General features: G+C 38.5%; 1 protein-coding gene across 2 annotated transcripts; it reads left to right on the top strand.

Moving 5' to 3' along the window:
• Nucleotides 1-491: 491 nt before the first annotated feature.
• NEDD1 (NEDD1 gamma-tubulin ring complex targeting factor) lies at nucleotides 492-28262 on the top strand. Of its 2 annotated transcripts, none has more exons than XM_013947814.2 (15): nucleotides 492-519; nucleotides 1820-1963; nucleotides 4138-4232; nucleotides 5671-5787; nucleotides 7002-7142; nucleotides 12172-12401; nucleotides 13086-13287; nucleotides 14290-14476; nucleotides 17334-17465; nucleotides 17665-17712; nucleotides 18116-18345; nucleotides 19090-19246; nucleotides 19545-19701; nucleotides 24616-24682; nucleotides 25375-28262. In XM_013947814.2, the coding sequence occupies exons 2-15, from the start codon at nucleotides 1828-1830 to the stop codon at nucleotides 25477-25479; spliced, it is 2004 nt and encodes a 667-aa protein (XP_013803268.1). In that variant the 5' UTR covers nucleotides 492-519; nucleotides 1820-1827; the 3' UTR covers nucleotides 25480-28262. The 2 variants fall into 2 exon arrangements, with proteins under 2 accessions (XP_013803268.1, XP_067168249.1); XM_067312148.1 differs by lacking the exon at nucleotides 492-519 and adding an exon at nucleotides 610-683.
• The last annotated feature ends 32686 nt before the right edge of the window (nucleotides 28263-60948 follow it).

Here is a 60948-nt window from a genome sequence, read left to right as displayed (position 1 = left end):
CCGTTATGGAGGAAAGGACTCGTTGTTCAATACGTGGCTGGTTCCAGCTTTCCTTAGCAGCTCCCAGCGAGGGGCTCTGCCGTTGCCGGCTCTGCTGTCGCCCAGGCGGAAGGGAGCCCGCGTCCCCTGCGGGCCCCGACCGAGCGGCCCGGGCCCGACACGGCGCCGTCCCGGCAAGGCCTCCCCCTGCCGCCCGCTCCTCGGCGGGCTCGCTGCTACCGCGGAGAGGCGCCTCCCGCCTGCACTGCCGGGGCCGGGGCCGGGGCCGCGCTGAGGGGGCGGCGGCGCCCCGCCCCGGGGCACGCGCGAGCGCCCCTCACTAACGGCCCGCGGGGCGCGCGCTGCGCCGCCGCTTCGCCCCCTGCAGGCCACCGTAGTGGCCAGGGGAGAGCAAAGAGGAAGCCGCGCGGGGGCTGTTGGGACGGGCTGTTAAGTTGGATGCCGCGCGGAAAGTCGGCCTGGGAGGGAGAGCGCCCGGCGGGGGCGGCGCTGATTGGCTGGGAGTATGCGGCGGACCCGGTAGAGAACTGGGAGCAGGGGCGCCGCAGCCAATCGGGGAGGCCGGCGCCGGGGCCCGATCCCCGCGGAGGCGCTCGGCCGGGGCGGGAGGGTAGGCGAAGGGGCCTGGCCCGGCCCGGTGCAGCGCGGCTCGGCGGCCTTGCAGGCCGCGGCCGCCCGGCCAGGTGGGCAGCAGGGACGGGACGGGCGGCCCCAAGCGCTCGGGGAGGGCGCGGAGGCCGCGCTGGCGGCGGCGGGGCCGGGTGGGGTCGGGCCGGGCGGCTGTGGCGGGGCGCGGAGCGGCTCGTCCCGCTCCCCCTGGGGCCGCCCGTGCGCAGCGGGGCGGGAGTAAGTCGGTGCTAGTCGTGGGGGGGAGCGTGGGGCGGCGGGGCGGCTCTGCGCCTGATGCCCTGGGCCGCGGCAGAGCCAAGGCAGCTGCAGACCTCGAGTTTCCTGACTGGTTTTCCTCAGTTTCGCGGGTTTGTTTCAAGCATTTTGAGCTGTGCGAATCGGTGAATGAAAACCCTATAGAAACGCCCCAGAAGCTCCTTTGGCTAAAGGGTTATTGTGCTTTGAGGTGAACGAAGGGTTCGCCTTTTGGGTCCTCGCTTGTTGTCCGAGTTTCAAATTAGCCGCAATAAAAACTGAGAATAAACTTTATAAAGCTGGAATTGGCTAGTCTGGTTTTAACTCTCAGAACGGCGACTGTCAAAGCAAATGGCAGTACAGTTTGTTTACCTTGTGAAAGCTGAATTGAAAAGTAACTCATTGTCGCTCGTCTTCTACTGTTAAAGGTTTACTTTTAAAGATTCTCCGCCTTCTCCTGTAGCACAGCGAGGGGGACGCTGGAGCCCTTTGGGTCTGAACTTCCAGTGTTTCCTTGCAACAGTCGGTTTGATTCTAGCTTGTATAGCTCCATCTACTGTTGACAAGTGAGTCCTTGAAATAGTCAGGACTTCGTGCTAGACATCTATAAACTCTACGGATATATGCAGATGTAAAACGTCATTTTCGTCTCTAGTAGTAGCTCGAGTTCTGAACTTGTGAGTTATTAACTGCGTGGATTTTAGATATATTGATAGCACAGAGAGGTTGATGTTTCCTTTGTGAAAAGGAAAGCACGTGTTTCCCACAGGAATTAAAGTAACAAAAGCATGGAGTGTCTGCTGCTTTCAGCAGTGTGTTGAGTTGAATGGTGCTAATTGTATAACTCTCCAAATAAATGTCCATCTTATCAAGAAAACAGTATAAAATGGTATTGATGAGATTCTTTTTGACTCACAAAGTGAAGTGCAACTTAATTTTTCTTTTACGTAAATAGGTGCAGCCATGCAAGAGAGCATACGTTTTGCTTCATCAGGAGATGACATAAAAATATGGGATTCCTCATCAGTAACTGTGGTGGAGCAGTTCAACCCACATACATCTCCACATCCAGTCAGCTCGCTGTGTTGGGCCAGTAATAGTATCCTTTACTGTTTTAGTCATAGTTTTGTGGGAGTTCTGCAAAATTGCAGTGATTTTATTTTTATTATTATTATGAAATTGTCTCTAAATGACAGGGCTTATCTAGTCTTGAAAATTCTTGCATAAAAAGATTCTTACATACTGTGAAGAAATTTTTGTGGTTGCCTGTGTTTAAGTGCTTTACAAAATAAACTCATGCTGGTAAATGCTTCTGAAGATGTTAGTCTTCCTTTAGGAGGCTAACACATTTTTAATGATTGTGATATGCTTGAATTGCCTATCAACTGCAAACTTATTCATTTGTTTCTTTAGTGGTTGATTACAATATTCACATTCAAGGCAGTACTTAATTTGTTGGTAAGGTTCAACAAAGCAATTGCTAACATAATGAAATTCTATATATAGTACAGAGAGGAAAACTGTGATTAGTTTTTTTTGGTTTTTTTGTTGTTGTTTTCTTTTTTAACAGCTTTTCACTGATTCTGTTAGTAGAAATGGCCTCTGTCTGACAGAGTACACTTAAGTCTCTTACTGTCTAAGCACTGGTTTTCTGTGCACTGTTTGTAGCATTTACAGAGGAAGCACAAATATATTGCATCCATCCATAGCATTGGTTTATCCAGGAAAGTGGGTTGGGTCCATGTAGACCTGTCACCTCTGTCTTGGAGGCCTGTTATAGGATAATGATATGTAGTGCCAAGTAGGATATGAATATATGAGAATTTTCATGGAAATAGCGCACTGTCAGGTGAATAGATATATGGCTGTCCTGGGGAAAAAGCAGTGATGTCTGGTCTTGATGTAAAAGAAAGACAGGATGCTGACAAATAAAAATATATGTCCTGAAAGTTCTGAATGCCTCTGTCCTCTAAGTCTGCAAGGGAGTGAATGCGTGAGAAGACAAAATTTACAATAGTCAGAGCACAAATTAATGTTTTAGCTGTGGAAATTCCAAAGAAATTGAAGCACGGGGGGAAAAAATGCATCTCTTTTTTTTAAGATCCATTGTTTAGTAAACTTGAGCTATAGACAGTCTGCCTTGTCATATGTTCTTACTCCCAATCTCCTCTTCACCCCCAAAATCTGAAATGACTGTCTTTGTGCATTTTTGAAGGTCTGATAATTTGTTATGGTAAAGCATTGCTTTTGGTTTTAGTGGTGGTTCTTCATAATTTTTGTAAGCTCAAATGTTGTCTTAAAATGATGGAAGAAATAGCAAGCACTAATGTGCCTACTGGTTCTGTTGGTGTTAAATCCAACAATTAATCTATATTCTTAAGTAAATATAAAATCATTATGGGTATTGGCCTGAAGATGTAAGGGACATCGATCTGAATGATTACTCGATTGATGCAATGTAGGGGACAGTGGTAATTTTCTTGCTCCTCGACAAAAGCATAGAACTGTATTTCTAGTTACCTGTAGATCAGCATCCATCCAAATTTTCTATGGGGTACTACGTCATAGTGTGTATCTCTTTCAAAACTTAAGCCAATCTTTCTTTTCAACTCGCGCTGTACTTTTCTTAATTTTTTGTCTGAACTACTTGGTGTCATAAAGGCTTTTTTGCCCTCAATAATAAGAGGGAGACAAATTAGCAGACATATCCATTATACTCCAGAAACTGTGCTGAACTGGTCTAACATTTATCATGGACAGGACTTTTCTTTAAATTCATAGTCTGCTAATAGCAACAGACATTGCTTTGAACTCTAGTGATAAATGGAGTTCATATTTTGCGGTGGTGGTGGTTGGGGTGAGGGGGGAAGAGTGCAGCCTGGATAAGCTGCCTGGCAGAAAAGAGATCTTAAATAATATCTGCCAGATAGTTTGTCTCTTCTCTCTGAAAGAAATTGCCCTGTTGGGAAGGAAGGGCTGTAGTTGCTTCTTGCGGGGGGGGGGGGGGGGGGGGGGGCGGAGAGGCGGGACAAATTGTCTCTAAGATCTTCTTAATGAAGAGTTGTTTCTGACAGCCTGGTTTTAAACAGCCTTATGTTTCTATTTTTTCCCTCAAATAGCAAATGCAAAATATTTCTAAAGCATGTAGATCTCTTCAAGGTACAGTTCTTCAGACTCTTTAACCAATGTGTTACCTGTTTAATAAGGGAGACTTACTGTTGCTTTTACTAACCAGCAGCGTTACACGGTTGTGGTCCATAACTTGTGGCTAAGATAGCTTCCTGGTTACTGCTTCTGCTGTTGGTGATAAAATAGTTGTTTCAAGCTGTAAAAGTAAACCTGTTCCACTTTTTGAAATAGCTGAAGGAGTAAGTATGTTTAATGCTGTTCCCTTTTTATCCACTCCACCCTGTGTACTGTTTGTATCTCATCTGTTCTGCGTATCAAATTAATTTTAGTATTGTTATGACACATACCTCAAAACTTGAAAGTATTTTTAAAGTATATAGTTGAAATGTCTGTAAGGGAGTGGAGGGAATAGCGCTTCTAAAATATTTGTACCAGTGAAAAAACAAGTTGCAGTTATACCAGCATCTGATGCCAATGGCTTTCTTAATAAGGGAATTTTCTTGTTGAGCCCTTATATGATAGGGTAATTGGTGCTTCAAACTTGATTTAATAGATGTGTACTCAGTAGAACATAGCTGAAATTTGAACTGGATTTTCAAACCTGAATTGTCAGAAGTATGCATGCCTACAAATTATGCATATTTCTAAAACATAAGAGTCTATATAAAGATAATTCTTAGAGTACGTGTGCTAGCTTCTGGAAATACTTTGTGTTATGTATATATATATTTTTTTTTTGTTGAAGGGAAGCATGTCACTATAAAACTCTTTAGAAAACTAGGCTTGATTTTAGAAAAGTCTCTTGACATGGTTACTTGAATGACTTGTTGGGTGCTATAAATTATGCTAATTATTCTCCTTGGATAGTTATTGTAAAGGTAATTTGGAATGGGAATGTTCTGAAAATAAGTTAAAACCGGGCTTTTAGGTTGACAAAGCAAACACTTTCAAAGGTGTAGTGTTTGCCATGGAGATTTCTCTAAACCTAATGTAAACATAATGCAATCACTTCCAATTTTGCCATGTGAATAATTAGATGGACTTGTTTTTTCTTATTTCAAACCTCAGGAAGTTAAAAGTGAATTTTCAACATGATAGGACTGAATAATTTGTCCTCCGTATAGGTCTATCATTAAGATTGACATTTTTTTCAAAAGTTAGCACTTCAGTGATCACTTTAAAAAGAAGCACTTTGTGGAATTATGAGGTTTGCTGCTATAATATTCTTTGTAATGTTTAGGAAATGTGAAGAACATGACCTAGACAACTCTTTAATATTCTTTTAAGGAATTTTTTTTCTAAACTTAGGGCTTTCTTTTTAAAGCTCTATAGCTGAATAGAAATCTATGATTGCAGTTTAGAGAGCTATAATTTAAAGTGAAAATGCATACTGAAGAAAAGGGAACTAAGAGAATTTGAAATGGGGATGGGAAAATATGAGAAGAGCCTCTGAGAGTTTATTACCTTATATATTTAAATCTTAACATGTCTAAACTGGACTGGATTTTAAATGCTTGTTGATGGGAAATAACTGTAGTGTACCGATAGTTCTGTCAGTCAGCGGGACTACTTGTGTTAAAGGTGAAAATTTATATCAATATGCTTTTAAGTAGACTCGAGTAAACCTCTTAATTCCCTTTAACATACTGTCTGGTTTTTGTTTTTGTTTTTTATCAGGCGAGACAGACATGTGTGAGCTTAAATTCCAGTTCTTTACACATTGCAAGTGGAGGCCTTGATAACTCTGTTAATATCTGGGATCTGAAGTCCAGAAGGCTCTACCGTAGTCTTAAGGTAACACTTTGGGGTTTTTTGATGCTTGGCTGCAGGAAGAACTGTAGCCTTTGTAACTTCTGGATTTTTCTGCCAGTTGTGGAAAATACTGTTTCTCTAGATCACAGATCCGTAGGATCAAGTTCACAGACAGGAGCGAGCGCACATATATATCTTGTTTAACTTTGTGCTCTTTATGCACTGTAAATAACAAACTGATTTTAACTAATTATGCTTGACTTGGTGTCTTCAGGGTACAAGTCTATCATAACGTATCTTTAAATCTTCAGAATAGGCTTCTCATTTTGAGAATCTGAAGTGATGTTTTCTGACAGGATTTTTTCAAGGGCTGCACTTCAGATAACTGCTACTTCTGATACTTCAATCAGGAAAATGCTTTTGTATGTGTAGGATACTGTAGTCCCTTTGAAAAGAACAGAACTCCTGCTATTCAAAATTGCTTAAGCAAGAACATCAATGCAGAATTGGTGCATGGTCATCTTTTTCCTAACTGATACAGTGAATTCTCTAAAATTTTGCTATGATGCACAAAAGTGATGACTGTCTAGCTTATTTCCATGATACCATGAATAGATTCTTCCTTCATTTAGGATCACAAAGATGCTCTAGAATTTTAGCTATAGTAATTTTATTTAAAACTCTAACAGTCTAAGAAAAAAATTAAGTAATTAATATAATAATTTAAATATCTTTTTACCTTTGGGGTCTGGAAATATTTGATTGCGTTTACTGAATATACGGAGGAAGATAATATCTTCATTGCAAGTGACTATACTGTAAAGCTATCTGGTAGATATATGCATTACAGGTAACAGAAGAGAAGTTGTCAGTAGTATATCAGATCAATAGAAAGCGTCTTAAAATCAGCGTTGGTTTCAGAAAGACCTTGCTTTTAAAATAACATTAATGATATATGTGGTAGAGATCCCTATGGTTGTCTTATTAAAATATTGCATATAATTAAAGCATCATCTTTGCTAATTTATTAAAACAACCTTCTGAAAACAATCAAACAGACATTGGTTAAAATATAATGGCTGATCTTCTGTATGTTCTGTTGATCTCTGGGATATTCCAGAATAATCCTTAAATAATCTTTTAGCAATAGGTCTGGAAGAAACATCAAGCTGAAGTTTTCCTACAAAAGAATGTGTTAGGAAGGAATAGGGCTTTCCTGAAATTCTTTAACCCTCTTTCCCTGCCCTCCCTTATAGGATCACAAAGATGAAGTCACATGTGTTACATATAATTGGAATGATTGCTACATTGCTTCTGGATCTTTGAGTGGTGAAATTATTCTACACAGTGTTACAACCAATTTATCAAGTACTCCCTTTGGTTATGGCAGCCGTCAGGTAGGTTGTATGTATTGAGCTACTGTCAGGTTTTTGAGCACTTCCCTCCCCCCACCCCAAACTGAGTGTTTGAAATTGGAAGTATGTATTGAGAGCTTTTCTGCTTTTGAAATAACCTTCAATGTGGTTATCTTTTTAAGTTTTATCAATCTATTTTCTTTTAATTTTTTTAAAAGTGCACTTACAGGATTGAGAAAGCAGGCCTTTGGGTGTATAGTAGTCTTCAATGATAAGTAACATAACTTTTCTCAGGTACCTTTACTTATACACAGTTTACAGCCAGTTTTAGTTTATATAGGCTCTGCTGCCTCAAGAACAAACTTCTACACATCTTAGAGCTGATCAAAAAATAGTCAGCCTTGCAAACCTAAACAGAATTTCAGTGTGCTGCTGTATGCCTGTTGTCGTGAAGAACGAAGTGTGTATAGCCTGGGCTCTTATTTACCCAGAGTAATCAGATTTACAACTGAACAGAATCATCTCTACAGTAAGGGAGAATATAAGCCTGCATTTGGAAATAAGTTAAATTAAAATTGCACAGTTGCTCAAAGAGTAAAAGCAATGAGATCTTAGGTTACCTACTTGGATGAATAACTGTAGTTTGAAGGAGATCTCTATGCAAAAGACAAACACAAAGCACATGTACTACTTAAGGGCCTTGGTAATGGTTTTCACTGCAGTCCTTTTTTTACAGAACCGCAGATACTGCAGAAATGGTGGTGTCATTAGGGGAATTGTCTTGATATAAGGACTTCTGTAGTAGCAAATCAGCTGTGTTGTCCCTTTGGAAGACACAGCGCGAGTTCTTAGTGTGAATGTGGTCTTAGGCACAGCCAAGGGTTTGCGCTCTGGCCCTTTTTTTTTAAACTAGGTCATTTTTACAGAGGCAGAAGCTGCCTGAGGGATGACAGAATCATTGCTCTTGTCCTAACCCTGACTTTTTATTGTTGCGGGGAGTACTGAGGTTTTGATTTGGTTATATTCTGTTACTGTAACAGCTCTTTCAGTCCTAGATCCTAGACCTTGGATGGAGTGGGAAGTTAATTTTTTTTCTTGTCTACCACTGAACAATATAGGTCGATGAAGAATGTTTAGAGCATCACAGGCATTGTGATATACTTTGTGTTGAAAAATCTCTATTAAAATCAAAGTATCTGCTTTTGGGTACTGCAGTGTCTTTGATGCATTACTGTAGTTTCCTATTTGTATTGAAGCAAAATTGTACTTCATATCTGACTTGAGCTTAAAAATCCCTCTGTGTAGTCAGTTCATTTTTCTGACTTGATTGTTATGATCTTATGAAGAATGTGGATGTAAGACAAGGGCTGCAGGGAAACCCTCAGCTGGATTATACAGCTAAGGTGAGTTTCCAGAGTGGGGACTATGCTGCTGGCTAATTGGAAAGTTTTAAAATTCTTTTGAGAATGATTCACATCAACCTGTTTAATATATTCAACTCTTTCCACCAAAAAGTGAGTAGGAATAAGTGATGCTGTGAATAGCTATTTTGGCAGATGAAATCAAGAGGTTTGCTGCAAAGTTAAGTAGTCTTTAAGATGGCTAAAGATATCTGAAGTGTTAAATCAAAGTAATTCCAAGTGCAGAGATAGTATTCACTTCCTAGAGTCTGTAGCATTTTCTAATGGGGGCAGTTATTTGATTGCAGCCTTAAATTAAAATGGCATTGAATTGTAATTGTGTAATGTCAGGGCTACCGGAATGTCCTAGTTTATGAGCATATCTTGTGTCCTAAAAATCATCTTTACTCTTATGTGCAAAAGTTGCTATGTTTTTAATTTTGGGTTTTATTTGGGAACTTGTAGGGATTTGCAGAATTAATTGCGCAACGAGGCAAATATCTGAAGACTTGTGTTTTTTAAAAAAATAATAAATAAAAAGGAAGTCCACGATCAAAGAATTTATAGTTTAGGGGCCCAGTTTTGTAAAAGTAAACTTGAATAGTTGAACAGTGTATTGTCTTGCTTGTTCCTGGCACTAGGTGTCTGGCTTAATAAGGGTCACCACTCCTTAGTAACTCTTTTTTACAATTGGGGAATGTGAGGTCAGACTAACCTTATAAAAGTTAGCTTGTCTCTGCTTGATTCAGCATAATGGAATGTAGTTTCCTTGCCAGTTAATTTCTGTAATCCTATAGGCTCTACAAGGAGTAGAATGGCACAAGATTGCAGTGCTTCCTAAGAATTTAAACGATTTTCTTTTCATAGAATTCAATTCAGAGTATTGGACTATAGTCTGTTAATTGATTTTGATTTAGATTGCAGTGCTTCCTAAGAATTTAAACGATTTTCTTTTCATAGAATTCAATTCAGAGTATTGGACTATAGTCTGTTAATTGATTTTGATTTAGAAACATCTATGTGCTTTATCAGAGTTAAGTTCTTTCACGGAGTTGTTTGTGGATCCCATAGTTTCTTTGCTGCTGGTATTCATTAAGACTACCAGATTCTTATCTGCTTACTGTTGTGAGGCTGAATTAGTTTGTTTTGACACACAATGTTTGTTCAAGTCTTCACTGCCTGGTGCTATTCTCCTAGCAACAGAATTTAGTTTAGTTTAGCTGTTTGAACAGCTGGCTGATTTGTAAAGATGTGTGATGGCTTCTGGTCATTCCTTATAGCTTTAAAAGCTCAAGACTATTTCACTGTCAACTGTGTTTACATCTACCTTCCCACCTACAAGGCTTACTAAGGTATAAAAGAGCTTAAGCAACTATAGTGTCTCAGAATAAGATAATCAATGATGCTAGGCTGGTTTTGATTTAGTTTTAGGCTTTTCATTTGTTTTTCAACAGTGAAAAACCCTGAGTGCAACCAACCCTTTTCAGCAATGGACCAGTCGTTTTCTGCATTTTTCCTAACTTGGCTGTTTTAACATGAAGCTTAAAGATAAAAGGTACCTCATCTTCTGCAGAAAATCTGCTGCAGTCACAGCTAAGGCAAAAAGATATATATGGTTTCTTGTACTACACTGACCAGTAAAGTGTTTGAGAGAGGGCTTCATTTTTTTTTTTTTTTTTTTTTTTGCTGGTTCAGCGCCTTGCGCTAAACATGTTTCTGGAAGTTCTGTTTGTGCAGAATTCCCAGAAATCATCAGGAGTTGCACTTACTGAAACGTGGTGCAACCTGCTTCGTATTAATTTCCCTTTTTTGCAATTTTGAAAGGTTCGTTCTAAGACATGACAGTTGTCCTCCATTCCTTCTGAATCCTTGGTTGAGGTTTCCGCTTCTTTGTGGAGCATCTAGGCTTTCAGTGCGACAAGTAATACAAGTGCCAGAAATCAGGTTGGAGGTATCTGAGGCAACAAATATCTCCAGTAAAATGAAGGGGAAAATGCAAGAAGATCCAGTACACTACATTGTGATGTGTAGCATGCCAGACTAATATAATAGCTTTTTCTAGACAAATAAAATGTGGTGGCTGTTATCTGTCTGGTCTTGAATAAAACTTTTGATTCAGTGCCATCTGAGACTATTTTAGAGAGGATGGAGGTTAGAAAAGGAATTGAAGATGAGTAAGAATTGGGCTATTGGAAAGAAGACAGTAGGTAATGTTGAAAGAACAGTGTCTGGGTTATCAGTAGCTAATCTTGTTTGATATTTTCACTAATGATTAGTATTCAAGAAGCAGGGATATGATGACACAAAGCTCAAAGATACTGCCCATAAGAAAGGGGATTGTGACAGTATCTAAAAAGAACTGAAAGAATAGACATGAGGGCAACTATGACTACAGAAATCAAGGTCCCAGACTTAGGTCATAGCTGAGGCTTTTGGTATTAGACTAGGAACTGAAAATTCACAAGGGAAAGAAAGACTTGGGCTTCATGAAAAGGCAGCGAATACCAGTAGAGTTTGAACCATAAAAAAGAAAATGCAATCTAGGATATGTTAGGAAAAGTATTTACAGAAAAAAATGAAGTTTTATTGCGCTTGCAAAGGCAGTAGTGAAATGTTTTGAGTATCATGAGAGATTTGGGTTGTCTGTATTCAAGAACGATTCATATTGGAAGAGTTGCAAGGAGGCTGTGATGGTAATGAACCTGCCTTAGACTGAGTCTGGCTTATTGGTTCCAGCAAAATAAAGCCTGAAAAAAAGGTAAGATAGTTGTTTACTAAACATGTAAGAGCAGCACTGGGGAGGGAGGGAAACAATTCAGAATAAAGGGCGTTTTTGTCACAGGAATGAATTAGTGCAAACGGGCCATGAATAAAACTTACCTGGAAACTGAGTATTGTAATTTAATATTAGAGCACGGAGGTTCTGAAACATCCTCTAAACCAATATAGCAGAAACAAAATACTTGCTTGTTTCTAAAATACAGTTTGAGTTCCTGTATTGCATGGTTCTGTGATAGCAGGGCTGCGCATGATGAACCAGGCATAATATCCTCTTCTGTGGTCCTAACTCACAGGGTGAAATCTCTTCTGCAGGACCTTAATACTTGCATAACTTGCTCGACCTCATGTCTTATCAAATTGTCTTGTATCCGAGTACTTGAAAAATCAGTCGAGGGGAATTAAAAGTTTAACATTCTTGGCAGGAGAGCAATCAATGAAATAATGAAGCTTTTCACTTGTTTAATTTTAGGTATGGTGTGGGTTGTTTTTTTGCGTGTTTTTTTTCTTTTTGGTGTTTATGATAGCATGATACTTGCCTAAAATCAAGAAACTTTTCTAGTGGTGTGTGGGGGGGGGGGGGAGGTTGGGTTTTTTTGTTTTTTTTTGTCTTTTTTTTAATATTGTATCCCTCACTTTTGGGCATCATATATGCTGATCAGCATGCTGGTCAAAATAACGTCTGTCCCTGGGCAGCAGAAATGGGATTGTAATGCAAAATGAACATTCTTTAGAGTGGCTGACCTTTGACTAGTTTGACTTACATTAGGAATACAGATGCTATGGTATGTAACATCAAAATTCCTAATGTATTCTTAAATTATTTTATATAATATGTATATAATAATATTTAATACTGCTGTTACATTTCATTATTTATGTCCATTTTACAGCCTATTCGACACTTGAAATACTCATCCTTTAAGAAATCTTTGCTGGGCAGTGTTTCTGACAGTGGAGCTGTAACTTTGTGGGATGTAAATAGTCAGAACCCATATCATAATTTTGAAAATACTCATAAAGCACCAGCTTCAGAAATCTGCTTTTCTCCAGTCAATGAATTGCTACTTGTAACCGTAGGTTTGGATAAAAGAATTATTCTTTATGACACCTCAAGTAAAAAGTGAGTATATTAAAGACCTTTAAATTTATAGGATCTGTATTTAGTTTTTTATTAATTGAAAAAGCATGTTTAACTATGACATTAAACATTGGATAAGAAAGCAGGAAGTATGGTTGCATAGGTGACGGGGCTGTACAGTAAAAGGGTGGGATGACAAGGGGTGTTATGGGACTTTGGTTCTCTTGTGGGGAATGCTTTTGCTCTAGCTGAATGAAAGCAAGAGTTAGGCTCTAGTTTGGAGGGGTTTGGTAGGAGGATGCAAACTAGGACCTGAAGTTCCTCCCAGAGCTGGTGTGGGAAGGTTAGAGGCAATAGGCTTGGGAAGCTAAAGGATGTATGTAGCTAAAGGATGACTGCTGCTGGAAATGATGATACCTGTAAGTAATCTAGGTGTCAGAAGTGCTGTTATGAAGGTAATTTGATCCTGTCCTGGTGAAATATTTTGGGACATATGCCGCTTGTTAATTTGTTAAACAAATCACTTACTCTCAGCCTAATATACTGTTCCTTAAGATATTCCACTGAATTTACTTGGCACTGGAGAAGTTGAACTACCAACTGGTAGCTGCATTATGAAAGCTTATCTTCTAGGTATTTCGTTTTGAAAAGTCTAATCATAAAAACTACTGTCTTGATAATGAACTCTAAAAGCCTCTTTATCCTGTCTTTTTTTCCTGTACAAAGATTACTGACAACGCTAGTAGCTGAATTTCCTCTGACAACAGTAGACTTTATGCCTGATGGTACTACTTTGGCTATAGGATGTTCCCGGGGAAAAATCTACCAGTATGACTTAAGAAAACTGACGTCACCGGTAAAAACAGTTAGTGCTCACAAAGGCTGTGTGAAATGCATACGTCTTCAGTTCAGTGGCACTTCTTCCAAGGTAAAAAAAACAAAACAAAAAAACCTTCTGTTTTATTGCTTAACATGTAGATTAATAAAAACAAAGTATGAATTAAGATTTTAAAAACATTAATATTCAATTTCTAAACATTGTAGATGCCAACAAAGATGATGCATACCAATACAGAAATAAAAACTGCTCAATATTAAGTGCCATTTTAGTGGGGTTTTGTATGTAAAGCTTTCATCAGATTTCCTTTTTTCATAGTTTCAGTGTAGAGATGAGTGAGACTTTAAAAGTAGTCTTAAACTTTCTTGTGTGAGTATGTTGCTGTTGCAGATCAGTTTGTGGCACCTAAGATTCATTTGCAGGCAGTAGCAGAATGACTGGTAATGTCCCTTTCACAGAAAGGGAAGAAGCACAGCTGCTTCTCTTGGGGTATATTGTATGGTCTTTTGTATGTGGTCTTCCACAGGCACGTGAAAAACTTGGACAAATTGTTTAGATAGAATTGATTAAATGAAACTTCTATTAAATGTAGAAGGCTTGAGGAGGTTCTTCCAGGAATAAGTGGGCTCTGCTTGAACCAAAAACCCCACATGCTTATTCCCTGGAGAAAGAACCTTCAAGATGTATTCATTACGCCTCTGAGACTCTTCTGTCCTTCCAGCACACTTGCAGCTGCTGCTTGGAAGCAGCTTTGTAGTCCGGAGTCCCTAAAAATGTAATCTTCTATTTTTCCTAGGACTAAGCCTAGGATGAAAATTGGCTAGAGCCAGCTCACTCCATTATCTTAAGGTCTGTTGATATCCTCTTGCAGGTCCATACAATATTCTTATAATGATACAGAGGTCTCTCACGTTCTTTGAAGTTACATGAAGATATGTCCTTTTATATTTCTGAAGAGAAATTGAGGCATATCTCCTAGGCAAACTTTGCAACTTGAAGTCTTTTAGTGTTTTGAACACAGAAAGACTATTGGTTTGTATTTTCACTTTTAGCTGAAGGAACAATCTTAATTCCTTCTTTTTTTTTCTTCAGTCTAACCTTAAGGGTTCTTCAAATAAACCTATATCCAAAAGAGTAGAAGTCAAAGCTGGTAGTAATCTTGGAGGAATTCAAAATATTGGCATAAAAAATATGACTTCTCATACATCAGCAACAGTTTCACCCCATCTGACTCTGCCAAATGAGAGTAAAGGAGGAGATGTTCTTCAGGACAAAACAGGTAGCGTATTCTTCCTAGTCTTAAAAACGTTTGACGTGGAGTAGAAGATAGAAGGAATATTTCGTGCCTTGACCATCACAGTATAAAAAAGAACCAAGGGAAGGGCATTTGTTGCAAAAGTGTGCTTGCGTGCATGTGCATTTGCACCTTCTTCTGCCTTTCCTACTGCATTAGACGAACTAGGAGAATGTGGGAAGTGAATTGGGTCCTACTGTCAGCTTTTAGAGATTCTTGCTTCAAGTCCAGAATTTTACGTGTATATATTTAAGCTTTAAAGGAGAAAACTATGGTGTATGGGGATATCTCATGTGTTTTGACCTCTTGTATATTATCCTTAGGTACAGAATATGATTTCTGACACAATGTCCATATGGAATGGAGAGCTAATGGTTTGTGGTTCTATCAATTAACAGGTATCACAAACCCCTTGCCTAAAAAACCTAAGGGGTTTTTATTACTTATGTCTGAGGTTTATCGTAAAATAAGAGAACTTAACTGTATTTTTGTATGAGACATGATTCCAACATCACATGGTAGGAAAGATGTTAAATATAGTTAGCAAGTTTGATTAGTTCTGTAACTTTACTTGCTACTTATATTTCTGAAGTTAACATGCTCTTCATGAAAACTGACATTATTCTTAAATTCTGTCACTTTGTAAAATGTACTCTTAAAATTTTAGTTAATTCAAGAATTCTGAAAATATTGTCAAATCAATCAAGCTGTTTGTTAGTTTGATTTCTGATAACCTTTCAAGCCATTTGAATTCAACAGCACTTTTTCCTCCCTTCATAAGTAAGGAGAAATACATTTAGCAACACTAATCAGGCAATAAGCCACTGCAGTCTATAGGGACACAGATTAATGACCTCCCTTGGGTATGCAGTGAAGCGCAAGGTGAAGTAGAATGCTTTCTATGTACTCAAGAAGTGTTGCTAATCAACATTACTGCATGGTGTGGAAAACCTTATTTCAGTTAAAAATACACTTTATTATCATTATTTGAAAATGTAATGGCTGTTATCTCTTAAACAGGTCTGTTCATAATAAATAAATGTTTTTAGAAAATAATGTTCTACCAAATAAAAATTTTTCATTAAATTGAATGTTGACTTTGGAAAGTAGATAACCCTATATACTTAAGAAGATATGATCTTTAAACTTACAAATGGGAATGGAGAAGACAGATCATGAACTGCATTTGTTCTGGAAGAACAATTGTTCTGCTGTAGATCCTAAAGGTGGATTTTAGCTTTGGAAAAATATGGGGCATTCAGTAAAGTGGTCTTATAGCATATTTAAAAACAAAACAAAAAAAGGCCTGTTTATACAGCTTGTAAATGAACTGGAGCTTTTGGTTGCAGATATGTTAGCATGCAAAAGTATTAACGAATTCTGAATGTGAGGAGAAGATGTACTTTGAGCTGGATTCACATAAATGTGTATTTAATAGCCATCCACCAATTTAGATACTTCTGACATTTAGATTACTGGGAGCTGGGAAAATTGTACATAAAAGATTTTACCCAGTTTTATATTATGCTTTTTCCATGTACATCTTCCATAGCTTCTGGCATAGGTTGATAGTGCACTTCTAGCTGGACTCAATATGCCAAGTATTTACTTAATTAGCAAGTGAAATCTTATGCATGCATCACAACTGCCACATCTGAGGGAGCAGAAAACATGGTACATTAATACGTTTAAAATTGAAATCTTAAACCTGACTCAAGTCCCAGTTTATGCAGACACTTTGGACATGATTAATTTTAGTCATCCACAGTTACTTTTGGCCCACATGAATGAGTAATCTCACACGCGGAAGAAGCAATAGGTTCTATGAATAGTACTTCGGGGGGTTTTGTTTGTTTTGTTAATAAAGTAGGTATCAAATAAAGCATTTGTATGTGTGGGCAAGATTTATTTAGGTATGGAGCAGTGCTACTGCTCTTCACGTATATCTTGACTTTTACAAGCAAAACGCAGGCACTTCTAGAGTGGGGAATTCAGTGAGGTCAGAGTAGTGGCTTGCTTATAATCTTGACTCACTTTTCAAATGTACTGAATTGTGAAAGTTATTTAGGTGGTACCTTAACAGTTCAATTCACTTCTCCATGTGTTACACATCTTAAAAACTGCAGTTCAAATAATTACTTTTTTTTTTTTTTTTTTACTTAAGAAGTGCTTCCATTCTGCAGACATGTGTCCATGCTACCGTGTATCCAAAAGCTTAACGTCTTTGTTTTTCTGGATTTGGTGGTGGGAGGTGTGGGGAAGGTCTGGAGATGAGTTTTGCTTGTCTGTGACTGTAACTCCACTCTAATTCCCTAATATTGGAAATAAGCAAAGAATATCCTTGCATTAGGTGAGCTTTAAAACAGATGTTTCTTGGAGTTTTTCTTGGAATGCTTAATGGCCAGACTGAAGCAGATTTGTCTTCTTGTGGAATAAATGTAAATGCTGATACCTGACTGTGGTCACCTTCCTAGGGGGAGGTGTGTTCACTAATTATCATTTCGCCTGGTGCATCGGAAATTTGCTGCAGATATCATGTGTTTATCTAAAAATGACTGCATTCTCGTGTTTAATAACTCTAATTTTAAAAAAGAGGAAACAGAAATCCACTTGTATCTTACTCTTGTTGATAAGTATCTTAGTTTTTAGTTATATTCCCCTAAGATGAGAACACATATGAGGAAGTTAAAGTTGACCCTCTAGAATCCTCGCAAGGTTCTAAAGTGCTTGCTTGACTCACCAGGCATCGTGTTGCTTGTGAGATTATGTAGGGATAAAATACATTATTCTTGTACATTTTGGAAAATGTCAATTACTAACTGAATGCTATTGTCTTTTTAAGGCTTTCCTCATAGTAGCAGCTTGGATGTGATTCCATCTAAAGAAACAGATCATGGGAAAAGTACTGATTTAAATAATTTTGATGATTTGGGTCGAAATAGTTTAGGAGATGTGTTTTCTCCAGTCAGAGATGGTAAGTTGCTAATACTGACATTTGTAAAGAATCATTCATCTGCCTAGCATTACATTTTGTCATTTGTGTCAGGGATTGCTGTACCTATTTGGCATTTTAATTCATCTTTGATTATTAACTGGATGCAGTGATGTGAATATTGACATAGATTTCATCTAATAAACACTTTTTAACTTGTGTATATTGTGGTATTTTGTAGATATTATTTCATGTAAAGCAAACGAAGATCCTCCAGGAAAAGGAGATGGTAAGCATACTTTCTGTATTCTTTTCTTTGTGGCCATTGGAGGCTTTCACTATTTCTTACATGCTAATTTTTGTCATACTGAAAGCAAACAAGCAGTGGAAGCATACACTAATACAAATTAACTTTTATGTACATTGTCGAATGCATGGAGGAGTTTAGGCCCCACATGTGGTAAGAGGAAATTAAAGAGTATGGTCTTAAAGTAATTTTGTTTTTCCTTTAGGTAATTTATAGTGATATATAGAGGCTCTTCCATGTTTTTCTTAAAGATAGCAACAGCATAAGTTGGATTTGAAGTTTTCAGGGGGGTTTTGTTTTGTTTTGAGGGTTTGGGGGCTTTTTGTTTTTTTGTTTGTTTGTTTTTTATTTTGGCTTGTCTCTCACCCTTCCTTTTTCATTTTAGGTCTTGATTTTCAGTCCTACCTTTCGGGTTTGGATTTTCTCCCACAGCTCCCCACTGCCTTTCCAGTAAAAAGAAACCCAGTTGGCAGTAGTGCACAAGGGATACGGTCCAGCCCATTACATGTATTTGTGGGTTCTCCAATTAAAGAAGAGGAAGAACATACAAATCCAGAGGCTGACACTAAGAAAATAACTCTTGGAAAACAAGAATCTATAGAAGCTGTAAAGCAGGTATACTGTACTAATTCTTGTTATGTTTAGTCTTTTTAGAATCTGACAGAATATTACTACTTGAAGGAAAAATCCTTAGTAGTGTCCCAGCTAATTTTATTTTGCAACTCTCTTCACACTGTTGGCAGAAATCTGTAAAAGTGTTTGTCGTTTTACGTATGTTATCCCTCAGTAATGCACATTTATCTTAAATAAACATAGATTACAAAACTGTGTGTGAAACAAAACTGAGCTAGCCTGTGGATTATTTTGATTTTTTTCTAGAAAATCAAGAACGATCATTTGCTGGTTCCACAAATATGCTTTTCTGTCCTTTGCTAGGTCACTTCCCCCTCTTCTCTCCCCTTTCTCCCCTGTTTCCCAGGAAGTTTTTCTTCCTTCTTGAAATACCTCTGATATGCTTCTTTTGAGACCCATGCTCCATTTGTATTGTTTCTGAGATGTGTGAGTTTTCTAGGAGCAATGTTTATAATTTATGGCACAAAATGTTTGATGTGAAAGTTAAGAGGCCCTGGCCTTTTCATGCTTCTGTGTGTGTATCTGAGGAGATTTTTGGATATTTAGGTGATCAATTCTTAAGAGGTCTTGCTAGAAGACAAAAAGCATGCTTTATCAACAGATTCATAAATACAAAAATATTTGAAAGAAGTGCATGCCTGAAAACTTTAGTCTTCAAGTGCCACTAAATAATTGAAATAAATAAATATATACTTATATATGTATTTTTTTTAATTTGATTGACAGCTTTCAAAACTGAACTCATCAAGTGCAGAATCTGGAACTTTAAGTCCTCCACCATCCTCCACTGCTGTAAAGACTCCTGACACAAATGAGAGATTAGTGAAGAATATTCAGGCTAATCTTGCATATGATCTGCCAGTAAATGGTACTACCTCAACAAGTAAGTAGATCAGTTTTGCCCAGTTTTGTAAGTGATTGATTGTGAATTGATGGAAAACCTAATAAAATGATTTTAGCAGTGAAACAGAACATCCAATCTGGATTCTTCTGTAAATCCAGTTAGGCCCCTAGGACATTTCTAGTTCCTTCTGAAAAAAAACTCTTTCTAAATCTAATTCTTGTTATTTTTTTTCCCCCTAGGTAGTAGTAGGGATAAAATATCAACAAGCCTCAGGACACACACAATTTTTATGTACTCCAAGTACACTGATTTATTTATTTTTTTTCTTATCATAAAGGTCCAAAGATAACATCACCTGTCACTGTTGGAGTTGCCGGTTCACTGTCAGAAAAAATAGCAGAAACCATTGGGAGTAACAGACCAAATGCACCTTTGACATCAATACAAATAAACTTCATTCAAAATATGATACAAGAAACACTGGATGACTTCAGGTAGTTATATTCATGCAGAGCATTTTGTTTTCAATTACCTTTTTTTCTTGGTAAGATGTTCAACATTACTTTAAACGTATTTCCTACTAGCATCAAGAAATGACGTCATTAATAACCTTAGTCTTGGAAATCTAGGTAGGAAATTGTATTTATTTTGAGTAACTGATGCCTCATTAGATTGATGTCTCTAAGGGTTGTTTATGTGCATGGCTTTGTAACTATTTTCAAGATGAGTGTTTGAGTACTTCTCAGATGGTAAATTTATCTGCGTAATGAGGTCCTTAGTGCTTTCATGAAGCCTTGTGCTGATTTCTTCCCCACCTCCCCCCGCCCCTAGTCCTGGTAGTAGACATTTCTTCTCTTAAAGTTGACACTGTGCAGAGTTTGATCTAGACATTTGTAGTGGTTTTGAGTGTTGTTAGCTTTGCATGTATAACATGAAACACTGGGTATATTTTTATTGATACAGCTTTACATAAAATGATGTCTATGCTCTGATACTTGTATCTGCAGACACCTAATAAAAATTCCACTCACTTCATAAAAGAAGCCAAATTAGCATAAGTTATGGATTTAGCAAGGAGCAGTTTTACTCAAAACCTTTTTTCCATCTCCTGTCACGAGTATCATGGACTTCATACCTAGGATTAAAAATAAAAAAAAGTAGACCTGATATTTTCTTGTTTTCTCCTTTTGAAGATTTTTCCTTGTATTTGCAGCTTTCAGCATTCACTGAGGTCAGACTTTCCTCTGATGTTCTGAAAATTGCTTATTTTGTTGCCAGTTCTTCCTTTACCTTTTGGTAAAGCCTCAGCCAAATTTGTAAGGAGCAGAGGTTTTAAAATTACTGAGTTCTCCGTTTTGCTTGAAACCAAGGACTAGATAGCGGAGAAAGAATCAAAGTAGCCTGATTGCTGCAGGGGAAAAGACAGCAGAGCTCAGGTTCTGCACAGTAGCAGACGCTGCCGGGCTAATTGGTCATCACATAACTCAGAAGTAGTGCAGTATACTGCCTTCTTGAGTAGGAGAGTATCATGTGGGATGTAATGTGGATTAGTCACCAGATCCTTAGGAAATGAGAGTTCATTAATTCCTCTGTAACAGAAACACAGGAAGCTGTTTTGTGAACGGTTCCTCAGAACTGGCCATGAGTGCTCACTCCATCTGGGTGAACTTGCATCAGCTTTGTATAAAGAGGGCTGTTAAGGAACCGTTGCTTGTTGCCTTCCTTTCTGAAGGCGGCAGGGGATACTACAGACTTCTGCAGTGTTTTTGCCTGTTCAGATTTTTTATCAATTCTGTTATAAATATGGGCTGACTTGTTGCCTATTACTACTACTACCATTCCATTTATTTTCATTCATTCTTTTCTTTTTGTTGTTGTTGTTATTTTATTATTCCTCTGATCATTATGCTTGATTGTTGCACTGCAAGCAACTTTTTTTCTTTTATGACACTTTTTTGTAATATCCTTCTGACTTTTGTTACTCAAAAAACTTTTCTGCCATTTTGCAGTAGTTTCCCTATGATAGGCAAAACTATTGCATCCCCTTAATGAAAGGTATTGCTCACGGCATTGAGCATTTATAAAGCAGCTGGCAGAACACCTAGATGAAAGTCTCCTTTTGTAAGTTTTATAGAGTGAATGCTGTATGTTTGCATGGTATTTCAAGGACATAAACAGGAAGTGGATACAAAGGCTTCCTTTGGCAGACTGATTTTTTTTTTTTTTTTTTTCCCCCTCCTTCTTTCTCTCAGATTGTGTGTTAGTTGGCCTGGGGCTTGAAAACGGGAGTGGAAGGTGGTCATAGAAGAGGCTCCACTTCTTCCACTTCCACTTCTTCCACCATGTGGAAGAACATGGCAACTTCTAGCCCTGTTAAATATGCCAGTGTCTACTGATGGAAGCTTGTGAATTGGTAATAAAGATTCAGGTAGCAGAGGGTGGAAACTTGGTGTCTCAGGTGAAGGGAACGAGACTGAATGGCAGTAACACATATGAGAAATACCTACCGCCTTCCTTACAGCCACTGAATTTTAGTAACATCTGAACTGCTCCTTAGAACAAGCAGAATTATTTGATGAAGTAAGTTGTAATACAGGCTGCCTACAGGCAAAGGACAGGATGCAATAATCCCCAAAGCTTTGAGATATGTGACTAGAAGGAGACAAAACTGCATCTTGTCCTGTTTCACCCCTCCTTGCCTTACTGTAAAGGTTCTGATAGTAGCACCTTTATAGAGGTCCCTGAATATGTCTTAGTCCCTGTTTATCATCTTGCTTGAATTCTTCAGGACCTAAAGGCTGAAAAAAAATAGAAGACAGATAGCTTATCTAAAAACTGTGGTTCATTAGGTTTGGTGAATCTCGTTTACCGCTACAGTAATTTTTAAATAATGCATGTTTTGTAGAAATGTAATCTGAAATTCTGACAGCCTTTCCTCCTCTCATTGTAGATGTGTACAATTGAGCATTTGGAGTACTGTAGGCAATTTCTTGAATTGCAAAAACAGTTCTGGGATCCAAAACTTCACATTGCTAGAAATGAGATTAAAATTTTAACTTTTTTTAGAGTTTCTTCTGAGCAAAGTTACATTATCTTCATAATGCTTTTAAAATTCTAGCAAAACAGAATAATTAAAAGCCTTGGGGTGCTTTTTGCACTACTGTGCTTTGGAGTGACACTTAAAGCTCCTACTTAGCACATGCAGAAATCATATAGTGTATATACACACTTTGGTACATACACTGCATAAAATAAATATAGTATATGTTGTATTAATAAAACTGTTTTCAAAACCCAATTTCCTTTAAGCACTTTCTGCTCAAGAATTCTTAAAATAATTTCCAAAATCCCCTTTTGTTTATGTTGCTCTTAGTGAGCTATTTTGTTTATTTGTAGTCCAGTAATTAAGGAGGGGGTTGGGTTTTTCTCCCCACTTAAGGTAAGTTCAGCAAATAGCTGTTTGTTTCTTAGGAAATACATTTCCTATTCAATAACTACTGAATTTCATTTTAACAGTTTAAAAAAATGCAATGATTTTTATCCTAGATAATATAACTTTACCATTTAGATAAAACTGTGATATGATGATACTGTATGTGTAATTTAAATAAGAGACAGAAATTTTTTTAGGTGTAGAGACTGTTTGTTTTTGATAAAGGTTTTTAGTCTTACATTGTCCAGGTTATTAGATTCTTGGTGGTAAAGTGTATAAAATAAAGAATTGCTTGAGCAGGTTTATAGTGTTGATTATATTTGTTAATTTTTAAATAATAGCAGAATCTGCTCACTGATCCATCCATATTTGATAAGAATAAGATGAGGAAAAGAAGAGAGAATAGTGTATGCCTTAAAAGCAATTTGAAGGAGATGGAGCAGTTGAGAGAGATGTGTTCGGGGGATCATTTCCCAATCCTTTTTTTAAGATGAAGTAGGTTGATTGAGAGATGGTGGAGGGGAAGAGGAGCGCTGGGAGGGGAGAACGTGGGAGGGGTTGTGGCTGTCTTGATGACAAAAAGCCATGTAAAACTAGTTTAATAGGTCTATATACTATGGGCGTTCTGTATCTGCCAATAGAAAAATAAATTGAATGTTACTGTATGCCTTTAAACAAGAACATTGCATGGTAAAACTCCCCCAGGACTTTTTGGTGATTATCACTCTTTTGATAAAAAAGTGTAACTTTCACATGAGTTAAAATGGATTGCAGATTCTTTTTCTTAAAAGTCTGTATTTAGGGATCCCGCTATTGGAAAATATACTTCTCAGTCTTGTATTTCAGTATCTGAGAACTGGAGCTTCAGAGATTGTGCTTCTCTGCTGACCTACCCTTCCTGGAGTGGCTGGAAGGCTCTTGCTGTTTTGTTTTCCAGTTGTAAATTGTGGATACATTCAAACTGAATCTAAGATACCTTCTGTATACTAAGGAAGATAGAGGGAGGGGAGCCATTGCAAGCTTCTCATTGATCTAAATACCTTCCAGCTCTGGAGTCTGAGGAAAGAAGTATTTGAATCTCTGTTGCCTGAAAACCATTCTACAAGTAATGGAAAAGACAGAGACTTCAGTAAAGGACCAGGAGAAATTTGTAACTCATTTGGTTCAGAACCTCCCCTGTGTTTCTCAAACTTCCTGTCTCTGGAAGATAGCCTGCGCTTTTGGTTTCTAAGCTGCCAGTGGGGTCTATTTTGAGGAAAGACTGCTCTCCTCTGAAGAAGTTCTGAAGTACAATTACCTGTGGGAATACCAAGTGAACAGTATATTCCCTTGGGGTTTACTCTATGTTCTAGGAAAGGAGAATGGAATAAGATGTGTGTATGCCTAGTCAAGAAATGCCTTACTTTGTCAGGCCAGTGGGCCACCTAGCACAGTTCTCCGTCTCAGACACTGGCACTGTGGATATGCTGTTTAGGAAGAGCACGTGAGCCTGCCTGTATTTTGTGGGCTGTTCGCCTTGTTCTTCCCCAGCATCCAGAACTGTTGTAGTGTTTAGAGGGTATATCCCAGCCTGGTCCTTGTAGCGTGGAACTGTTGCCCATGAATTGTCCAAATTTATGGACAACACTGTTAGTGCTTCTTATATAGATTAACTGAAAGCTAAGAAAAGTTTACAGCTTGCAAGTGAAAAACTAGTCTCGATATCACTACCTATATATTTCTATTTCTAAGCAGAAAGGATCCTAAATCTTTTTGTGTACCAAAAATACCTGGATGAAAAATAATGTCATTAAAAAGAAGTCTTGCAGAAACTAAGCTGGTAGAGGACTGTGTTTCATGGTTTAAGAGTTTTAAGTCTGTTACTCCATGACGTAGTGAAGGTGAAGGAGTGTGGAGTTCTGGGCATTTGGAGTTGAAGAAGAATTACTGCTTCCTAAATAAAACTAAGCATTGTCCTTTGCAATTCTTCCCCCAGAGAAGCATGTCATCGAGATATTGTGAATTTGCAAGTGGAGATGATCAAACAGTTCCATATGCAGTTGGTATGTACAAAGATCAGTGTGGGAAATATTTACAGTTTTCATTTTTAGTAATAGTCTATCAACTACTTTGGTCAAAACAGAAAATCGGGTTTGCTCATTAAGAACAAGAAAGGGAGGATGGAATGTGAAGGAGGGGGAAAGGTACCTAAATCTATTAAAACTCTTTTAGGCTCAATAAATAAAGTGAACATATGCATTGGGTAGGTATCATGAATTCCATATTTCAGGAGTTGTAAAAGATAAAGGGGAAGTAAATTCAACTGTCCCTTGGAAAGGACCAGGAGCTGGCGTATGAAGGAATTAGAGAGTGTTCAAATAGAAAACTTCACTTACTAGTACAGCATGCATGCTGAACTGTATTCTATGTTTTTAACTTTACCTTTTTATGCGTCTTTGTTCTTTTGGTCTGCATTAAAAAGACCTTGACTCAGTACTGAACATTTAATAAAAACCTGCATTAATAGATTCTCATCCTGAAGAAGTGCAAAATATGCTTTGATAAAATATTCGCTAATGTATTAATGATCAAAATACTGTATGTCAGCATAAAAAAATCTCATTTTTCTTACCAAAGTTTAAAAACAGTATTATCTCGCTTATTTAATTTTCAAAAGGGGTATGAAAATGGATAGGGTAGAACTGGGAAAATGAACTTTATAGTTTCTGATTAGGGCTTTTTTTCTTTTCTCTAGAATGAAATGCATGCCTTACTTGAAAGATATTCTGTAAATGAAAGCTTAGTAGCTGAAATTGAGAGATTACGAGAAGAAAACAAAAGACTGAGGACTCACTTCTGAAAGATTCACACTGCTAATTTTATTAGCATGAACTCGCTACATTTTGTTGCTTATGACAGATCGTCCATCATCACTGAAATATTGTATGAAGATCTGCTATTATCTTAACTTGAATCTTTTCTTCTAAATAAATGGTGTAAGATACTATATTTAATTATAAAATTTGTAACAGATAAATACTGTATAATAAATGTTCACATATTCTCGGTAACCACCTTGAAATACATCCATCTAACAGGAAAAACTAAAAGGATAAGTACATTATTAGAGTTTTAGCAATATGTGAAGTGCCTTTTTATAAACAAAAATGAACGAGGACAAATGCATCTTCTCTAAGACTGTGATACACCTGTGTTTCTATTTGCTTCTTTATTTTACTGTTGTCAGAAACAATCATTTTAGCTTGCCTTTCGGATACTTTTGGAGAAAAAGTGGGGAGAAAACTCATCTTCTATATGACATAGTCTTATTTCTAAGGAGCTGGAAACTACAGAACTTTATCCAACTGGCAACTCTTCTATCCTGAGTAAAACTAGAGTTCAGAAATATTCCTGAATTCAGTGCCATCATCTTGCTTATCTTCATAACTCTGAAATGTGCTCGTCTGTATGAGCTTTGTTGCTGCAAATGCTACGTCAACTGCAGGATGAAATTTTTGTTACAACTTTAGTTGTGAAACTAGGTTTCTTTTTATTTACATATATTTGAATATTTTCATAACTTGCCCAATTTGAATGTAACTTTAGACTTCAAAATGTAAGTATACTCAACCATTAATAATATATTATTGCGTAAATGGGATCTTTCAACCTTTGACTCAAGTATCTTTCTCTTCCCCCTAATTCCTTTGTATTCGTAGTGGCCAAAACTTAGTATACAACCATTGTGTTGTAGTTCTGACTCTTGCTGTTTTAGCAGTATTGTAACCTTTTCCTTAGATCAGCTGCATACCAAATCTAGCTAGCATCTCAGCTGTATGATTAACATAACAAATAATATTGAAGAGAAATCATTAGTCCAGTAGCATAATGCTGCCAGACCTGTATGTTACCGTTTCTGAAGTGAAACCCAGTATGAAGTCCTGACTCAGCTGAAGTTCATGGGAGGTTTGGGTTGCCCTTTAATAGTGCCAAGAGATTGCCCTGACTTCAACTGAAAATTTCTCTGAAAGGCCTCTGCTACAAGTGCTTCTTGCAGTTAAAATTCTTCCAGGGGCTTCTTAATTTTCCCACTAATACTTGGTGTTGTTTTTTTTTTCCCCACATAAATAATCATTAAAACTTGAAAAGGCTGAAAGCATACTGAATTAATTAGCTACATCTAGTGTTTAAATCCATGATGGCACTCTTCCACTAAATGGCAAAGCCATAGTATATAGTGTAACTTATTTGAAATGTTGTAAAACTGCTGCAAAACTGCAGCAAAACTGTTTGTTGAAAACTACCTTTTCCATATCTTTCCTATAACTTTTTTTTAAGGAAGGGACTGATACTTTATTTTTCTAAATGCCAATCAATGACAAATATTATTCTTGTATCAAATGAAGATGTTCATGTTGTCTTTAATATTATGAACAGGATTTAAAATGTCTGCAGTTTTATTGCTACTGCTTTCATAAGCTTTTAAAAAATATTTCTATATCATGTATAACCAGAGTGAAAGGAAGCTGAGTAAGTTAAAATTATTTTTAGTAACTTAACACGCAATGTAGAGAACTTTTTTTTTTTTGGTAAGTTTATAGGATATGTAAATTGAACTGACATATTATTAACTACAGTTCTTCAAGACAATAGTAGTTGAAGGTAATAAAAGTAGTAAAAATATCTTACAGTCCTTTAATGTGCTTTGCAATGTTAACAAAGTAACCTTGCATATTTGCATCTCTTGGTTTGTTCCCCAAGTGCTCTTGCTAGTACACCCGGATGACAGCAGGGAATTAGACAAGTATCTTGGGTATTTGGCTTGTAGATAATTTGTTTTCTTGATTCAGAACTATGTAATGTTTTTCTTAGTTTCCAAATGGAGGATATTGTAGCAGGAGTGATTGAAAAAAGACATTTTGGCTTTTTTTAATTTAAGTTTTAGGGCTTGTTTCCATATCTCAGGATTACTGTAGTACAAGTGGTGACATACTGTGTGGAGACACACTATGCTGTGCTTTAGAGGTATGTCTTGCCTGATAAAGAAATCTGATTTGTATGTTAAAATAAAGTTTGTTTTAACCTTTCTGAACAAAATGCTGTAGTAACCTACTCTGTAAAGAGAATAAACTATATTGTAGTTGTGCTACCTCATGGCAGACTCCTAGAGCCAAAGAATTTGTAGAGATCTACCTAGATTTTTTTTTAGTAATCTTTTTGCTGCCAATATGGCTTCCACTAGAGCATCAACTCCTTTTCACAGAAATGTTTCCATTGCCTCATGCTTTTGGAGTAAAGAACAGATGTACAGCTCCTTCTCCAAATTTGGAAATTGATACAGTCATGACTGAGATCATGTTCACAGCTAAAAATAATATTCAGGCAGATGTTTGGGTGCAGGAGTAATCTTGTCGCCTAAGATACTGGTGAGTTGGAGATCACAGAAGCTGCATCTTCCTAATACTTGAGTTATGGATGCTTTTTTTTTTTTTTTTAATTTCCTTCCTTCATGTGCACGTACCTGTTGTCCTCTGATGGGAAATGTGTTTGCAATTACAAGGCATTTATGCTGAAAACTGATTTTGATGGATTGATTTATTTTCGTAATATCCAATGATATGATGAATTGGGAAAATGATGATGAATTGGGAAATTGTTCACTACCCCTTCTATACAAGGACTAAGGCATATGAAAAGGAAGAAAGTGCTTTACAAAATGCATCACTACGCAGTACCACAAATGTTAAAACTTCAGAGGAAAAACTGTCAAGTATTACTTAGATACAAAGATATCGGGTCTGATTCAGGAAGTTTCTGATACTGCTGGATGCTTAAGACGGTCAGATGAAGTAGCACTGCATGCTTGCCCACCAGCACACTGGTGCCTGTATGATCGTTACTGGCAAGTGTCAAGAGTTGAACATTTTGGTCTGGCCTCATTATGGCCATTTTTATGTTACCTCTTGCAGAGCATCTGAGGGATACAGATTAAAAGAACCAACTATGGAAAGAATCTTGTACTCTTCCTTTAGCATCCAGTGCCAGGCATTGCTATGATAAGATACTGGATAGAGAGGCAAGAATAAAAGTTGTGAAGTATTTTCATGATAAACTGGACAATTGGGTGAGTCTCTCTGCAGACAAGAAATAGTCACTTACCTCTTACACTGAAGTTACAGGCTCATACATGATATTTCCATTTCTTCCTGTTGAAAGCTAGCCTACAATTAGAAGAGGTAACTAACATTTTCAAAATAAACTACCACAAGCTCTTCTGGGGCAGTGGATGTAATAAACTGGGTTGAAAAAAGTCTTGCTTTTCAAAAGCATTTGTGTCAGATAAAGGGCAGGGAAGACAAGAAATTCTTCCTAAGGTTCCTTGGTCCAGAAGGCACTGAAGATTTGACAGCAAGCTTAAAAACCTCTACTAAATCTGCAAAAACTTCCAGGTTATTCCTGCTTCACCTGGGTTTGGACAACTGATGAGTAGAGCAAAGGGAAGAGAAGTGTAGACTGCTGATCTGTGTTCCTTAACCTCACTGGCACTTTAAATAGCCGGACCTAAACATAAGTATAACGTCATCCCTTCATCTGGACAAACTGTATCAAGAGAAGTGGAATTGTTAGAGGAACAACTGTCCCTTTGCTTGTACTGTGCCCATCTTCAAGCAGTTCTGATTGCCAAATGCTTGTGCAAAATAAACAGTAGTGTCCACAACATTTTAGGGCTCTACCCTACTGTCAGAATTTTTAAGTGGACAGCTTAGGGCTCTAAAGTGGCTGATCCACTCTCTAATATACTAGCACTAGTAGCTCTCTCAGGCAGAAACAGCCTTACCAGCTTTGTATCACCAGCTGTTCCAAGGAGTCAGGACTCTGGTCTACCTGTAGATTAGAAGGGAGTTTAAAATTATCACTATACATATGAGGACCATGTGAAGTCTGTTTTAGTTGCAGAAACTTTTGTGTTCGTGTTAGTGGAATACTGTTCTCCTCTAGTTCTAAGGGGTGACAGGCAAGCTGCAGCACAAATGGTCATGCTTTGGGCTCTAAATTTCTCTTGAATTGATCATTGGTCCTCTCATTCTAGCTAAAAATACCAAGGCCTGTGTAATTGTAAGTCACAGTGGTTCCCATGCAATTCTTCATAATATGGAGTTCTGTCTCTGTATGGAAATTACTGGGAGACAATGCTTTCTCAGCCTATTATTTTGCAAGAATGATAATTCTGCTTTATTCTTTTCATCGCTACTTGTCCTCTGAGTAATGGCTAAGGAAAGAAATTATACTGAGAAAAGGACACAATTTCCTATAGAAGTTATTTACATATAAGTGCCGTTACAGCTTATAAAAATGCATGTTAGCTAATACGGGGGATAAGTGTTTCAGAATTCATTTTAAAAAATTTGTGCTTCTGCATTACCATTGCACTGCTTACAGAACGACTGCGTACCCAGTGGGGTCTCACTGGCGATATTTTTTTTTATAATTCTGAAGTTACAGAAGGTGAGCTGTGTTTTCTGAAAAGTTCTTATCTTCACAAAGTCTCAGACTGGCCAATCAGAAATAGGACAAGCAAAACCGGTTAAAAATAGTTTGAAAGTTTTGGGTTAAGTACATCAACTCAACATTGCTATTCTTGATAGCTGCTATCCTTCTGCACCTAGGGGGTCCTGCACCTGGGGAGGAATAACCCCAGGCACCAGTACAGGTTGGGGGTTGACCTGCTGGAAAGCAGCTCTGCGGAGAAGGACCTGGGAGTGCTGGTGGACACCAAGTTAAGCATGAGGCAGCAATGTGCCCTTGTGGCCAAGAAGGCCAATGGTATCCTGGGGTGCATCAGGAAGAGTGTTGCCAGCAGGTCGAGGGAGGTGATCCTCCCCCTCTACTCAGCCCTGCTGAGGCCACATCTGGAGTACTGCGTCCAGTTGTGGGCTCCCCAGTACAAGAGGGATGTGGCACTACTGGAGCAAGTCCAGCGAAGGGCCACAAAGATGATTAGGGGACTGGAGCATCTCTCTTATGAGGAAAGGCTGAGAGAGCTGGGCCTGTTTAGCCTAGAGAAGAAAGGAGAAGACTGAGAGGAGATCTTATCAACGTGTACAAGTATCTGAAGGGAGGGTGTCAAGAGGATGGAGCCAGACTCTTTTCAGTGGTGCCCAGCGACAGGAAGCAAGGCAATGGGCACAAACTGAAACACAGACAGTTCCATCTGAACATGAGGAAAAGTTTCTTCACTGTGAGGGTGACAGAGCACTGGAACAGGTTGCGCAGAGAGGTTGTGGAGTCTCCTTCTCTGGAGATATTCAAAACACGCCTGGACGCGATCCTGTGCAACGTGCTCTAGGTGACCCTGCTTGAGCAGGGGGGTTGGACTAGATGATCTCCAGAGGTTCCTTCCAACCTCAGCGATTCTGTGATTCTGATTCTGCTACTGTTGCTGGGAGCAAAAACATGCAAGTAAAAAAACCCCCAAAACCTAGATCAAATTGTCCCCCTAATTTCATAGCTTCTGGTCCATGGTCAGAAGTAATTCTGGGTTTATGCTGTTCCAGTTTTCATCTCTGATCTTCTTCTTATCAGTCAAAATGCTGAGACAATTTGTTATCCAAGCTTACCTGATTAAACAGAATGGTGCAAGACATATATAATGCTTTAACAGAGCACTTTCATCTGCCAATTACTATCATCCATGCATATTTTAAACTTCCAATATTATACAAGTGTCTGCAGGATTTGGCCTGTAGTAATTTCATTACTGAAGACTTAGTGTCTTAACCAGAAAGGCAAATTTAGATAAAATAGGGCCTGCAACCTCCAGAGCCTGCAACCCCAATACACAAAATTCTTCTCGTGCCATGTTGGCCTTAAAAGAATGGCATGTAATGCTGAAGCTCGGCCTCCCAATTTTCCCCACAAGATGGAGAAGGAATGTCACTGTGCTGAGTCCAAAATATTCATGCTCTGAGTTTGGATGTCTTACCAGCTCCTCAGGCTGTGGGAAAGCAGTTGCCTCTCAGCAATAACAAAAACAGCTAGATGTCTCCTTCCCCTCAAAGGCATTTGGCTCCCCTGCCAGATCCCCTCTCTGAGGTGGTGCACAGCAGAGTCTCATTCTGCTAACAGCTGCACTAGGCTAGTTCACCACTGTAAGGGCTCTTTCCATACATACGTGCTATGCTGTATTTAGTTCAAATTGGTAATCTAAACACACTTCACATGGTATGTATGGGGGGGCTTACTAATATCTGCATAAATGGCATTGCTTGTTTCCATAGTAACTTTGATGCTTCAGAAAAGAAAATCCAACTTTAAAAAGGATAAAAACATCAGGACATGATGCAGGGAGCTAACAGCACTTCAATGACATATATTTGAATTGCCTGGGTTTTTCTGAAGTGACAGAAAATCCAGATGTGATAGAAAAATCAACTGATGGCATGGGCAGTTACGAAAATCTTAATATCACTGTTTGGGAACACTTGTCTATGTACTTTGTTCAGATTTGGTATTTTTAAGGGATCCTTTCTATACTAGTTATTAGGGAAAGAATGATGGCATTGCTGTGGCTGTTGCTAAGCCCCACCTGTAACTGCAATGTAAGTTCAGTGCTATCAGTTCTCTGAAAGCTATGTTATGTTTTTTAGAAATACAGAATAAATAAGAATGAAAAACACATGCGGATGTATCCTTGGGACTGAACAAAATAAGTGTTCTGCATTCTTTTATCTTTACCTTCATGAAGTTGATATGTACTTAGATTGAAAGTAGGAGAAAGGTAATTAATTAATTGCTGGAGTTGATATTGATCTCTCATGTTTACTGCCAAGCCAACACATGTAGTATACATATTAATTTAACTGCTTAGAGCAGTTGATTTGCATTCCTGCCTTATTTAAGAAAGTGGCAGTTGCGTGGCAAACTTTGTAGGAATATGTACTGAGTGAGGGAATTGGTAGCTTGTTGGAATTTCACTCCCGGCAATGACCAAGGCTTTTATACTTGCAGAAATGACAAAAAGCTCTCCACCATCTAATAAGTCATCTTTGTCAAAATGTCTCACTCAGCGCAAGACTAAGACAGAAATATTTCAATTCTAGCCCTCAGTCTGTACCAATGATTTGGTCGACCTGTAACTTTTGAGTATTTCCATCTCTACATCCATAGCATCGGATTTATCAGAATGAGTACTGAACAGGACTTTGGAGATTTGTCCTTTTAAAAGATTATTTTGGAGAGTGCTGATTTTGATGTTGTTGGTTAGCTTAATGGCTTCCTTTCTAAGTGGAAAGCATTACTGATGGAGAGTCCACCTTTCAGATCTACTGTACTGTGTATATCTTGCCTTCCTTTTGCAGGAATTGGAGCTGGGCTCTTGCAACCAGGCTGTTCTTGTTGATCATAGCATTCTTAGAAAGGAAAGGGGAGAGACAGACCTAATGATGACTGAGCAATTAACCTGCTTCACCTGCTAATGCACTTTGAAGATGAAGACCCTGAAGCTGCAATTGAAGAGAAAATCTTAACTACCAGTGCAAAAGCTTCTCTCAATTGATCTGCTTAGAAAAATCCCTTTAATGTCTCCCTTACGCAGGAGGTCAGCTGTTTCATATTTTTCTAAACCAAAGCTTCTTTTCTGGCATTTGCTTTTCCTAGTAAATTGCTAGGCAGTAACCTATCCTAGGGATGACAAAGCTTGGCTAATAGTAGGTAGTTCCAGGTGCAGAGGAAAAGATGGAGACATTTCTTGCCACTGTTGCTGTGTTTCAAGTGCATCTAGGAATAAAAGCAACTCTCAAAGGATTTACAGCCCTTGCCACACACCAAGTCACAGCACTGAGGATTCAATAATAGGAGTCCTCCAGGTCCTTGAAATGCTTCTTTCAGCGAGCACCCACTCCATCACACCAAGGCTAAGCACAAACAAACTTTTCTATCCATACACTTATCACAGCCACCTGTTGGGTCTTCCTGATAATGCCACGAGAAGTTCCAGAAGAAAAAGCAGTACAGGTGGCTGTTGGCAGTATTTCAGCCGGAGGGATCAAATAATCCTCCTTAAGGGTATGAGACCTGAAGCAGTCAAACTTCAGAGGATGTGTCAGAGGGCTTTTTAATGAAAATAAATGAATGTCTGGAGAATTGCGTGATAAGCACAGACGTGGAAGGGGTGGGGGCAAGGCCAGAGGTAAACACGCCGGGAGGGATGAGCAGGATCACCTCTCGCTGGGGACATGGCAGCAAGGAGGGTGCAGAGCAGCCTGAACGGCTGCTGCCGCCTCAGGGCAGCCAGCAGCCACCTGGGCTGGGAATGGTGGTATTTCGCCATGCCTCGGGTTAAGGCCCCGTTTGGGACGATCCCCCTTTGAGCGCCCCCACCCTAGCGCGGGGCCGCCCTCGGCGGCAGCAATGGCACCCGCGCCGCGCCTCGCCCCAACGGCAGGCGGCTGCGGCTGCCCCTCTCCCGCCCTTGCGGGCCCTTCCCGTCGGCTGAAACCCGCTCCCGTCCCGTCCCGTCCTGTCCTGTCCCGTGGCGAGGCGAGACGAGGCGCGCGGGCGCCGCCCAACGGCCCCCGGCCGCGGCTCCGCCGGCGCGAGCCGTTACGGCCGTTATAAATCGCACTGCGTGGGGCACGCGGGCTCTCTGGAGGGCTGCGGTGGGGCAGCGCTGCCCGCGGAAGGACACTGCTTCTCCCCCCGCGGAGCTGGAGGTGTAAAGAAGGCAGGACCGTGAGGTGGTTACGTGGCGCTGGTAATAATGGCTTTTGCGTCTGTTCCCCCCCCCTTCTCCCCCTCCCTTAAAGATGCGATTTCTGTTTAGTCATTGCCACATAGGGATTCTATATAAGCATTCAAAAGGAACTCTTAAGTTTGTAGTGCCATGCATTTTGCACACCTTTCTACTTTTACGTTAGAACTGCTCTGATTAAAAAATCTGTACGAACGGTAGGACTTTTGATTTAAAGGTGTTTAATACAGTCTTTCAAATTCCTGCCATTTTTTAATACAGTACAGTTAATACCTTATAACCCCTGCAGAGGGCAGAGCTGTCTTTTGTATTCATACAGCTTTGCGCCGTAGCGAGCTCCCACAAACTATTACGCGTTTCTGAACCCCTTTAATGACAATTTCCTCTTCACAAATATTTTCCTGTGGTTCATATGTTCTCCTGGCTTAATATCATGTTGATACATGAATTCAAGACTTTGCAAATACAAACAATTTTCAAAAATTCTAAAACGCCATGGAAATATGTTGTAGTTGTTTGATATTGGTATAGAGAGGTATGTCATTATCAGGTAATTTACTAACTTAACAATGACCAACCAAAAGAGCTGAACGGTTAACTTAAAAAAAAATAATTTTTTCTGAATTATGCAATTCACAGCTTTCGTTTTGTATAGCTATTTAAGTCATTTTTGAAGAAACCTCTTAAAAAGACTAATTTTCATTCCTGCACTTTACACTGAAGAGATGTGAAATATTTCGATTTCATGTTGTAATTGCATGGAGGCAATAATTATAGCATTAAATGCATTTCAAAGAGCTTTTTTAATTTTGGTGTTGTGGGTGATTGTTGTTGATAATCTAATATATGAGGTATTCACCAGAAAATATGTTGTTTTCTAGGGATGGAAGGAGGAAGTGAAAGAAGAAATAGGATGCTACAGGATGTTTTCTTTTTGCCTTGGCTCATTTCTTTCCACTGTGAAAATAGTAAGCTACCTAAAGCTAAGAACAAGAGAACAAGGAAGAAGTTGAAGCGGTTTATGCTATTTTAGTGAGTATTTTTAAACTCTGTGATAGAGAGCCAGTCCTTTTCTAACCCAGAGAGTATTGTTTTATTTGTGCAGCTAGAGAGGCTGAAAATGACCCTATAATCAAGGGTCTGGGTGCTTTCTCAAGTTGTGGGCTGCCCTACTTCAACTCCTTGTGGTGGTGGAACTCCTGTAGGAGAAACAGAAAGATTTGTCAGTATTTCTGTTTCAAATATGGTAGAGCAGGGACTAGAAGTAAAACTCCCCTTGTTCATAGTAAGTGCTTCCTTTGTTGAAAGTTTTTGGTAATTGTTGAATGCACTGTCTTTCACCAGAAAAGTTATTTTATGTCTTGAAGTAGTCGCAGGATGGGAAAACTATCTCCTGCTTAACTCAGTGTCTGACAACTGTCAGAGAATAGCCATTCTTGTTAATGCCGTAACTGTCTAAGTAACATGAGAGAAAATGCTAAACATATAACTCGGGGTTGGCTGGGCTGTATCACCATGCATAGGGGTGTACTGTCTCATGGATTTAGGTCTCTGCATGATTTTGTCCTTTCTTTTAAAGGAGAGCCTTTGACTTGGGTTTTGAGGGGATCTGAACACAGTGCCTTGCAACTCAAAAAGGAGGAGTCTTGCTCACAGTATCTACGCTCTCTTGATTGCCATCTTTGTGTGATAAATATATACACATTATTTTCATGTTGGTTTTGGTCCTGTGAATGAGCTCAGTCACCAGCAAGTCCATTTACTGACTTCCAGAGCTTGGATGGAAACCAGACATGGTTTCTGACACCAGGCCCTGTGCTGTCAGAATTTTAGTAGTTGTTCATGTACCTTGCAGCAGAGAGCAGGGGGACTTCAGGTGCTTAAGGGGGTTGGGTGGCAGCTTTAGCATTTACCCTTTGGACCCAGATCCTTAAAGGGGCATTTTAAATATCTAACAGTCTTGGAGCTTTAGCATAGACTCATACAATTGTTTTCACTTGTTGGAGATTCAGATCAGGCTACTTTTTATGGGTTAAAGGAGTTACCAGCATGACAAGAAAAAACCATCTATAGAGGCAATAATGACAATAAGGCCAGGTGGCCTTAAAGCTAATTATACAGAGTGAGAAATTGTGATCCAGATTTTTATATGTGGCCACAGTTTAATGTATCTGCATGATTCTGAGTTATTTCTAATAGCTTGTTTATATCTTCTAACAATAATTAATACAAGGAAAGCAAATACAAGTGAAGGTGATGGCATATTTTTTAAATGCTTTATCTCACTGGTTTCTGCTGTCTTAGGCTTCAGTGCTTATTAGAGCACAGCTGAGCATGTCCTCAGAGTTGAATCACCTTTTTCTTGTTTCCTGGCAGTTTCAACCTGATTAGATTTTTCTTCCAAGGTTGGGTTTGTGTGTGAAACAGATGTGCACAGGAAAGGAGCGGAAGTTTATGTTCAGTTCTGAATACAGTGGATTCTGTGGTCATTCACATTTTTAACAGAAGTGAGTTCTGTGTCTGTGGATGCTGTAGGAAAGACTGTTTTCTAAGGTAGTCTTAGTTTTGATAGCATCTAACTGTGACAGGTGCTGTGATCACAGAGTGAAAAATATCTCAGTAGGTGGTATAGATTTCACGAAGAGCATTATCTTATCTAAGAGCTTTTTTTATATAGAGAGACAGAGCCTTTGAGCTAACCTCTTTGTTCAGTGAAGAGCCAAGAGCCAGAGGAAGGAGCAACATACCTGGGTCATGTGTTAAAGATGATCTTCACAGCTGAGCCTTTGGGTTGCTGGCCTATAGTAGCAGTCTGGACAGTAGAAGCTGCTTTGGGATGTTGTGTTCATGGTTGCATCATAGCTGTGGCACAATGAGGGGTTTGATTGGTGCTTCGAGATGTTACAGAAGAGTCGAGGAGAAATGTGTGTGGATGTATTTCCTCCATCTGTGTACAGTAGGGTGGGTTCACTTGCCAGAGATATGTTGATGCATACTTTCTAACATGCTCTGGCTGAAGTGGGGTCTCAGATACAGACACTGAGTGTAGCATTTGAGATTTTGGCTAGCTTCTTAGTGTGTCTAGTTTAAGAATACAGAGCTTGCCGCTTGGAGAAGAGGAGACTTGTATCATCCAACACTGATCTTGACTGGCTAGCCTTTCTGGGCCCCCTCTCCAGGCAGTGAAGAGACATTGCTACTGTAGGGGCAAATGAAAATGTAATGAATTCACTGGGGGAATGTTTCTCTCACTTGGAGGTATTATTGGTAGTTCAGGTAGATATTTCAGGTGCTTGAAGTTGGGTAGTATGTATTTATCCTCTCCTTCATCTGTTGTCAGTCATGCCTTGGTTTATTTCAGGTATGCCGCCTGTCCCAAGCATTGCTGTTTAGTAATATACTTAAATGATTGAGAACAAGGGGAAAGCAGAATGTCTGAAGTCATAAAGAAGTGATTTTTCACATAACTGAAGGACCTTTTTCTCCTTTTTTTCCCCTACATTCTGTGGACTGTTTTTCTTTCATTTGTTAATGATGATGGCCATTACCTATTAAAACAGAAACGAGAAGACGCCTACATTTCATATGAAATTAAGCAGAAGCAATGATTCAGGGTTAATATACTTTAATAATGTTGATTAAGGCAGTACATATGCATATTTCATTATAAGCCATTGTGAATATTTATTTTTAAAATCATTTTTCCTCTTCCTAGCTACTTTATGATGGCTCTTATTCTTCATCTGTCACTGGGCTGATGTTTAGTTTCCTCTTTTATTTCTAAAGAATCTAGTAGAGTGATATTCTGTTTACTTGAAGAAAAGCAGTGTATTTCTGACTAATAGGCTGAAATAAAGCAATAAAGAACCAGTGTCACAAAAATTCATAAAAGTAAGATTTATCAGCTTGGAACAGGGGTACTGCTTCTTTGCTCAGCATTTCTGAATTGTTAGGGGTAAGTCCTGGCTTCAGCTCTGCACTTGTTTTGCATTAATATCCTGTTTCTGATGCTAGCTAAATATGGTGCCTCAGGAAGGCATGAGAAATGTTACTGTGATTAATTTTTGTAATTGCTGAACAACCACCCCGGAAGGAAGGTTCGCCTTAGTTCTGTTAGACAAAGATTTGCTTGTGCCATGAAGTCTTTAGTTTTATGTTTATTCTATTTAAAAACAGTATAGTCAAGGATGTTTCACATTGCATGTAAATGACTTTCTGTTTTTACTCTTAAACAGTTGGCTGTGGGGATATGGTGTTTTGTGACAAGGAATTCATTTTGTGACAAGTTCGGTGATGCTCTTTTTTAAATTTAAAAACCAAAACAGCATCCTCTCCATTTTTGGTAGTTTGCAATTAGAAACTTGGATTTTGTTCACTGTGCCCCTTTTTTGTTATGATACAGAAAAGAATGGCATCTTCTTTACCTTCACTTATTTCTAGTGTGTGCCATCTTATTTGTCTCCACATTTTGGCCTTTTTCTTTTGCCATGTAATGGAGGAGCAAGATTAAAACGGTTTGAAGACACTATTTCTTAATGTTAAGACTCTCCAGGGCTGTCAGAAATAACTAACAATTTATGCGTACCATTTTAATGCTTGTTTGGGGTTGTGAGTCACACTGATGCTTATAGCATGAATTTGTAGTGCCAGGAAAAAAAAAAATTGTGTGCTTGGTGCTATACAGCTTCAGGTTTGAAGAACCACTAGGGAGATCTTAAGTGGGTGAAACCCATGAGGAGGTGGCAAATAAAATGAGCCTGAATGCTAATGGATGTTTATCATGAGAGAATTAAATTGAGTAATCTGAGGAGGTGTTGAAGCAGAGGGAGAAAAAAACAAAGTCAAATGGTATGCTTCAGACCATATGTGAAGGTTGATGGATATTTGATTTGAAATGGATTACAAAAAAAAGCAGAGATATATCTGTGGTTACAATTGAAAATAAAGCATCTAACATGCTGCTGAGGCATGGCAGAGAATGAACCTTTAACTTCCTTAAGCTTCATAAGATAAGTGACTTGTAAATAAATCTAAAACAAATTAGGGATACTATCCCGTTTTAAGGATCAATAGCTTTTAAAAGCGAAAGTGTTTATGTTCATTTCATTTGTTGATTGCTTAGCTGAAGGAGAATGGCTGGATTTTGCTCTCTGAGCTGTTAAAGCTGTATTATATGAAGAGTGGATTATCTTGATGTTAAGGGAGAACATAACCGATTTGTACAAAGCGTAGTAGAGCATCATACAATAGGAATAAGAGTGTAATAATGCAAATACTTGGAGAGCTGCTCAAACTTCTCCAACTGTTTCTGAATGAAGTGTAGGTTGATATGGTGCTACAACAGTAGAAACAAAAAACAAGGTTGCGATACAAAAATTATAATTAATTTTATTATTCTAATAGTTGCATAGTCATCCACACAAAGTGTTAAAAAATTTTAGTTCAAAGACATTGTTACTTTACTTGCATCCCACCAATAATTCAAGCTTTCTAAATAATAAAGCTCAAATTATTTGTACTAGAGCTCAACTGAAGTAGATGGAAGTATACCAGTGGAAGATTTGTCTTTTGGATTTCCTGTTCTGTATTCATTAGAACAACTGGGAAACTCTTGTTTCCATAATGTAATGCACTGGTTGTTTTGAGAGTTCATTTTCAAGCAATATGCTAATCAGAGCTGAAATAGAGCAGTGCACCCTTGTGATTTGGAGTTATGGTTATCATATTTTAGTGGCTTCAGAAATGAAACCTCCATAAGTTTTAACTGTGTTTCTATTTATTCACTGAGTGAATAAATAGATCATACTTCAAAACACTGAGTTCACAGAAAGATCATTCTATGCTTTGTATGATTGCTGGAAAATTAGACTTGCAGTGGAGCTTTCCTTGCAGGCTCTTGTGTCAAAGTTTGCAGAGTGCTAAGGCTGGGTTGCAGAGGTGCAGTTGAAGGCACTAGTCTTACTTTTGCAGCAAACTAGAAACCATTTAGCGCTCCTAATTGAAAAGCAAGATAGTCACAAAGAGTACTGCAGTGTTTAAACAGATACCTGATACTTATTTTATTAACTGTTGCCTTTGGATTGTTTGACATATCCTTTCTGAATGTTCTGTTGCCAGGATGCTATGTTTTTGTTGTGACACTGCTTAATTATGTTGCTGAACTTTGGAAGAGGAACTGTATGAAGTCCAGACTTTTTCCAGTTGAACAAAGGACAGGGAACACTTCAGCAGTTTGGAATTTAGATTGAAAAATTTAACTGGATCTTTCTAAGAAGCTCATCAGGGACATGAAATTGATTAAGACTTTTTTTTTTCCCCCCTCCTGCTTAGGTTTCTGAATCAACTTGATTAGATGAACTGCTCAGTGCTTAACTTTTAAGACTTGTTCAGACTGTCTCCAGAGTAAGGAAGATGATATTGCACTGGATTTTATTTGGTTCATGTCAGTGATGTCACAGTTGTGAGAGCAACAAATGTATTTTGTTTTCAAATTAAAGCTGACATTTTGGTGAGGTCCCGTATTCAAGAAGCAGTTTCTCTAGCAGTTTCCACCATGAGCGAAAATGTAATGTCCGTATGCACTCAGAAATCTGCCAAGATCAATTGTTGCATTCCTGCTGCTGAAATTCTCCTGCCTCAGGACTCGAGTGATCCCTGGGCTGAATCTAACATGATAAACATCAAAAGTATAAAACTGGTGGGTAATTAGGTGTTTAGTTGATTGATATTGATTCAATTATATAACTTCATTCCCATTTGTAGATATAGTTAAGTGCAAAATGAAAGAGGCATTGTAGGCCTGTATCTGTGAAACATGAATTAATACTAACAATGTAGAGAACATGGGAGATTTCTGTAGTGTTTTTATGAGTGTTATATACGCCTCGGTTTAATTGCTTGATGTTATTCTGCCGAAGTGCATGAAATTAAATAAAAGGAAGCTGTTACAAGGGAACAAACAGGAAATGAAATAATAAGTAGGATAAGATGCCTCTAGAGAAAATAGCAAGGGACCTTGTAGATCTGAGAAGTTATTAGATGTGAGAGTCCCACCTGTGTGCTTCAGAAGTCTTGGTTTTTCTCGCACCCTTGTAAAACTGCAACATGGAGAGGAGTGAAGGTGGAAAAGTCTGCATGCATGAGTAGCTGGGGCTCGAAGCAGAGTCTTGCAGAGTGGGATACAGAAAGAATTATGCCTCTTCCTTCCCTCTTTTTGAACCCCTGTACCCCAAGAAGTCTGGATTGGGTGGGACATAACCACATCAAAGATGCAAGTAATTTGTGAATGCTTGAGTCGACGAAGTCTGGTATCCCGTAGTTGTATTCTCTCTTTAGCTATCAGCCTAAGTTTGTCACTGAAGCTGATACCCACCATCCCCTAACCCCCATCTTCTAAGGCCTTCTACCTCCCATTTTCCCTTGGTTCCCCATCATTACTTGCAGTTGCCCTACAAAACCATTCTGCTGTACTCGCAGCTCTTCCTCCTTGTACCCTTCCAACCCTGTGTCACAGATGACTGAAATCAATGGTCAGGCCCAGAATTTACTAGAGGGGCACAAACTGGCAGACTGCCTGGGGTATGCTTACTGACATTTTACTTTAGTCCAGAAGGAAGGCATTATTTTGGCTAACTTGATAGATTTTGGCTAAGCTCTTTGTACTGTGCAATCATCAGCAGCAATAAAGACTGGCTGGGTTCACTCCTCTGTAAGGTGCAGAGGCAGCAATCATCTTTAGGGTATCTTAAGCTGTTCCCTTTAGCGCTGGTTCACCTCTAGCCTTACTATCAAAAATAGAAGCACTAGCATAGGGTAGTTACCAGTCCTTTTACTGTTGTACTGTGTAACTCTGGTCAAGTGGGACAACTTTGTCCTATAATAAATTGAGTTTTAATATAATCTGGAATATTCTGTCTTGATCTTTTCAAAATGTATTGGCGGTGCTGTGTCACAGTTTGGTTAAGGCATGTTTAGCATGTTACTATGATTTAGAATGCTTGGTACCAGACTGACATTTACCGTTAGTCAGTTCTCTGAATACAATTGTATGTAAATCCTTAAGTTTACATCTTAGTCAATGTGCCTTTTTTCTTTCTTTTTCTTTTTTTTAATACAAAAGAGTTAGCATTTCTGCTGACTGCAGCTTCCACTGGAGCTGATGGAGCTAGTATTTCTGTTCTGTAAGCCTCCTGTTTGTGTTTTCTGTAAAATCAAAAGTAATTCTTGGTGCTGATCATGTTTTTTCTGGCCTAAAATTTCATACCAATTTCATGTGAACCAGCAGATAATCCTTCTTGAGTTTATTTAAGGTTTTCTTTTTCTTTTTGGAAAAGGCTATCTATGAAGTTTTTCTAGGTCTAAGTGGTCTCTGATATTTCTACTAGAGTACACATCTTTTGCTTTACATGTATTCTACTTTTTGGAGTGAGCATTTAATATGGGACCCAAGGCATCAAAAACATTTGGCTCATTGAACTGTAAGATGAAATTTATTTATTTATTTATTTAAAACAGGCCTGCAAGCTCTTTCCAGTTAAGCTGTAGTAACCTCTTAAGCATTGGAGCCGAAATTTTTCATGCCAGCTGCCTTTTTTGTTTTTGTTTGTTGAAAAGTTGCATCAAAATGTTTAAGGTTTTTTTTTTTTTTTTTTTTTTTTTGAGAATGAATTTGTAGAAAAAATGCATTGTTCTTCCACTTGCAAAAAACTCTTCAACCATGTCATGGGGCTTTGCAGTGTGGATTTGGCAGAACTCTGCATTTTTAAAGGAGGATGGTTCTTTTGCTGCTTCCACTTAATTCTTGCCAAGTTTTGAAGTCTTTGAAAATTATGTGCCAGTGATAAAACCTTGAAAGCTTACATATCATCTCTGTGTAATTAAACATCTGATGTACCATCCTCACTGAGTGAGCAAGAATGCTTCATCCCAGGGTAATTGGGAGCTCAAATGCAGTTCCCTTTTGCAAGGCTGAGGCTGAACTGTTCCTGAAACAGAAAAGGGAGCTTCTCTCTCCAAGGCACCCAGTGACTGCCACTGCTCTTGCTTCTGCAGCACGGCAAAGGAAGTTGTGTTGTTCAAATGCAGAAGAAATAAGAGCCATGCTGTGTGTCAGGAGGTGGGAAGATAAGAGGGATGACAAGATGATATGGATTTGGACATGGCCTCTGGTGACTCAGGGCAAGGAAAGGAGGTCGCCTTGGAAGACTTGGCTGGGAGTTGCTGTGGCTGAGAGGAGATGTGTAGGGGCATGTGTGAATGTGTACAGGGTGAGCTGAGAAGTGCCAAAGCACATAGGCTGTGCAAAAAAGTCAGGATAAAGAATTACTGGTGGAAGATGGGGAATCACTGAGGATGTTCCCTACACAGACCATTTGGCACTTTCACCTGTTGGGGGGGGTAAGTTCATTTTGGATAGTGTCATGTAGGTGCTGGTGTCTCTTGTTGTTTCTCCTTGCAAGAGAAGGATGAGTAGTAAAAATTGAGAACCATATGCAGACACAGACACCTTTCTGTTTCTGTGGCCTAAGATTAGATGTGGAATTCCCCAGCTTCTCAGCGTTTGCTGTGGGCTAGGGAAGGTTTCTGAACCTCTTTCTTAGGTTGTCAGCTCTCATCCCTCTCTGGTTTCAGTGAGGAGCTACACAAGAGTGACAAAGGGATCCCTGTGAGAGTTAAATTCTGTCTTTGGAGCAGGGGTTGAACACCAGATTTTGCACAGTGATTTCTATTTGTCTGCATAACATGGGAGCTGCTACTGCATTTGTACTTTGAGTTCTGTCACACAGAGATAAGTGTCTGTTGGCACTGAAATGGAGAGAATGTTTATACTTCTTGTCTGGTAAAATGTTCATTGTGTACCTTATTCTAGCTCTGATTATATATATATTTTTTTTTACTCTGTTCTTGTGTTGTTTTGGGAAAGCATGCTGTTATTAGTAAACATGCACCTGAGACACCATTTCCCTGGGATGAATGTAATCCAAAACAAGAACATTTAAGGTAGAGATTATTCTTGAGGGGATTTGTGTATTTCTTCAGAGGGTTTTGATTAACATTTTAGTTTACGGATTTTGTAGCATGAGTTTTATTAGTTCCACACAGAAGGCAACAAATACAATTTGTGTGATCTTAAAGCTTAGCTAGTTGAAATTCCAGATGAACTGCCTTGTAAGACAACAGTTTCACTGATCTGACTGATGAATCCTGCAAAACTATTAAATTCCACTGCTTTTTCCAATATTGCATCATTTCTGAGTATGTTTGGTAAAGCCTTGAGGCTTTGTTGGGGCTTCTGTTAGGAACCATATGTATATCTAAAAAATCACAGTCGCTGTCCTGGAGGGTTTGTCATCTGCACTGAGAAAAGGCACAGCAAGTAAGTGACACACACCAGTAGAGGGAAAAGAAGACGAGATAATATGATGGCATGGTTAGATAATTAACTGTGTCAAAATTTACAGCGTCAAATTTGGGAGGCAGGGCCTCCTGAGCACCAATTTCAGTCTTCTGCTAACACTGGCAAGCATGTTGTATATTCCTGTATGGGTGAAGCTTCTCCTCAAAAACAATTTAACTTCATCTCAAAACCAGTTACATGGTTTGCCCTGGTATCTTTTACTGGAAAGCTGCTCTAGAACCAAACTCTTTAGCAATTAAACCCCTGTAGTTTTGAATTTAAACTTATTCATGCCTGTATTTATTAAATACCCCCATATTCTGTATGTTCTCTAGTTTAAATAACTGCTTTCTCATTTTTGGCTTAGATAAGTTGCAGTGCTTTCATACAAAAAAGCAATGCTTTTGCCTCTTGAGCATGTTTTACAGCAAAGTCGTTGCTGCAAATGTCCCTCTGTAGACATACCTGAAATACTTTTCAGCTTACTAGTTGACAGACTATTACTGGTACAGTTACCATAGTGTAAAGGTCAGCACAAGGTAACCAGTTTAATGCTGAAGTAGTTTCTTGGGTGGAATTTGCCATCTGTGCCGAGTCCTGTGCTGGAGTGGCTATGCTGCCAGCTGCACCCAGGCTTTTGAGGTGGCTGAAAAGTACATATTTTTCATTCTTTTCTCCTGAAATAAACCCCATGCTTATGTGATTATCCTAGTAGTTCTCTGCACTTGCTTAAGTTCATTTTTCCACAGTGGGGCAACCAAAATCATTGGCACTCTCCATAATTAAAGCACTCTGTGCCTGGATGGTGGTGTTCATGTCATCCTACTGCTGCCTGTGACATACAGTGGTTTTTTTTTTCCTTCACCTGTTGGTGTTTGTTGCATGGCTTTAAGAAGCCTGAATGAGGGTTCCAACCTGCCGGAGGGAGGGGGGAGGTTGCTCCTTAATTGGGAGCTATGGTCAGACCCAGGGAGAGGAGCTTCTCTGTGAGCTAGGGATTGGTAGCTGAAGCAGGAGGAGACTGCAGTGGGGAACAGAGAAACAGGTCTCACGGGGCTGTGTAGAGTTTGCTGCAATTCAGAAAGCCACTGAATCATCAAGCCTGTAGGAGAGACTTGCCCTTGGAGGGGTACAGTAGGCCCTTTTTATTTCTATTGTTTTCCCTAATCAATTTGAGTCTTCTAGTTTTTGTTCTGATAAAACCTAGCTTTTTTTGAGCTTAAAACTTGTAGTCTTCAGAAAGCTCATTATAGTGAGATCTACCTCAAAGCACAGGACAACTTCATATTCCCCCCCTTCAAAACAGTTCTGAATGCATTGTAAGTTGCATTCTCATGATGGCACTTGCCTAGTCTCATGACCGTACCATGCTGACAGCTTGCAGTCATGAACAGTAGCAGTTCTTACAGGCATTGCATCTTGCGCTGTTAAACTTTTTATCTGGTGTCCATTGCCATGCTTGTCATCTTTTATGATGCTCAATTCCATGTCCTTGAAGGAGCTGTCTGAAGGAACTTTATTAGTAAAATGGTTTCTGCCTGGTCCTTTTCACTTACTGTTGTTTCCCCTTTAGCTAGTTTCAGATTTATACTTTTTATACTGTTACTTTTTCCACTTTTTCCAGTTTAGCCTATGTAGTGCTTTGGCAAATGATTTATTAAAATCCAGATAAGTTACATTTACAGCATTTTTTTTGTGAGAAGAAAATAGATAAGATAGATTTTGGATTAGCATGATATGATGTCTTCTGTAATTCATTTTATTTTCTTTTGTTTTTCCATTCCTTCCTGAAGATTTGTATGAAAGTCTGGTGTGTTATTTATAGGTGACTGATGTGTCTGTATTGTCAAAATGACTTTTTTCCCCTCTGTCTCGCCTCTCAAGTATAGGCACCATGTTTGGTTTTCTTTCAGTCATGTGGTAGTTCGTCATTTGATGGATTTATTTAATATCCATGCTATCAGACATGCAATTTCATGAAGCAGTTCTTTCAGTGTTTTGTGATGAAGATTATTTGCCCCCCCAGACTTGAGAGCAATTAGATCTTTGGATTTTGCTTCCATTTCAATTATTTTTATCTCTGAGAACTCTATTCTTATTAGCGGTCATGTCTTTGGTCCCCTGTTCAATATCAGTTTGGTTTTTTTGAATATGAATGGAAGTGTGAATTTATTTTGGGAGCTATGCCTACATTTCAGGTAAGCTCTAGCCTATTCCGATTAAGGACTTCATGCTGCTTTAATTTTTTAATTTTTATTTTTTTTAACATGACTAAAAGACCTTCTCATATTCTATCTGTATATTCTCTTTACAGTCTCTCTGGTTCATTTTCAGTAGTACTGCCTTCATCTCTATCCGCTGAGTTCTGAGGAAATAGGTGCTTATGAGCTTTAGGATAGCAGTAGTAGTTCAGCAGTTATCTTCCATGTGCAAGTTCTCTTTTTACTATTCCCCACTCTTGAATTAAGTACCCTGTTGGGCCTGGAATCTTCTCTTACAAGACTTTCTTCCTTTGGGGTTGAGGCTTGTTTAATAGCTCTGGCACTGCTGACTTAAGAAATGTAACTTCTCCGCTGTGCATATGGCATAGAGGGTCTCAGCTTTTTTAATGCATTCATGGAAGTAAAGAAAATGATTGTGGGAGAGCAGGTAGATGATGAAGGCTGCCTTGAAAATAACAAAAAAGACAATGAGAGCAAGTGTGTGCACCTCTCTGAAAAGTGCTATGGACTGCAGACAGAACTCTTCATTTATCTGAAGCTATATTCTTTCTTTAGCATTGGATCCCTGGTGACCTGCTGAGGAAAGGGGTCTTAGCTCAGTCTAGCTAAACCTTTATATTTCTGAAATACTGCAGAGCAACTTCATTGCCAGTGGAGCAGATCACAGAATAAAACCAGAATTTTAAGTGTTTCTGTGGAAGAGTTTGAGTGGATTGATCTATCTCTCAACTTTTTTTATAGAAGTCTAAGAATTAGAGGCTTTGTGTACTTTTAATAAGTCAGCTTTTTTTGCATATGAAGTTTCTAAAGAAAGAAAGAATGATCTGATCTTGGAGTGGGTGAAGAAGCATGCTTTTTCAAAAATTTTGGATGACTGTAATTGCCCCATGCTAAGAACATAGCTATGCAATGAGTCCTGAATTAATCTAAACTGTTCCAGTCTAATTTTGTGTGCACAGTCCGTGGACCATTTTTATCTTCTGCAAGCAAACTAAAATTGTAAAGCAGCGAGGAGATTTTTTAGTTTCCATGTGGTGTTTCTGTGGAAATGCAGAAATTAAGAAATGGTACCTCACTTAAAAGGGCACAGAAACAATCACAGGTTGGATGCTACAGTTAGTAGCTACACTCAGGAACCTGTGTCTGCAGCTGTGTGTAAGGTGTGCTCACTGTGAACCATCCATCTGACACTGCACTGTGGAAGCTGAAGCAGTTTGTGCTGTGGGGAAGGAGGGCTTCACTGTACTGGCCTGATCATAAGAAATCAGCTCTCCAGCCTGGTTTGGCGTTTTCAGCATTGTGTGGTGCCTGCAGCACCAGGGGTCAACTGGTCTTTCTCCTCCTCCAGAGAGGGACAGACATCTTTGTAGAAGTGGAGGTATGCAGTTGCTGCTTATTGTGGGAAGAGGTTGGGAAAACAGGGATAAGGAGATAGTGCTGTGCCATGGGAGGAAGATGATTGCCTTTGTGCCTTGGTTTAGGAATACAGTCAGATCTCAACTATCAATGTTTGGCTTGTCTGGCCTACAAGATGGCGGAGCTGGCCTTGAAGAGCCTCTTCAGTTCTGGCAGAATTTGATAGCTTCACTGCTGTGCTATTCAGACTGAACTATGCCATTTCCAGAGTCATCTCAGAAGTGCAACCATTTCTAGACATTGCCTGACCTCATAAGCCCTCATACGGCCAACTCTGAAGAGCCATTTGGGTTTCCAGAGTTTATTAGGTTGGATGCACCACTGGACCTGAAATGAGTCAAGTTTTCGTGCTAGGCTAATTTAGAGTTAACTAGCCTTCCCAGAATTGGAGTACTGAAGAACTTAGCGCGGATCCACCTATGTGTCTTTGCAGGTGTTGGTACTGGTCTGATAGGACCAAACCAGAGCAGGAGATGAGACTTTATGAACCCGAGCTAACTTCATATGGAAGGTATCTTTGCTCAGAATGCCACACCTTGTTCTGTAATACTTTATGATTAAGATGCAGGTGCCCTAACCCTCAATTTTACTGCAGAAAATGGAGGGTGGAGTCATCTGGTATTAGTCCTGTCCACAAGTAACTAACTGGGGAAAACAGTGTTCCCAGACTGTACAGCACATGTTGTACAGCAAAAGCAAGTTGAATTAGTTGGAGCTGCATCTGGAGTAGGTAGCTGCTTTTGTCTTACCAAGACTGTCTTTTATAGATGATGTTCAGTAAGTTTATGGAAGAAGTCTTCTGAGAGAGGTGATTCTATAGCAAGAATTTTAAGATAAGTGTTTTTAGATATCTAATTTATTAGTATTCTTGAAAAGAATAGCTATTTGTTGATTTTTGTGTTTGCACCATGCTCATTTTAAGCAAATGCTAGTCTTCAAAGGCTCTGCTGCTTGCTTGGAGGAGCCAGCAGAACTTAATGTAATTTTTCCTTTTTTTCCTCTCACTGTAGATATGATCCACTTTCTAGGATCCTTTGAGAAAGTAAATTTAACCAGTTCCCGGTATTGCAGGTACCCTGCGCCCATTAACAATACCCTTGATCTGTCTACTCTTCCTGGTTCACACTAGGTTTGACTCCAATGTTCTGTTCCACATCTGAAGATTATTATGGTAAATGTGGGCATGAAGGTGGTAATCTGTGGATGAAAAAGATTGCAGATACTTGTTTTCTATTCAGCCACCAAAACATGGTCTCAACATGGTATGCATACTTAAAGTGTACCCCTTCAAACATGAATTGAAGCCCTTGTTAATTTTTAACAGTATTTTTTTTCTTCTATCAATATTACTTCAGGTTTACATGGTCTGAATTTCAGCCACTGTGCTTAACCAGACTATAAAAGCAATTAGCTTTTCCCTTGGATGATTTGGTCAGACATGTACGAGAACAGGATGAGAAATTTCTCATAAGAATGTTATAGAACACATCATCTTTATGTATATATTGACTGAAATGGATGTCCAGGAAGAATTCCCTCTGTGAGGGTTCTCAACTCCCTTTACAAGTGTCCGCAACTTTCTTCTGTAACGAGAAGATGTGAAGCAACTGCATTTACGGCAGTTCAACTCATAATTCTGACAATTTTTGAGACTTAAAGTATGGAAGACAACTATTAGATATTAAAAACTATGTGGTTGCTTCCCCTCCCCCCCCAGTGGGATGAAATGATGGAACAGTTTTATAAACACTACTAATGCTCAGTTTCTGGCATTGCACTGGATTTGACAAAATCCTTCTCAGAAAATCTGCCGTTAGTGCTATTTCAATAGAACTGTGAGACTGATTGTATAAAAGTTATTTAAAAGGCTGGAAAGGATGAGCAGCAAAGTTTGTTCTCTTTAATGAAAGAAGAATCAACAGCAGGATGCAAACTTAACTTCTGAATTGCAAAACATTAAGCTATGGTAACAAATTGGAAAATCAAATTCCAGGAATACTTTGATTTCAAATAAAAATATGGAAAGATGGTACTGTGGGATATTATACTTTCCTTTAGGTGTTGGAGAGTCACTTTCATATATAAAAGGTATAACTGATGAATGAGAAACTGTCGAATTATATTTATGTATGTGTGAGAATTTCAGTGCTCTTTTAGTTTTGTTTACTGGAGGCTAGCATAGTTTACACAATCAACTATGTCTGTGTGATAATGACTAATACTGTGACCATTACTGGTATATGTATATTGCCTCTTTCTTAAAGCTATTAGTTTGAATGCTTTAGATTTATTACTAAAAATGTAGAATTAGATTCAAGCTTAAGTAGGTAACACACACAACCTCAAGGAAATATTAATATATTGTAAGATATTTTTATAGAAACTGTGTTTGCAAACTATTTTTTTTTCAGCCTTATTAACTCTTAGTACAAGTCTTTGCTCTCTAATGTTTAGATTACCAGAGACCACAGGGAATATCTCTTTCCATTGTAATTAAACCAGAACAGGGACATTTTAATGTTGCATCTTTGAAAGTGGCTATTCAACACACACGCCAAAAAAAAAAAAAGAAAAAAAAAAAAGCACCAATGTTTTTGTAAGGGCTCTTTTAAACTAATTCTGGCATTAAAGATAGCCTGCTACAGAGGGAAATAGCAGAAGGTAAAACGTACACAGGGTGAGTGGTGCTGCTTGGAGGTGGTGATGCTGTGAAACAAGGTATGCTCTGGGGTGCTAGTGTTTTAATGTACTCAGTGTTGGAGTCGTAATATGTTTATGAAAGCAAAGTGACTCTGCTGGATTTTATTTTTATTTTTTATTTATTTTTTTTCCAAAGACCTGTGAAATGCAGAAAGGTAGTCTAATTGATATGATAATCTTTCAACTGAAAATGTAAATATAATGCTTATCTGGGTATCTCCTAGTACTGCAATTGCCGCTAGCTTCCTGCCTCAGATTGACTTAGCCCTATGGAGGTGTGTAGGTGGTGGGGTTTTAGTTCCCCTCTCCTATGAGGCAGTTGATCCATGTTGAATATTATAAATTGGGATCAGTATCACTTAGTGTTGGTAAAGGCTTTTAATAAGGCTGTTTGTTGTTGTTTTTTTTCCCCCTGACACTGCACTGACATCTTAATATTATTATCTTTGACTTGTTTACTGTATTTGAAGAAATAACTGTAAGGGGACCTGAAAGTTTATTTTCATATAGACTTCTCACTACCTTCTTCTCACTAGTGCTATATTACATTTAAATATTTTCTGTATTCTACATTTTAATGGTCCTGTAAAGGAGTCATGACGCAACTAGCAATACACAGTTAAAATGAGATTTAAAAAAGGGATGACAATTTCGACAGACAGTTTTGAAGATCAGGTTGCAATTATTTGATCAACACAAGAAATTGATAGTAGCGGTAAAAATGATTGCACGTTTGAAGGTAATATTGATATCAGAGAACTGGCTGACAATTGGGAAACTTCTGTTTCAGTTCTTACTATTAAAATCTCCTGATATTTTAGTACGTTCTTCATGATAACTGGAAAAAAATATACAATGGCATTCCAAAACTCATTCATAGCTTGTGAACAGTACTTTTGACATAAAAAGGTTATATGCAAATTAATTTATCTGTCTTTGATACACTGAGCTTGTGCCTCTTCTTTTTGATTTTTGTTGTTGTTGCTTGCTTGCTTGCTTGCTTCTTATTGTTGTCTTCTGTATGGGAAAAATCATGACTTTAAGTAGACTATTTAACTTCTGGCCTTATTTTTTGGTGTTCTAGCTATTTTGGGATTCACTTAAAAAACCACCACCACCACCACCAACAAAAAAAACCCACTCCTGGCATTCAAGAGAACCCCCTTCAGCAAGGGAAATGCTGTAGGCAAATGCAGTGTTCCTTGATATACTTTCTCTCTCTCTCTCTTAATTAATTAATTAATTATTAGCTTTTTATTTTTTTAAGAAAGCTGAGAGGAAGGTTTGACAACAGCAGTGTTAACTGAGATTGCAATCTCTTAGGCAAATGAACTAACCTAAAATCTACATAATTGGTCACAAAAAGAGCACAATAAAATAAAGGAAACAAATCACAAAATCTTGTCAACCAGAAGTTCTGAAATATATGGGGGAAAGAGGGTGTTATGTGGAATAGAACAGATAAAATTTTTCAGACTTCTGTGATCTCACTAACTCTATTCTTTATTGCCACTGAAGTCAAGCGTTTCTTTGCCTTTTACAGTCTCTGTTGCTCTAAGTGCACTTGAGAAATTAGTGCTTATATTGGGAAGATGACCAGGTTATAAGTTCAGTACTGCCCCCCACCCCAAGAGCTAAAACCAAACAGTTTTCTTTCTAATGCTTGTTGGAAGGAATGAAGTTTGTTCGTCGTGGGCATTGCCATGACATTTAATTTCTGCCCAAGATTTGAGAGTCTGGGTATAGCTGTCAGTCTTGATCTCTTTCTGAAAACTTGACAGTGTTCTTGCACCTGAATGCCATTCAGCATAAAGTTCTGGAGTGAGAGGTAAATACTGGTCTATGGTAAGAAACTTTATATTATACCTCATGTTGCATGTTAGGAGCAACAAATAAAACCCACATCATGAAGAACAGATTCAGTTCCAATTAATTCACAGTTGCACTGAATAGCGCATAGTTTTTTCAGCTGTATTCATCAAGTAGGTTCTCTGTGCTCTGCAGAGACCCGGCAGAGCTTTTTCAAAATGGCAGTATGAAATGACCTTGTATAATTTTGATTTCAGTATAGTTTGTTTTATCTGGAATTTTGCTTCTTCTGTATTATCTCACATCTTCCCCCATTACTGTAGGTAATGGATAATTCAGTGTATAGGCATGGTCAAGCCTGTCAGGGTGTCATAGGGGCCAGGGGAGCTCCCTGGGGTTGATGCCAGAGGGGCTCCTGGCAGGGTAGGGCCAGGCTTTGCCGCCAGGGTCAGTTCCCCTGCCCCAAGGGAGCAGGACACTGGGGGCAGCCCCAGCCCCGGACATCGGGCACTGTCGTGGGGATAGGGCCGGGTGGTCACCTGTGGGTTGGGTAGGGCTGTGGCAGAGCTGGAGCCAACACCGCTGAGGCGACGTGAGGCAGGGATGGACTGCTCCGGGCTTGGCTGAAATGGGGGGCCTGGGCTGGGCAGGCTGGGGGAGGCCTGGGGAGGGGAACAGGAAGGGCTGGGAATGTCCTCAGGCCCTGGCAAAGCCTCCCAATTAAGATTTTGCCAGTGTTTGTGACAGAGAGCTTCTAGCAGTTGCATACCAGTTTACATTGTAAAATTACATTGACTTTGAGCTTATGGAAGGCATTTACTGTACAAGTATCTGCATGATATGAGCCTTGTGGGTTTTTTTTTTTTTTTTTTTTGAGGTATTTCTCATAGTTTTAGTGTAAAGCTGGATGAGAGGTTAGGGGTGTCTGCAACATGAAACAGATGGCTGTTTCTTTGGAGGAAACTAGCCAGAGAGAATTACAACTCAGTCTAATTAAGCAGTTGACAGGTTGACTCTCATCTTTTCTGAACAGTCTGCAGCAAAACCTAGGACCCTAATCCTGGAAGCAGTTAAACATAAGCATCATTCTGGCCATGCAAGTTGCTTCATTGAACTGAATGGGATTTCTCCAGTGAGCAAAGTCACGTGTGGTTAAGTGTTTGCGGGATTTGCATCTTTAATCTGTAAAGACCTAGAGTAAGACTTTTTTCAAAGCTCAGGCATTTCAAAGCTCAGGGGGTCTAATTTCTGTTGATTTTCTGTGATATTGAATGCCCTAAAGCTACAGTCCTGGGAGGTATGTAGGCTGTTACTTAACTTTCGCAGACTTCATCAACATAAGCTTACTAGTCTGTGCACCATAGTGGGATATTAAGTATTCAGGTCTTGTGATTCTGCCCTTAAGGGCTGAATGGGCAGATTTTTCAAGAGTATTTTTGGTTCTAGCAAGTTTTCTTTTCAGGAGCATCAGCATAGGTCAGTTATTTAACCTCTAGTTATTTGAAAGGGAGAGATAGGCATCTCATCTATGTAAAATGCTTTTGATAATATCCACGAGGTGCCTCAGCATCTTGGGACTTCAGTTAAATTTCTGAAATGGGATGAAGCCTAGGTAACTTTCAGTGTTCTGGGGGGATGTGGCTTTGGTTGAGATATTGAAAGAAGCCTGAAAATGTTGGCTGAAGAAGCGTTGTTTCAGTTTTGGGCAGGTGAAAGTGATTTGTTCATAGTAGGAAGCAGTGACAGTAATAGAAGGAGGATGAAAAGTACATGAACTGTTCTTCTGTTCTTTGCATTTGAAGAGCAAAATGCATTCTTTAATGTACATCAGGTTTTATTTTCCTGATTTTTGAAACCTAAGAATGTAAAGCAGTGGCACTTAAAGCTTTTGTTCCTAGTTTCAATTCCAGAAATACTTGTTTGAAGGATCATGTGCTCATATCTCTTTCATGTTGCTGAGAAGACGGTGACACTTCTGTTGCACAGAAAGACAGTAACACTTAAGGTTTTCAATCCATGTGAGGAAACTTAAGCATTTCTATCTCGTATATTATGGCTGATCATAATGAGTTAGGTGGAGGTCAAAGCTGCTGAATTATAAAATATAGCTGTTTGATCTTGCATGAATTTGTTGATATGGTTCGTAGTGGATCAAAAGGCAATTTTCACTGTTGTGTGCTTTCGTAGATGAGAAAGATGTTGTGGCTTGTGTGCTGTTACTGTGAAAAGTATGGGGAAAACCATGGGGTTTTTGTCCTCTGGCAATATGTGTAAAATAAAAATGAACCATGAAAATTAGCATGCAGAGTTATATATTTATTCTAATATAGTTAGAGCTTTTATTTTGAGTAGGTGCATTTCAAAATGTTTCTCAGAAGAGAAAAGGTTTAATATGTGTCTTCTATTCACCTGTGTTGATATTTATTAACAGGTTGTTGCTTAGCATTATCATTCATAATTCACTGATATAACGCTGTCACAGGTTCTGCAGTGCTTTTCAAGGTTTAACAAAACAAAATTTAAGATATTGCTAAAGAACTGGTATCTGTCTCTAGAGCAAGGCAGTGAGAATGACTGCATAGATATATCCCCATCAAAGTACCCAGCCTTCTGGGTGAGGAGAGGGTATGTTTGATAAAATCACACATTTCTTCACCTTGCTCTTGTTTTTATAAATGTCTGTTCCTTGCTGGGAAGGTTTTCTAAATGTGAGATGTAAGAAATTGAACAGATGTTTGGATGACTACTTACCTAGCTCATGGAAGAAATGCACAAAATATTTTCATTGTTTTAATGAAACTATCATTACATTTGCTTGTGAGGTTGCAATTGGGTTCTTAACAGAAGCATGTTCAACAGGCAAAAAATTAAATGGCATAAAAAATCATATGATGTTCAGATAATGAAAAATGTATCACTTAACAGTGTTTGCATTATTCAGTTATACACATACAAGTGGCTGCTCTAATCCCTTGCTGGTATGTTGTCTTGGTAACCAGTTACCTGCACACCTGCTCAGCTTCTACAAGTTAGAGGAAATGTATGGTTATTGGCCACAAATATATTGAAATGGAATATAAAAATCTAGCAGAATATTAATATTTAATAAGACTGCATCTTCTAACTTTAGTGTTTTGTTTCCAGCAGTTTTTTATATTTGAACAAAGAGAAATTTGTTATCATTCATGCTGCTACTTTCTACAAAGCAGGGAGAAGTCAAATTCATATCTTAAGATCCTATAACAGAGTAAAAAATAATTCAGCAATGTGCATGTTAAAATAATATTGTTATGCTAGTGACAGTCTATTGGAGTGTTTACTGAATGCTTTGAAGTAATTAATAACTGTTGTTGCATTTGTCACTTTTTGAAACGGCCCCTGTTTGTAACTGAACTAGGTCAGTTGCGTAAATGTACTGACATGAGAATCAGAAATTGTGGGGAAGAAGGAAAGATGCTGATAGGGCTGGCCCAGAAACTATTTTGTGCTCTGGCTGAACTTTATTGGCAGATCTTTACCTTAACTTGAAATAATTTCTCCTGGTGTAATACGGTGTTCTGCTGAATCCCAGGAACTTAATACCGGGCCCTTAGGAAGGGGTAAAGAAGGCATAGAGGCTGACATGGCCTTTTTGTTCTTTAAACTTCAACTTTGCAAATAATTGCTAGAAGAATGTGTGTGTGTGTTTGTTTTTTTTTTTTGACAGTCTTACCTTTTTGCTTTCTTTAGATTTTTCTAGATCTAATAATGAGATAAGTAGAATGTAAGATACTTGCGTAGTCTTTTGGTGCAGATGCACTTGGTGCACCATAGCAGCAAGAAATAGACTGAAGGCACTGTTGGACTGTGGCATATATGATGCTGCAGAGAAACTGTTTATACTCTACTAAGAAATGTCTTCCTAGAGCGTGAACAGAGAGAACTTGCTCTTACTGACAAAAGACTGCTGTGGTTGTTAACCTTTGTTTTATATATATATATATATATATATATATATATATATATATATATATATATATACACACACATGCACACACACGTATGTATATGTTTGTGTATCTATATACATGAAAATCTTGTATATGACAAAAAGCCATAATGCTGAATACAGCAACTACCTGAAGTTAACCAGAATGCTTATTTAGATTACACGTCATCTACTGGCTGTGCTAACACATGACACTCCAGTGTTTTCTTAAGTGAAAATATTTTAAACATCCGTTGATGTCTTGTTATATACAATTCTCAAGTTATAAAGGATGGGGGACAGGTAGATTTTTATTCAAGGGACCTCATTACTTCAGAATGTTTTCTCTTCACAGTGCAAAGATGGGATGCATTCATGCCTTTATTCTTTCAGTTCTTATCTAAAATATTGGCCATTGTGAAATGAAAAATTAGGTTAGAAGAACAGATTTTTTTTTCCTTTAAGTCAGACCAAATCTGTGTTTACAATAGTATGTATGTATACAAATGGCTTGTTCTAATAACTACCTCTGTGTTCCTTTAAAAATGTCCATTACATCATTTGGTTTTGTAATGCACAGTATTGCATAAATTTCTGGTACAAAGAATCAAACTGTGTGATCTGTAAGCTGGAATTCAACTTCCAAAAAAAAAAAAAAGCAGGATATTTATTTACTAAATTATGAGTAAACATCTTGCATTCAAAAGCTGGTTTTAGTATTACTGTTTCTGTTCATATTTCAGTAGCCTTGACAGCATGCTAGATACTGCCCACGCTTAGGAAGACAGTTTCATTGCACTAATGTATATATCTGACTTTTCTTGCTGTATCTTGTGCAAATGAATCATCACCGGAGTCTCATACTTTAGCTATATTTATTTCTGTGCTTGTTCAGAAGTCTTTACAATATCTGTGATCTTTTTCTGTTTCACATACAGAAGATAAGATGAACCAGTTTTTTTCTGTTTTTTTTTGTTGTTTCAGACTGTGTGGCTACATGTATAATTTATATACATATACAAATATTAAACCAATTTCTGTAGATTTCACATTGTTAAAGTTATCAATATAATTCTCATATTGTAGAAATATACTTGTTCATGTATACTGTTTTTTGGCATTAGCTTGATATGCTTAGACAAGTGAAAAGAATTTTGATTGCTTTGTGCTTTATGGGCTACATGGTAGCAAGCACTAAGATTCTGTTAAATTTCAGATTTACATCTCAGGAAAATCTTTTTTTTTTTTTTTTTAATTTCACAGGAGTATGAACTTAATAAAATGATAAAATTTTGAAGTATAAATTGGAACCCTACAGCTCAGAAGTATGAGGAAAGCCCTGCTGTTACTTTCAGATCAGGTATACCATCTCAACCGTGTGGGAAGGGTATGCGGGACAGTGACTCTAGTTAAAATTATATGCTTGGATCTCTTACTCAGTTGGGGATGCTAAAACAATGGAGTTACTGTGTCAAATACTAAATATCTGTCAGTCTTGGGAAGTTTAATTCTGTTTCTTTTGACTTTAAAATAGTTAAAATTGTTGATTCATCTAAAATTAGATGAATTGTTTTGGGCTATTTAAGATATACATTGGGAGGAGTGGCTGATGCACCAGGTGGCTGTGCTGCCATTTAGAGGGACCTCAACAGGCTGGAGAAATGGGCCAACAGGAACCTCATGAAGTTCAACAAAAGGAAATGCAGAGTCCTGCCCCTGGGGAGGAGCAACCCCATGCACCAGGACAGGCTGGGGGCTGACCAGCTGGAAAGCAGCTCTGTGGAGAAGGCCCTGGAGGTCCTGATGGAAAACAAGTTCATCACGAGCCAGCAGTGTGCTCTTGTGGCAAAGAAGGCCAGTAGTATCCTGGGCTGCATTAGGCAGAGCACTGCTACCAAGTTGAGGGAGGTGATCCTTCTCCTCTACTTGGCTCTACTTAGTCAGGTCAAAAGCTAAACTGCACAATAAAGAAAAAGGGTGATATTTAAGGGTTGTATTTTCAAAAATGACATCTATGCCTGTAAACTTTATCTGGAGTCTGTACTTGTTAGCAGCTGTGAGGGAGACAGGGATATGATATACCCCAAGAAAGGGTATACTATTTTAGTGTACAAGCCTAGTTCTAAATAAACCCTTTCTTGCAGATATTTTCATCACTTCTGGGCACAAACAAAATATCTTATTGTGAAGTGTTAGCACCATGTTATTATGCTGGATTGTCATTGATAACGCACTATGAAAAGGAGCAATTTGCTTGTGTAATGATAGAACAAAGTGCTTTCGGGTTAAGACAAACAAACTTCCAAAAACCCCCCAACCCTCCTAAATGAATTCATAAATAAAGTCTGAAAAACACTATCTAGAATATTGCTTATGACAAAATTTAAGTAGGATGTTGGTAAGATGAAAGTTAAGTATCCAGCTTTAAGAGGAATGCTTATTTTAACTATAGTAGTTCTTGAAGTACCAGTGTTAACGTGGAAGCGACTAGCAGCTGCAAATGATCATTTCTGGAGAATCAAGGTTAATTTGTTTCACATGTTTTGTTGATGTGACTTCCTGTATGGTTTATGCACTCAGATTATACAGCATGTTATTATTTGGGCATTTTGTTCAAATCCATTTCTGGATTTCTGACCATATAACACCTAAAAGAAACTTCAAATGCACTTTGGTCAAGAAGTGAACTTTTGAAGTGACTTATAACAAGGCAAAGTATATCAGCGTTACTTTTGCTTCTGATTACATCTTTGTTCTGTGGTTGTTTCAGAAGCATGATGGAGGTTCTAGTAAATTTTGGAAGGGGGCGTACGTGCTTTGTACTGACAGCTTTACCTGTAAAGAAGTTTCTGATTATGCTCTAACATAAAGCCTTCCTGAACTAGTTAGATAGGGTGAAACTAATTTCCTTAAATATGTTTTAGTCCATGTGACAATAGTTCCATTACTCAAAATGCTAAAGATGAAATTTGATGGCTGAGCATGAAAAATTGAGATGGGGAAAGGGTGGAAGAGTCTGTGTGGAATCAGTTTTAGTGCGTGGTTGCAGACAGTGATGCAGCTGTGAAGGTTGGAGTCAATAGAACTGCCTCCATACCTGTCTTCTATTGGAGTAATTACTGTGGAGAAAATGAGATTAGCCTTTAACTTTTGTATGAGGTCAGCAAAATATTTAGCATATATTCAAATCCATTGTTCAACAAATGGGGGCACAAACTGAACGAAAATTGAACAAAGAAAAAATCGAACAAATCATTGTTCAACAAATACATTAAACAAATCCATCCGCTGGGAACCTAGGAACTTCTACCTCAAATCCCAACAAGTGGTGGGGAAGCTAGTTTGGATGTTAGTAATCTCATAGCCTAAAGGATAATCAGTGTATATGCATAACGCCAGGGTGTCTCTGATTCCTTCTTTATTTCCAGTGACTTTTATTTGATATTGCTGCTTGAAGAATGTTTATTCTCTTTAAGGAGAAATGCTTTTGAAAAAATAGTTTCTTTTTGAAAAATAAGATTGTGAATGGTAGAACAAAATACAGTGAAATTATTTTTCCACTGATTATACTGATAAGCTTTCTATCCTTTCTTTGGTCATTACTGTGGTAAATTGGTTAGAATTAGAAATGAAATGCTTAGTGCGATCTGTTAATATATTAAAGAAAATTATGGGATTGTTTGAGTCTGAGTGTAACCTGAGAGAGTGAAGAGGTGGTGAAGGTGAATGAGTTTCATACTGCTAATTCTGGAAGATCTTTGGTTTGTTTTTTAAGAGAAGGGTAGACTTTGATTTTAGTGATGCATCTTGGAGGCAGAGAGCACAGACAAAGCATAGCTGACTTATTGGTCTACTTACTTTACTGTAGTTGTATTCTTCTCTGCTTTGGTCCCTTCTCTGTGTCCATTTGGCAAATGGATGGTTTAAGTTGGTGATCATATGAAGGAAGCAAGAATGACATTTTCAAGTGAAATTTAAGTGTTTGAAAATGCTTGGATTTAATTTGTGGAAGCCCTGCATTTAACATTAGCAGAATGTACTCAATTATAGGCTTTTATATATATTTATAT

Source organism: Apteryx mantelli, chromosome 1 (genome assembly GCF_036417845.1).
Source record: "Apteryx mantelli isolate bAptMan1 chromosome 1, bAptMan1.hap1, whole genome shotgun sequence".
Lineage (NCBI taxonomy): Eukaryota > Metazoa > Chordata > Aves > Apterygiformes > Apterygidae > Apteryx > Apteryx mantelli.
Note: the sequence above shows the minus strand (reverse complement) of the source record. Positions and strands in the feature narration are given on the sequence as shown.

Bases quoted from the DNA above. Each gene is read 5' to 3' on its own strand.
- NEDD1 (XM_013947814.2), top strand. From the start codon at position 1,828: ATGCAAGAGAGCATACGTTTTGCTTCATCAGGAGATGACATAAAAATA. The intron at 1,964-4,137 runs GTATCCTTTACT...CTTGTGGCTAAG, and splicing joins GCTGTGTTGGGCCAGTAATA to ATAGCTTCCTGGTTACTGCT. The intron at 19,247-19,544 runs GTAAGTAGATCA...CTTATCATAAAG, and splicing joins AAATGGTACTACCTCAACAA to GTCCAAAGATAACATCACCT.